At 47.4% G+C, this 50,489-nt stretch overlaps 4 protein-coding genes and 1 long non-coding RNA gene across 6 annotated transcripts; 2 read left to right on the top strand and 3 right to left on the bottom strand.

The window, feature by feature from the left end:
• Positions 1 to 17,398: 17,398 nt before the first annotated feature.
• urp2 (urotensin II-related peptide) lies at positions 17,399 to 19,002 on the top strand. Its single transcript, XM_084668601.1, has 5 exons — positions 17,399 to 17,489; positions 17,939 to 18,232; positions 18,330 to 18,364; positions 18,703 to 18,853; positions 18,971 to 19,002. The coding sequence occupies exons 1-5, from the start codon at positions 17,399 to 17,401 to the stop codon at positions 19,000 to 19,002; spliced, it is 603 nt and encodes a 200-aa protein (XP_084524727.1).
• A 1,168-nt stretch (positions 19,003 to 20,170) lies between these two features.
• LOC146261159 (chloride intracellular channel protein 4) lies at positions 20,171 to 27,634 on the bottom strand. 2 transcript variants are annotated; one of them, XM_084668154.1, is made up of 6 exons: positions 26,846 to 27,634; positions 22,463 to 22,572; positions 22,197 to 22,322; positions 21,950 to 22,056; positions 21,668 to 21,849; positions 20,171 to 21,417 (listed from the first exon to the last, which is right to left on the bottom strand). In XM_084668154.1, the coding sequence occupies exons 1-6, from the start codon at positions 27,632 to 27,634 to the stop codon at positions 21,256 to 21,258; spliced, it is 1,476 nt and encodes a 491-aa protein (XP_084524280.1). In that variant the 3' UTR covers positions 20,171 to 21,255. The 2 variants fall into 2 exon arrangements, with proteins under 2 accessions (XP_084524280.1, XP_084524281.1); XM_084668155.1 differs by lacking the exon at positions 26,846 to 27,634 and adding an exon at positions 22,669 to 23,134.
• A 3,463-nt stretch (positions 27,635 to 31,097) lies between these two features.
• On the bottom strand, positions 31,098 to 35,447 carry fhl2b (four and a half LIM domains 2b). The gene is made up of 6 exons (XM_084668088.1): positions 35,353 to 35,447; positions 33,404 to 33,583; positions 33,073 to 33,247; positions 32,552 to 32,721; positions 32,187 to 32,373; positions 31,098 to 31,638 (listed from the first exon to the last, which is right to left on the bottom strand). Exons 2-6 carry the CDS (start codon positions 33,557 to 33,559, stop codon positions 31,487 to 31,489), a joined length of 840 nt encoding a protein of 279 aa, XP_084524214.1. The 5' UTR covers positions 33,560 to 33,583; positions 35,353 to 35,447; the 3' UTR covers positions 31,098 to 31,486.
• A 5,824-nt stretch (positions 35,448 to 41,271) lies between these two features.
• Positions 41,272 to 44,772, bottom strand: LOC146261157 (uncharacterized). Its single transcript, XR_014724799.1, has 2 exons — positions 44,605 to 44,772; positions 41,272 to 41,563 (listed from the first exon to the last, which is right to left on the bottom strand). It is a non-coding gene; the product is annotated as an uncharacterized LOC146261157 (long non-coding RNA).
• On the top strand, positions 41,314 to 48,168 carry LOC146261156 (cephalotoxin-like protein). Its single transcript, XM_084668420.1, has 2 exons — positions 41,314 to 41,541; positions 45,716 to 48,168. The coding sequence occupies exon 2, from the start codon at positions 45,718 to 45,720 to the stop codon at positions 47,371 to 47,373; it is 1,656 nt and encodes a 551-aa protein (XP_084524546.1). The 5' UTR covers positions 41,314 to 41,541; positions 45,716 to 45,717; the 3' UTR covers positions 47,374 to 48,168.
• Positions 48,169 to 50,489: the final 2,321 nt, after the last annotated feature.

Below are 50,489 nucleotides of genomic sequence, written 5' to 3'. Positions count from 1 at the left end.
TCCTCCCTTCCCTCGCTCTGTGGCGGCAGAAGACAGATACTGTTGAGCCCCACTGTATTGGATTTATGAGTTAATGGGTATGTCAGAACATAACGGATGGAGAAATAAGGAAGAGGAAAAGAGACAGAGCCAAGATCTCCCTTTCTCGCTCGCTCGCTTGCTCCCCCTCTCTGTCTGTTACCAGGTCTCATCCCTCTCTCTCTCTCTCTCTCTCTCTCTCTCTCTCTCTCTCTCTCTCTCTCTCTCTCTCTCTCTCTCTCTCTTGTCTCTCTCTCTCTCTCTCTCTCTCTCTGTCTCTCTCTCTCTCTCTCTCTGTCTCTCTGTCTCTCTGTCTCTCTGTCTCTCTCTCTCTCTCTCTCTCTCTCTCTCTCTCTCTCTGTCTGTCTCTCTCTCTCTCTCTGTCTCTCTGTCTCTCTGTCCTCTAACTCTCTGCTCCACTTTCACAGTTGGTTTCTTCCCGACTTTAGCATGTGTGTGTGTGTGTGTGTGCTTGTTTCTTTGTGTTTACGTAATAGAGAGAGAGAGAAAGAAAGAAATAGAAAGAGCTGGATAATCTGAGGGACAGGAGTGCAGGCAGACTCCAGGCCTCTCTCTCTCTCTCTCTCTATTGATCTCCCCTCAGGCCTCTCTCCCATCCTGTCATCAGGAGAGAGGGGGGGCGGCTCCTCTTTCCACCCCCGATCGATGGTATCGCTCCTTGGGACGTTGTTCACCCGTTCCCCTGGTCCCGGCCGGCCTGACCAGCACAGCACTGGAAACCCTGAGAAACACCGACCCTGGTTTGGACTCTAAGCTTAGTACGGTCACGGGTCTAATCATCAAAGTGTGTTCACTGGTAAACCCTGAACCTATCCAGGAAGACAACCCTGTCCTCCTCCCTCCCTCTCTTCCCCCCTCTTCGACATTTACAGGTACCTACAGAATCCTTGAGTTTCATATCAAGATGTGAGCAACTACTTGACTGTGATGGTAATCAGACAATTAAACAATACATTACAAGTTAATTACGGATAACGCTTACATTGTAGATTCACAAAGTACAATTGCAGACTATAAATACATTATACATGCAGTATATTTTGCATGAATATATGTGGATGAACTGTGTGTGTGTGTGTGTGTGTGTGTCTGTGTGGGAGAGATGTTGTGCCTAATGATGTGGGGCCAAAGGTCTTGACCCTTGACCTTCTAGAGAGGGCTGGAAGATCAGTGATCTGTCATTTATATCCCTTACTGTCTCTCTGGTGTTTGTGTGTGTCTGAGCAGTGTCTGTCTGTCTGTCTGTCTGTCACATACACAGACACACATCTCTGTTTCTCTGTCCTCCTCCTTTTCTCTCCATCCTGACCTCCACTGACCTCCCCTTTCCTCCCCCCTTCCCTCGCCTTGTCTATATATTCATGTGCATCTCAAAATTCTCCTCTCATCCCAGACCCTTCATTCCTTCGCTCAATGTCTTTTTCTCTTCCTTTTTTTCATCCGAAGAGGGAAATTAAAAATGTAAATCTAATCTCTGGGGGGGAGTTGTAATGGGATCAGGATGGCAGGCGATCAATGGCACTGCCCCCCACACACACGACGAGCACTGATGCTTGCCATAGACCAGGAGGAGGAAGGAAGGGGGAGGAGGAGAAGGAGACGAGAGAAAGAGAGAGAGCCAGAGAGTGAGGATGGCTGACCCCTCTCACTTCATCGCTAGCCTGTGTCCCCCCCCCCCCCCCTCTCTCTCTCTCTCCATCTCTGCCTCTCATTCGTTTATCCCCCTCTACACCAACACTTCTTCACCCGTCTCCCTCCCTCCCTCGCTCGCTCCTCTCCCCTGCCTGTTCTTCTTCTAACTGTTAAACCAGTTGTGGACAGGAGAGCAGGGTTTAGCTCGGTGAGCTAACACGCTCCTGTCTGGCGTGGCCTGTATCTGCACCCGGTCTGCTATCTCCGCACACACTTGAATCCCAGAACACCTTGAACCCAACCCTTCACCTTTGAACCCAAGACTCTTGCATATCTCCAAAGCCAAGATGTGGATCTAATCTTTGTGTAATCATTAACTGACTTTCCCAAGGCCCTTCTCTCACACACACGCACACACACCCATACCCTCTCACACACACACTGTACTCAGGCCCTGTCATGATCCCTGCCTGCAAAGTCCATTACTGATATGAGTCAGAAAGATTACACACACACACACGCACACACACTTGTAGTACACACACACACACACACACACCTCGGACAAAGACCATTCTAGATATGTGCGGAGGAGAGCTTTTCTATTTATTTATCGAAGACGAGTTTGTTAACTACTGTGTGCGTTTACCGTATACTTAGAGCAACTGGAGAAGCCTGTGACCTTCTGAGAGGGAGGAATGGAGGTAGGGAAGATGCTGTCATCCCAGGGGAAGGAAGGGATGGGTGGGATGAGGGGAGGGGGCTGGTTCGAAGAGTCCCCTGACGTTGTGTTGACCGCTGTGTCTGACCGCAGTGGTCAGAGGGAGATTTATAGCGACCGCGTTTGTGTATGTGTGTGTGTGTGTGTGTGTGTGTGTGTGTGTGCGCGTACGGTGAGCACTCAAGCCCACACTGGCCACAGAAACACACTCACCGAAACAAACACACACACACTCACGCAAACACACACACACTCAGACTGGCCGCAGAAATGCAGCCTAACGGTACATCTTCATTAACAAAGAAACATCCCTATTGATCTGCCTCCCGCTACGCATCACGTTACACAGGAGAGATATGTATGGGCAGCGCTAAATGGGTTACACACACACACACACACGCTCACACACACACTCATGCCGGCAGCCTGAGAGATATGTATGGGCAACAGTAAACAGGTTAGCTCCAGTGGATTAGTATTGAACTGGGCCTTCATGGTATTATCTATGGTGCAGGCCAGTCAGTGGGTGTCATAACTGTTAGGACCTAATGGGATAATGCTCAGCTGGGACAGGGGTGGGGAGGTGGGGTGGGGAGGTGGGGTGGTGGGGGTTGTGTGTGTGGCGGGGGAGCCAGGTGATGGAGGTCAGGTTTTTGAAGGTGAGATTAGTGGTTGTTTGTACGCGCGTTGACGTGAAACTGAAGGTTTTTTAGGGGGGCAGGTGAGCCGTCTGGAGTGCCTGGGAGGATGCCGGGCTGGTGGTTAGCACCACTGTCTGGCCGGTGGAGAGGAGAGAGGCAGGGGGAGAGAGGGAGGAGGAGACAGGGAGGAGGAAGGAGGGAGGGAGGAGGGGAAGAGTTGTGGTGGTTGTCAGTCAACTTTCAAAATGAAGTCCAAAATGAAGAGTCTGCTTTCAGTTCACTCCGGGCCCCGCGGTCTTTCCCTGGCCCGTTCTTCAACTCGTCCCTCTCTCCCTCCTTCCGCTTTCCTCCTTCCTTCCTTCCTTCCTTCCTTCCTTCCTTCCTTCCTTCCTTCCTTCCTTCCTTCCTTCCTTCCTTCCTTCCTTCCTTCCTTCCTTCCTTCCTTCCTTCCTTCCTTCCTTCCTTCCTTCCTCCCCTTCCTCCACGTCTCTGTGGCTACTCTAGCTTTATTAGTGTCATACCAAAGGTCTTCCCTGGAACTAATGAAGCCATAACTCTTTGCTCAGAGTGGCTCTCCATGTCGGTGGGTGCGCGCGTGTGCGTTCTCATTCTTCAATGCCCTGCGCTTGGGCAATGTCATTATTCTTCAATGTGCGTGTGCGTGTCCCCGTGTCTGTGTGTGTGTGTGCGTGTGTGACAGGTTGTCATTTTTCAGAGGTTTTCAAAGGGAGAATTTATCTCACTTTCCTGATGGGCCTGACAAGGACAGACACTCAGGAGCGCTGCTCCATTAAGTCCCTCCCTCCCCTCAGCCCACACCACAGAGACACAGAGGGGCAGGCAGAGAAGGGAGACCAAAAACAATGCAAGAAAGGCCCTGACCTGGGACAGAGAGAGAGGGGGAGAGAGGGGGAGCGAAAATATGAGAGGCAGAGAGGGAGATTCCGAGAAAATGGCCGAACGAGAGAGAGAGAGAGAGAGAGAGAGAGAGAGAGAGAGAAAGAGAGAGAGAGAGAGAGAGAGAGAAAGAGAGAGAGAGAGAGAGAAAGAGAGAGAGAGAGAGAGAGAGAGAGAGAGAGAGAGAGAGAGAGAGAGAGAGAGAGAGAGAGAGAGAGAGAGAAAGGAGAAAGGAGAAAGGAGAGAGAAGGATGACTGACTGTTACTCTGATGGATGGATACACGAGCCGCCCTGTGCCCATCAATCACTGCTGGCAGAGCTTCAAACCCTCAACCCAGCCCAGACGTCCACAGCAATCAGCCATCCCATCCAACCACTGACGAGATGCGTGTGTGTGTGTGTGTGTGTCTGAACAGGAGTGCAAGTCTGATACCGTTTGGGTTGTATCTGTGTATGAGTGTGTGTGTTGGAATGGAGCTGGGAGTTTGAGTATGTGTGTGTTTGTGCACATCTATGTGTTTGCTCTGTGATGTGCACGTGTGCGAGTATATGTATCTGTCCATACTCATGTTTGTGTGTGTGTGTGTGTGTGTGTGTGAGAGAGAGCCCTTCCATATGTCCACTATAATAAACCCTCACATCTAGCTTCATTGGGCTGGAGCTAAAATCAAACAGGGCCCTGACATGCTGGCCAAATCCAATCACAGGTCAATACTCTACATGATTGATTGGCTTCCAATCCAATTGCATCCCTCCGAGGGCAGCTCCCGGGGCCCTATTAGACATTGGCATTGGCAGGGCCAGATAGGGGGAAGGGGGGTGAGATGGGTAAGTGTGTGGAGTGTGGAGTGTGTCTGTGGATGGTGTGCGCGTGTCAGTATGTCTGCCAAACACTTGCTTAATTGCCTTATTAGAGAAGTTGAGAGGAATGGCAGTACACTGTGTTACTCCTGGGCGCTGTCAAACAACGGACAAACTTTCCGTCGCTTCGCGTCGCCCGAGCGCGGGGTGGATCCTTCCGGAGGAAGGGTGGAAAACACGGCGTGTCCACGGTTCTCTCTTTCCTCCCTGTGTGGGGCTCTCTGAAACAAACAAACCACAGGGTCCGCCACACTGCCAAGACCAAAAGGGATATCATGAGAAAGAGAGAGAGAGAGAGGGCGGGGGGGGGGAGGGAGGAGAGGGAGAGCGAGGCAGAGAGAGAGAGAGAGAGAGAGAGAGAGAGAGAGAGAGAGGGGCGGGGGGGGAGGGAGGGAGAGCGAGGCAGAGAGAGAGCGGACTAACCCGCAGACCACATGATGGCCAGAGTTTTAGATTCCATTACGTTAGCTAAGACCTGAGCGGTCTCCCACAGTGAATGTGTCCATGCATCACCCCCACCTTGCCTCGCAGCTTGCCTTAACCACCACCGGCCCCGGCTACGATGACATTATGAGAGACCAGCACAACTGTTCTCATGGCGATAGGAGCCTTTCATCTACGAAGCACCTATTTCTGCATGATGGCAGGGTTGTGACCCATAGCGGAAGGGAGGAGGTGTGTGTGTGTGTGTGTGTGTGTATGTGTGAGGACGGGGTGTGTGTGTGTGTAAGTTGTGATAACTCCTAAGTCTTCTATCAGTGTTCTGTGCTGGGGTTGCGTTAGCGGTCGTAAAGCAGCCCTAAAGATAAGGTGTGGTCCAGAGGTTAGCTGAGGCAGGGTAAGACCTCGCTGCGACACCCAGGTGGAGAGCCATTCCTCTCCTGGCTGCGCAGCACGAAGGGTCTCAACCAACACACACACTCGGGAGACAAGTGGGTGAGACTGCCGCTACACACACACACACGCACACAAACACACACACACACACAAGACAGGCAAGGTTAGATGAACGAACGACTGTTATCTTGCTGGATAGATTTGTGTGTGGTCACTGAAATGTTTGTCAGGTTTGTGGCAAAACCAAAAGCCCAGGTTTGACTATGCTGTAGTGTATGTAAGGTCAAGTATCTGTTTTGTTCAGTAGAGGGGGATTTCAACTTGCAACCTCTTGATCTGCAGTTGAATGTTCTCACTAATTAGCTATACTCTCTCTCCTGTTTGATGCTAACATTCAGTCTGCCAGACAGTCAGCCAGCTAACCAGACAGATTGACAGCCAGACAGCCTGACAGACAGTGAGACAGAAAGATGACCACCAGACAGACAACCAGTCAACCAGACAGCCAGACACCAGCCAGACAGCCAGACAAACGGACAGACAGACAGATAGACAGACAGACAACCATTCAACCAGACAGCCAGACACCAGCCAGACAGACAGACAGCCAGACAAACGGACAGACAGACAGATAGACAGACAGACAACCATTCAACCAGACAGCCAGACACCAGCCAGACACCAGCCAGACAGCCAGACAGCCAGACAAACGGACAGACAGACAGATAGACAGACAGACAACCATTCAACCAGACAGCCAGACACCAGCCAGACAGAGGTCTGTACTGTAGTTCTGCCAGTGGGTGTTAATTTTAGCACATGATCTGAATCCAATAGTGTCTGGATAGATGCTGGGCTGTCCAACAGGCTGAAAGGCTTGTAGCTCGAGTGCGCAAGTAACACATCTCACACACTGTAATTACCCTGCAATTAACGAGCTGCAACTTGGCAACACGATACAGACTGACTGAGTACAGACAGGGGGGGGGGGGGGGGGTTCTGGAGAAGATACAGTAGTGAGGGAGAGAGAGAATGATACAGTAGTGAGGGAGAGAGAGAAAGATACAGTAGTGAGGGAGAGAGAGAATGATACAGTAGTGAGGGAGAGAGAGAAAGATACAGTAGTGAGGGAGAGAGAGAAAGATACAGTAGTGAGGGAGAGAGAGAAAGATACAGTAGTGAGGGAGAGAGAGAAAGATACAGTAGTGAGGGAGAGAGAGAAAGATACAGTAGTGAGGGAGAGAGAGAAAGATACAGTAGTGAGGGAGAGAGAGAAAGATACAGTAGTGAGGGAGAGAGAGAGAGAAAGATACAGTAGTGAGGGAGAGAGAGAAAGATACAGTAGTGAGGGAGAGAGAGAAAGATACAGTAGTGAGGGAGAGAGAGAAAGATACAGTAGTGAGGGAGAGAGAGAGAGAAAGATACAGTAGTGAGGGAGAGAGAGAAAGATACAGTAGTGAGGGAGAGAGAGAAAGATACAGTAGTGAGGGAGAGAGAGAAAGATACAGTAGTGAGGGAGAGAGAGAGAAAGAAAGATACAGTAGTGAGGGAGAGAGAGAAAGATACAGTAGTGAGGGAGAGAGAGAAAGATACAGTAGTGAGGGAGAGAAAGAAGGATAAAGAGTGAAAACAGAGAGAGGCTCACGAGTGTGCCTCAAGATTTGGGTTTGTGAAGCATTGCGTATGTGGCTTCTCCCCTCTCCTTTCTCCTCCCCTCTCCTCACCTCTCTCCTTTCCTCTCCCCTCTCCTCTCTGGTCCTTTTCTCTTTCCTTTTTTCCTGCTCTCAACCTCCTCTCCTTACCCGCGTCAAAACCACTCTTTTTCCACTCATCTCTCCTTACACCTCCCTCTCCCCCTGCTCCTCTCCCCTCTCTTCCCTCCTCCCCTGCTTAACTCCTGCAGGTGTTCTCTCTCTCTCTCTCTCTCTCTCTCTCTCTCTCTCTCTCTCTCTCTCTCTCTCTCTCTCTCTCTCTCTCTCTCTCTCTCTCTCCTCCCCCCCTCCCTCCCTCCCTCCCTCCCTCCCTCCCTCCCTCCCTCCCTCCCTCCCTCCCTCCCTCCCTCCCTCCCTCCCTCCCTCCCTCCCTCCCTCCCTCCCTCCCTCCTTCTCTCTCTCTCTGTCTCTCTCTCTCCCTCCCTCCCTCCCTCCCTCCCCTCCCTCCCTCCCTCCCTCCCTCCCTCCCTCCCTCCCTCCCTCCCTCCCTCCCTCCCTCCCTCCCTCCCTCCCTCCCTCCCTCCCTCCCTCCCTCCCTCCCTCCCTCCCTCTCTCTCTGTCTCTCTCTCTCTCTCTTAAGCGAAGGCAATTACCCCTCCGACCCATTCATTATTGATCAGCTCCACTGGTTAATTATTCATGTTAATTGCTGATTTAAGTTTCCCCTTCCTTCAACACAAACACACGCGGGGGAAGGGGCGAGGGAGGGAGAAGACAACAGAGCTAAGGTCACACTCTCTCACACACCGGAGAGAAAGGTGACAGAGGGATAACGTTTCGCCTCTTTTAGGGTTTTTTTCCTTTTTTCCCTCTCTCTCCTCGAGACGTTCTTTTTCCCTTCTTTCCAAAGAGAAGAGTGAAGCAGGGGACGGGCATGAGGGTCTCTGTTTGCGGAGACCCTTTCGACAGTTCTGCTGAGGCACTCACAGTGCAGTCGCGGAGATCAATACGTCTGATCGTGTTCAAATGAACAGACTCCCGTCCTCACGGTAGCGACAGACAATTCTCATATTGACCAATGACGTTGGAGGACGACAAATGGGCATTTTGTATCTCCGCCCCCCACGCTAACCGATGCTGAAATCTTTCACCGAACAAATGCAGAGAGGTGTAGATAACAGTATAGATATTATATTTATCAGTGTGCATCTAGAACTTGAACCTTGCACCTGAACCAGAAATGTTCATCTTTTACCTTTGACCGAATTGTTGGATCAAACAATGTCTGTCTGTCTGTCTGTCTGTCTGTCTGTCTCTGTCCAGTTGCAGGATGAAGAGAGGCCTCTGTTTTGTGATTGGTGAGAATGGTCATTGGAATGAGGAAGAGGAAGTGCTAGGAGAAGTAGGAGAAGAAGACTTTCCGTTGAACGAGAGTTTGACCTTCTGCTCTCAGTAACAAGGATTCATCCTGTTGTTACCAAAAACCAGCAGGGAATCATTGTTACTGGGGGTGAGGGTTGAGATCACAACTGTACACACACACACACAGGCGCATGCACACACACACACAGCTATTGTGTCAAGACTTTTATCACTGTGATAGACTTTGAGAATCAGGGTGTATTCGTTCATTAAACATCTTCTTAAAATGTCCCATTTGGAGTCTTACTGTGATAAATGCACCCGAATGAACTTTCGGAGACGACCAAACAAACATACAACCACTGTCCCAGCTGTTGCATGTTGCCATTTCTCTGTGCATGTCTGGAAACAGCTATTCTGTGAGTGGAGACTATTACACCTCTGCATAACTCCTCCATCCCCTGGCCCTGCTTGGTTTCACCCTGCTGGGTCCAGGAAAGGGCCAGGGCTTCGGGGGGTGGGGGTGGGGAGGACATGGAGGAGGGGGGGGAGGTTGGAGGTTTGGGGATGGTTGTAAGCAAGGTTATTATTTCCTTCCATACCTGCCATATTTTCCGACTGCCCTCGACCCTTCCCTCTGAACCCTTGGGAGTTTTTACTCTCAGTCTCTCTTTCACACACACACACGCACGCACACACACACACACGCGCACACACATACACACGCGTATACACACAAATAAACAATCGTCTCAGTTCCCATGGCAACAGTCTCGGACCGCCCCTCTGCACCTCAGCGCCCCCCTCGTCTCAAGCAGGACGTCATCCCGGGAGGCCTCCCGTTAAGTCCGCCCAGACGGCTGGGCCTGACACACCGGTAAGGGGCGCGAAGCAGCGGAACCAGTGGAAAAACAAACATGCCAAAACGACAAGGAGAGGCAGTCAGAGGAGGAAGTAAACACACACACACACACGCTCCCATAACACACATATACTGCACACACACGCGCACTCACACGCACACGTACACACTCACAGACACACACAGACACACAAGTGGAATCGGTCACCATCTCTAACTCACGCACAAGTTCATCTTTTTCTAACAAGCACAACTTGATTTTCTCTCTAACACACACATACGTGCACGACCGCTCTCTTTAACACAGACACACACGCATCCACACTCCCCATTTATACACAGGAGGTTAAGTAAACAAAACAAAACGCTGATATGACTGGTGAGTTGAGAAATGCTCCAGGGAGTTATAAATGTGGGCCCAGTTGGTCTCCCAAAGATTTCATCTCTTATTACACACACAAGAATACGATCCAATAGAACATGGTCATCCAAAGGTTTTTTTTTTTTTTTTGGATCCCCTTGGAGCTCATTCCCTTAAATGACCTCAATAGCAGTAAACCTGTAGACTAATCGAACTTCCCAAAACTACAACAAGCAGTCAATAGGAAGATTCCTGTCTCATCACCCCCTTCTGTGGGCGACCGACACAGAGAAACGTAGACATTTGGACTTTTCCAGCCTCCATTAAACTGGGAAGGGGGGGGTAAAAAGTGTAAAATGAAATTATTTATCCATTACTGTTCTTTAATGAAGCTTACTGTAAGTTCTAATTGTGTAAAGACTTTTTGGAGACAGAAAGACAAACTTTCTTCCCTGTGGCTTGTCTGAGTTGTCGGGCTCGGAGTCAGACAGCTGCGGCTCTGCAACCTCCTGATGTCATTGGTTAATTCTCGAGGCTGGCATCAGGATGGCCGCTCTGTCTCCCGCTCAGCAGACGTCCTGGGGTAAAGTGTATTGTTTTCTGGAAACAGACCCACGGCTCAGACAAAGGGTCATTGATGTTGACCCGTGCGCACAAAAACACCCGGGCATACACACATACACACACACGCGCGCGCGCACACACACACTCCCATATCACGTCTCTCCGGAGCCATGTCTCACACAAAAAAGGAAACGCACGCACACACACGCACGCACGCACGGATGCATGGACGCCCACATAACATTTCTGTCTCTCTCTCTCTCTCTCTCTCTCTCTCTCTCTCTCTCTCTCTCTCTTTCTCTCCCTCTCTCTTGAGCAACTTACATACAAAAGCAAACACACACACACACACATCACGTTCCTGTCCAGCACGTCCGTCCTCAGGACTTGCCCTGTCACCCCAGGCCAAGGTAATGGATCAGCGATCTCTCACGATGATGGCTACAGGTTCTGTCAGGTGGGCCGTCTCCAAGTGGAGTCTGGAGCCTGGAAGCTGATACATCCTGAGTATCAATGCTCCTCTCATATCGCCATGGAGACACTGTATTAATAGCCAGGACTGAGGACGGAAGACAGGATCCATACAGCCTTGTTCAACTGTACGAGGTCAACTGACCTGGCAGAGCCTGGACTAACTATTGAATTATTTTGGACTTTGAGCTCTGTTTTGAAGACGTACACCTACACTTGATTTGCATGAGAGCGTGGAGGGTGAGGTGGGGAATCGTGGAAGCTCTGTAATCGCATTCAAACAGGGTAGGGTGCTCACCGTGAACGACCAACACCCAAAGATAAGGGATGACTCGGTGCGATCTTGGGGGGACGGGGGGACGGACGTCGTGTCTATGGGAGACCCGAGGTCTTGTCCGTACGCTGGTTTTCCGGGGGCCCAGGCTGGGTGACCGTGCGTGGGGCCAGGGCTGGCCATCCGTCAGCCCGGAGTCTCACTCTGTGGTAACTACTGAAGACAACACTGCATCAGTCACACACGGGAAAGCAGAAAGAGAGGAGAGGAGAGAGAGGACGGGGGGAACTATAGAGACCTCGGGAAGAGACAGACAGAGAGAGACACACACCAAGATGGTAAATGGTAGGTCTCTCACAGTTCTTGAGGCCCGCCCCCCCCTCCCTCGTCCACCCGTTTTGCCGCCGCTTTCCTCTCTCTCCTTCCTCTCACTTCTCTCCTCTCCTCCTTCTCTCCACTTGCCGTTGTGTGTGTGTGTGTGTGCGGGGGGGGTATGTATAATTCATCCGTATTAATGGGGGTGCAGGGTTCTAGTGGAGAACAGGAGAACCATAGAACCGGACCCGGGGGGTGTCAGGTGTCGCACGCCCCCCCCCCCCCCCGCGCCCCCCCCCTCCCCCCGACCCCCCTTCCCTCCAAGGCCACCCTACACCCTGCTGTGTGCAGAAACACAGCCCTTAATTACAGCAGCACTGACACCAGAGACCTCAGCTCAGGTACCCGCTCTGACTTTGGCTTGGATGACGAGGTGGGGTGAAGGGGGTTGGGGTAGGGGCAGTGGGGGTAGGGGGGAGGTATGGTTGAGGTTGTAGAGGAAGGGTGGGTTGGATGGGGGGTATGGGGGGGGTGAGGTGAGGAGGAGGATTGGGGGGAGGAAAGGGGAGAGGGGGAAGGAGGGAGAGGTGAGGTGAGCAGGGGAGGGAGGGAAGGAGGAAAGAGGGAAGGAGGGAAGGAGGGAAAGAGGGAAGGAGGGAAGGAGGGAAGGAGGGAGGGAGGGAGGGAGGGAGGGAGGGAGGGAGGGAGGGAGGGAGGGAGGGAGGGAGGGAGGGGAGGGAGGGAGGGAGGGAGGGAGGGAGGGAGAAGGTAGGGAAGGAAGGAGGGAAGGAAGGAGGGAAGGAAGGAAGGAGAGAAGGAAGGAAGGAGGGAAGGAGGGAGGGAGCAATGCGACCAGCTATGAGCAGCAGCTTGAAAGTTCCAAGTCTTTTGCATTTGTATTGCTTCCCACGTGATTATTTCATGTGTACAGTGTCCTGGAAATCCCAGGGGAACTAGAGAGGGGAGGAAGAGAGGGAGAGAGCGAGAAAGGGAGAGAGGGAGAGAGGGAACAGTGAGGGAGAGAGGGAGAGATAGAGAGATAGAGAGAGGGAGAGAGGGACAGTGAGGGAGAGAGGGAGAGAGAGAGGGACAGTGAGGGACGGATAAACTAGATCATCTCTCCTCCCTCTTTCCGTCTCTTTTTGACTCGTGTTTGCCTTTCTCTCTCGCTCTCTCTCACGTTTTTTTTTTCTTTTTTTGGTTCGTTTTCTTTTTTCGGTGGGTGATTAAATATTTAGCGGTGGTGCGTCGGGGGCTGCCGGTGGCAGTGTGAGAATGATTGATGTGCCAGCGGGAGTGCAGCAGTTAGCACTAAAAAGCCGCCGATCATGTTACGCGCCTCATCGATGGGCCGGGCATTAGAGAGGCTGCTAATAGGCACCGATCACTGGCCTGTCCTGCTCACTCGGCTCCTGCTCCAGCACCACAACACCTCCCTCTCCCTCTGTCCTCCTGCACCCTCTCTCACACCTCTCTCTCTCTCTTTCTTTCTTTCTCTCTCTCTCTCTCTCTCTCTCTCTTTCTTTCTTTCTTTCTTTCTTTCTTTCTTTCTTTCTTTCTTTCTCTCTCTCTCTCTCTCTCTCTCTCTCTCTCTCTCTCTCTCTCTTTCTTTCTTTCTTTCTTTCTTTCTTTCTCTCTCTCTCTCTCTCTTTCTTTCTTTCTCTCTCTCTCTCTCTCTCTCTCTCTCTCTCTCTCTCTCTCTCTGAGGTTCTCTCTCTTTCTCTAGCTCTCACACCTCTCTTTCTTTGTCTTATCCCTCCCTCGTTGTCTCCCTCTTCCTCTTGTCTCTTTCTCTTATTTCACGTTTCTCTCCTCTTCCTCTCTCCGCCTCTTGCTCCTTTTCTCCCATTCCTCCTCTATTCCATCCATCTCTCCCATTCTTCCACCCCCCAGCTCTCCTTTTTCACTTCCCTCTCCCAGACAACTTTTGTTGCGTGGACCTTGGTTACAGCAGAGTGCACAGACCTGCTCTCTCTCCTCTGTCATGCCATAACTTGCCATATGTTTACACACTGGATATTCCTAGTACAGCAAATCCATTTTCCAGAATGTAATAGAATACAATACAATAGAATACAATTGAATAGATTGTTCAATTGAATAGATTGATGCTGCACCTGAAAACAAACCAGCCAGGAGGGATGACAGACAGACTGACAGACAGACAGGGAGGCAGAGAGGAAGGGAGGCAGAGAGGAAGGGAGGCAGAGAGGGAGGAAGAAAGGGACTCCGCGAGGCTGGCTGAAAGGGGAGGAGGCAGGGTGGCAGGGGCATCTTGGCATGCTGGCGTCATCCTGGCACAGAGAGTGGTGTCAGTGGTCAGGCCAGCACCCCTACATTATGTCTGAGAGGACCAGCGGCCCGTGGCTGTGGTTTGAGCCACACACACACACCACACACACACACACCACACGCAGGGATACACACATGCATGCACACACATCAAATTGATACACAAACTGGAACACGTGCGCCCACACACACATGTGCACACACACTTACTGTGGTCAGAGGTTTCCAAACCCCTCTGAACCACACTGGCCTCTGGTGAGCCACAGCGTCCGCGGGTGTAGAGTGACAACTGGGCCCTCAGAGACACACACACACACACACACACTGAAAGATACTCACACTGAAAGATACTCACACACACACACACACACAGAAATATACACGCGCACACACACAGAAATATACTCTTACACACACCCACTGACGACACACACACACACACACTGACGACACACACACACACACTGACAGATGCACACCCACACACACACTGACGACACACACACACACACACACCAACTCAGTTCTCATGTAAATGCTGTGTTCTTGCTTTCTCTCCCATTCACCTTCCATCCATTTAAAAGCTTTTATCTCTGCAATATGAACAGCCCATCCCATAACTCCCATTAGAGGCAAACGGTAAACAAACACACACACACATTCACACACACACGCACGCATGCATGCGGACACCCACGCTCACACACACAGATGGGCAAAATCAAGACAGAGCATAAACACAATCATGGAATTATATACGTTCAATCACAGCACACACACAGACACACAGACACACAGACACACACACACAGGTCGTGCCCTTATTGTGTTCCCTGTCTCTGATTTCATCCTGACACATGGTAATAGATTCCGCTGTAGGCCTGCGTTGCTGCTAAGTGGGGGAAAACGCTCACATTTCACTGAAAACAAATCACTCTTTTCTTTTCTCTCGCTCTCCCCCTCTCAGATGTGACCTTCCCCTCCTCCCACTCCCCTCCTCCTCCCGCCCTCCTACTCCTCCCCGTCCTCCTCTCTTCGGTCCATCCTGCCTCTCCGTTACTCTCCTTTTACCCTCTTTTATCACTCTTTCGCGCCTCTCTCACCTCGCCCCCTGGGGGCCTCTCTCCTTCCCTGCTGTCACTCAACCCATCCACTTGTTTTTCCCTTCTTTCACTCAAGTTCCTCTCCATCTCCCCCCCCCCCACCCCCTTCCCTCTGCTTCTTTCTGTTACTTTCACTTTATCTAACTTTATCCCTCTCTCTCTATCTCTCCCTCTCACGCTCCCCTCCTCAACCCGTTCTCTCTCTAAACTCGGCCCAAAATAGCTTGTGTCTGATCTGGAAGTGAGAATCGGGAGCCACACATGTGATCTTCCGAGTTTGTCTTTTATCAATGCCATGATTTGGAGTTTGACTCCACGAATGACGGTAACATGATTTCTCAGTCTCGAATCCCATCGAGAAACCCTCAAGAAACCCTCAAGAAACCCCCAAGAAACCCTCAAGAAACCCGGCCTGGTTAACAGAAGCGCGAGCACTCACGACGTCCCCTCATCCTGCTCCGCTCCATCTGCTCCTGAGAGGCTGAGACCAAGGACACCTGCTGATCCCCAGCTGCCTGGCCTCACAGGAGCCATCCTGGGGCAACACTGCCCCTCAGTGGTACGCCACCAAAACTGCAGGGACGCCGAACGCGCCCGATGGCTTCTAACCTCTGGAATAATCCAAACTTCTTCATACATTGAAGAGGAGGCGGGATCGAGTTCACCCTTTCTCTCACGAGTCCCTCGGACGTTTCCCGCGTGGCGGAGTAGCCGCCTAGGCTGGAGGAACGGCCGTGACGATGGAGACAACGGTGTTGGTCACCGTGCTGACTAGCCACCACTGGTACAGAGAGAGAGAGACACATTGACCAGAGACACAAAACACTGACCCAGACTCCCCCACGCCGGCCAGGGAAGGAGACACGCTCCTTTTGTGAGGCGATACAAATAGACCCAGACGGATGTCTGTGTGGACCCAGACTGACAGACAGCAGGGGAGGAGACAGAGGAAACAAGGGCCAAGGCAGGAGACAGAAATGCTGACACACGGACAAAGAGAGACAGACAGTCTGGGTCTTTACAGGCCTCGAGTGGATCAGCGTGATGAATAGACAAGGGGGGGGGGAGAACTGTCTGTCTGTCTCTCTCTCTCTGTTTCTCTCTCTCTCTGTCTCTCTCTGTTCTCTTTCTCTCTTTCTCTGTCTCTCGCGAGTTCTGTCTCCCTCTCCCTTTTCCTCTCTCTTTTCCTCTGTCTTTTCCCCTCTCCGTCCCCCGGCCTCAGAGACATGACTGAAGAACTGAATGTTCGAAGGCTGAATTCTCTCTTCCCAGCAACTGCCGGCGCGAACGCTCACCGCCGCGCACCCGCCAAAAACGGACGCACACGCCCAGCACTCTGGCCTCTCGTCCCTGTCACGACGGCTGTGCCGATGTTCTACAGTCCCTCAAATCCCCTCCTCCTTCAGACCCCCCCCCCCCAAACCTCGCATTACATTACAGCCAAAGGGTAAACACACCACGTTTGTCACATCATCCACTTCCTTCCCCTCCCGTCCAGAAAGCTATTTTGTGGAGCCAACATCACTCCCATTGAGTCTGTTTTGCTTTGATGTGCATCGAGCTCTGCTTCCAATTTTATGCGTATGGTGGAGTTTGTGTGAGTGGGTGTGTGTATTTAGCTGTTTATTTGTGCTCAAATCGAACCTGTTGGCCAGGTTCAAATGGCCCCGTTCATTATTCCTCATGGCCAAATGGTGTGTGTTCTTTTGTGTGAGTGCATTTCTGGGTTTATTGGATGTGTGTGTGTGTGTGTAGTCAGGACGGCGGCATTGTGTGTGTCGCACCCAGGCTTTGGGCCCTCCTGCGTCAGAGGGCCTTTCTCTTTGGGCCCCTGAGCAAACACATTAAGAACCGCCTTATCACTGCTTATACAGCAGGGCGACGTGCTAACACACACACACACACACACACACATCCACGCTGGCGATGCCTAACACTCCAAATGTCACCACGCCGCCGAGAGTTGGGGGGCGGAGTCGGTCGGACTCACAGCATCGCCATTGGTCGACAGCTAGGTGTTGGTTGCGCGGTCAGAAGTGCAGCCCGGGTTTATAAAGAGGTGACGGGACACCTCGGAGAGCCAGAAACGACCAAAGCGGCAACCGCACACGAGTCAAACGCACGCGCACACAAACTCCTGACAAGCCTTCTTCACAGAGGCGCATCCCTGCCCAACGACAAGTGTGTGAGACGAGACAGATAGGCAAGACAGACAGATCGACAACATAGACAGACAGACAGACAGACTTAACGAAAAGTTCCTTTTCAAGTTTTCGAAGAGAGAAACAGAGTCACCTGAAGAGCTAGCGCAGTCCGCGGCTGCTTGGACGACCGGGACGGGGGAAACATCTGGAACATCTCGGACCACAGGACGACAGAGCTCAGTCAGCTCTTTGAGACAACAAACGGGGAGAACGTCAACTTCAAACAGAGGAACCCGACGGGAACCGGACTGTGGTGGCTCTCCAAAATCGGTGGCCCGAAGCACATTTCGAAGCGGTTGAGTTGCGGTCATGCATGTGTTTCCAGCAGGCGTTGGTCTGATGGTGATGTTAGCTCTGGGAGCTGTTGTGGACACGGCCCCCACCATCCTCACCAAACCAGGTAAGGATGGACGGATGGACGGATGGACGGATGGATGAGCACGAGCGTGAACTAAACTGAGGCTTAGCCTTTGATTGCTGAACTCACCTAGTAGAGGAACTCTCCTTTTCTACTAGACTGCCAGTACAAACAGCCTCCACACACACACACACACACACACACTCGCGTTGCTAAGGGGTTGCCAGGGGTTGTAATGGGAGGGTTCGGAGCTATGTGTGACGTATGGGACTTCCTCTGAACAATGTGGCTTCGTTATCCTTGCCGTGACACACAGAGGATGATCCCACTTTACCGACACACAAACACACACACACACACACACACACAAAGTATATGAGAACACACAAAACGGAATTGATTTCAAGACTTTATGAAAGAATCCAAAGATCTTGCTGTCTAAACTGAGACGGTAGCCTTGATGTGACCTTTGTCAACGCTGTGTCTTCCAGCGCACGGTGAACTTCCTGATCCGTCCGCAAGTCAGTCGGACGTACAAGCAAGGTCCGGGTCAGCAGCAGACGCACTGATAAAACAACCGAACCTGTCGCCGACGACAACCCACCCGTCCCGTGGCGACGGGACGAGCCCAGCGGCCAGCAGTCTGGGGAAACGAACCAAGACGGCTCCAGTGCCTAGCAGTCCAAGTAGACGATCCCAGATGCTGAAGATGCTCTCCGCTCTGGAGGAACTCCACAGGGTGAGGAATGGTGCCCTGAGCGCGAGGATCTCTGTGATGCCCAGAGGTGAGGGAAGAGAGTAATCACACACACACGCACTGTGTACACACCAAACACATCTCTCGTTTCTGATCTCTAATAACATTTGTTTGTCACGTTTCAGCAAATGGCAAAATTTCTGGGAAGAAAAATAAACGGGTATGTTGGAAAAGAGCACCCTTTCACATGGCATGTTGGGACCCTAGGGGGCAACGTTGAGCAAAATTTGACCATGAACTCATAGAGAAGCTGAGGTAGAATTATTTAGTCTTTTAAAAGTATCTACTGCAGCCCTCAAAAACACTTGATGGATTATTGAGCAGTCTATAATGCGACCAAAACATGAAAACATTCTTTAATATTGTGTTTTCCAAACTCTCCAAAATAATATTAATGTATGAGACCTGTCCAGTGTTGTCAGATCCAATAAGTTAGGTTTCAATAAATGACAGAACACTTCCACTGACAGTAGGATGTCTGTTCTTCTTTGTCCTCAGGTGACTGCAGAGGACAGTGTAAAAACAACAACAGTGCCTCCGATGGAAGCCGGTGGTAATGCTTTCAAAGCCAGCACGGATCACATTGACCCTAGCAGCTGGGCTTTCAAGAAGTCCCTCCCTCCACAGCCGAAGAAGCCCAATAAGAGAGGTGAGGGTGGGAGGTCAGGGGTCATTCACGTGCATTCCAATACTCTTTTTATACTTGAAAAGTATCATTTAAAAAATGTATTTCTGTCTCTGTTTATCTTTCGTCTCCTCACCACAGTATGCTTCTGGAAGTATTGCTCCCAGAACTGACCCCTCTTCAGTGACCCTCCCATCTCTCCATCAACGCCCCCTCCCATCCCTTCCACCTCCTAACATACACCAACACTTCCCCAACCCCCTGCCCCTCTCCAAAACCCTCCAAGAGCTCTTCACCACGACCCTGGCGCTAGGCAACCTGAGCGTCGAGGCATCGGAAGGGCCGGCACCAGCGCCAACCATTTTCATTGGCTCATCAATAACAGTACTGACCAATCAGACGTGTGTATTCGTGCATGAAAGCCTGTTAACCTGGAGCGAGGCCCTTCGTGGGCCAGCTCAAATAAAGATGACCCCAGCATGACAAAACATCCGGGACAATAAAGACAAGTTTATTTTTCTACATCTCACTCTCCTAGTTGTTCATTGTGGACTTGAAACAAAATGGCTGCCAGCCAATGAGTTGAGTCATATGTCTTCATAAAGACCAGTGAACTCCCCTAGGATGTCGCAAGGTCAAGTTCTTGTTTGCTTCACTGCAGCTATTGCAGAGTACACAGCTAAGGCAGAGAATACCTTGGTCCCAAATAAGCAAGTCGTTTTACACGTGAACCTTGGGTGAGTGGAACTGTACAGTAGAGATGATGTTGACATGGTTGTAGGAATGCGCTTTAACTACCTCAAACATGTCGGATGTTCACACTGTCTCTCACCCTTCACACTCAGTATTAATCTACATACTGTGTGAAAGACTGGGATTCCTGGAGTGTTTGTTACCATAGCAGCCATGTGTATTCTGGGCTGTAAAATGATAGTTGTTGATACTAGGGCTTTTGGGTTTAGTGTTCCACAGAAAGGACACAAAAAGTGTCCATGTTCCCTTGGAGACAGGGCTCCCCACACCTAAAAAGAAGCTTTACTGAACCGCTAGAATCCAAGGACATCTAAGGTCTACTTCATTGTAGTCTTTTAGTGCATGACGTCCACGTTTTTCTGGGTGAAAGTACTTCACTTCCCTGCTGACACTATGTCTTCATATCTGAAGTCTGCGTTGTCCTACTTTCACATAGCTGTGCTGTTTCCTGACAACACCAAACATCCAGATCCTTCAGCCTGCATCTCCTGAACCTGGATGACCTTTGACCTCCGTATCACTTCTTGGGTTCCCTCCACCCGGGCTAAACCAAGAGAGACCCTGAGAAGACACACACGCAAGCACAGCAGTGATCTGGGATCAGTTTAATATGACTCCCTCTGCTGAGGGGTGTAAGGCATGTACACAGGGCTGTGTGGGTGTTGGTTTTGGTGTATATAGTTCCACATGTACGCCACAAAACAAAATGGCCACCAGAGGCCATCACATGGTCAGGGAATGCCCAATCAGGTTTGCTACTCAACATCAAGCCCCACCCATCTCTGTCCCGACAGTCCATCAGTACACGCAAATAAGACATTTAAGCAGGATCAATTCATTAGTAGAAGCAGTGATGTTATCATTGGTACAGTGATGGTGAGTACAGTTAGCTTTTTATAAAAGGTACAAGTAGACAACTGTCATGGCTCCTTAGATCCTGGTCCTTGCAACTTGTCAGCCTATCCACTTTGATTGACGAACAAAATGAAAAAGAGAAAGAAATAAAATACGATGATTTTAATTTAGAGAGACTTTCTCATGTTAATGATTCCGATGCATAAATAGGTACATCATAATATAATAATGTGGTCAAGGCCATAGTGTTGGATTCACAATGAAAATGATGACAGGTGTACTGTTTACAATTACTCTTACAATGCAGCATGGAGCCTAAATGGTCATGATTGCTTCATGTAGTTCAGACATGCTCTCAGGGATTTGGGGTCTGTCGGACAGTAGTGCAATCTACTCTGACTACAGTACGTTGCCTTGATATTGTACACCTTGTAGATTGGGACTAGTACTAGACAAACATTTGTCCAGTATTGGACTGATAATGGACTAAAAGCGTTGTTCTTCGCGTGGACCTGATCAATCTATGGGTCTCATATTCACATCGGACAGCACGACACAACCACTGTGAAACCCAAACCTGCGAGTACACACACACACACACACATACACACACACACACACATGCACACACACAAACATACATCCAAACACACGTATTTGTTTTGAATGCTACGGTCCAATTCCAAACCAAATGTAAAATTGAACACTACTGTCCCATCCACCAATCCATGCACTCATCGAGAGTCATCAACATCCCAGTAAAGGGTGAGAGGAATTGGTTTGGAATTGGTCCTTTTAATTCCTAACCCTCCCCCTTTCTACTTGATCCGTTTGGCCACATCCAGGTAGGCAAATTCGATCTCCCTCTCGGCAGGGCAGGTGTTGATAAACTCCTCCCTCTGGTAGGCGTGGTTCAGGTATCGCCACACCCCTGTCATGTCAGCTGGGATCTGAAAGCCACGGTACTTCCTGGCAACCACCTAGCAAGAACGGGAGAATAAAGCACGGGTCAAATCAGAACAATCACACATCCAATATCAAGAATCTTAACTCTTATGATCCAATGAATCATGAATCATAAATAAATCGTATGACCATCTGGCATTGTTTGTGTCGTGCCAAGCACATCTTGCTTCTTACATGATCTTCACTGGCACACCTCTGCTCGGGGAGAGATGTACCCAGGTCAGACTGCCATGTTGGAACAGCTGTTCCTCAGTGAGCTCGTACCTTGAGGATGTGTAGTTTGGGCAGCAGGTTGCAGTCTGCCAGAGTCAGGTCGGACCCATCCAGGAAACAGCGGGACGACTCCAGGGCTCTGTCCGCGCTGTTCCCGTCAATCTCGTCCGATAGCGGGGTCCGCAAGAAGTCATCGAGCCTTTGCAGAGACTTCAGCAGAGCCTTTTCAAGAACTACACACACAGATACACACACATACAGGTTAAGCTCTGACTGAAGCCACACCAACACAGATACCTTACGAAGTGGCACCACCTTGACCTGACTGCATACCGTCGTTAGTGTCTTTGCGGGGGTTCTTGATGTAGGCTGAGAACTTGGCAAACACATCGATGCCTGCAGTGTTAGCCTCCGGGTGTCTGGCTGCCAGGCGAGGGTACCTGAGTCGAGGAAAACACATGCTGCATCAGGCATCTGGATTGGTCCAAGAGGTCGTTACTGGCCAATGAGGGACCAGTACGGACCAATCACTCTTGGTGAAACAGTGTACAGGAAGTAGTTAGTAGGTAAAGGCATTTACCGTGGTGGTGTGAGTTTCTCCTCCAGGAACTCCTCGATTTTGTTGACGTCCACCTTCACTTCCCCGTTGAACGTCACAAACGGAGGGTTCGTTCCAGGGGCAAGGTCCTGAAGGTCTGCTGGTTTCCTGGAGAGCACATCCACCAAACAGTGCGTTTTGACATTCTTTTATGAAAAAGGACCACTTTTAAAACATACAAACTTCTCCATGCTTTCTGTGTCAGCGCTGGAAAAGAAATATTTGCAATGTGTGTGCGTGTGTTGTACCTCTTGAGGTCCACAGTAGTGACATTGAAGATGACCCCTTTCAGCCACAGGATCATGAAGAGTCTCTGGGAGAAGGGACAGTTGCCGATGCTCTCCCCATCACTGCCAGCCTGACGATTCACACACGCGCACACACACACACACAAATGTTTTAACAGACACACACACACATACAGCCAAGGGTTCTACATTGCTGACTATCTTACCTTTACAAACAGCTCTATAGTGGGAAATCCCAGCTTTTTGGCTGCTATGTCAAACCAGGCCATCTCGACCAATCCGGATCAAGGTATACTTGAAAGGGGAAGAGCCCTGCCAGACAAGCTCCGCCTCCTCTATGATGACCTCACTCACTGACAACTTTTAAAAGCTGATGACCTACTGATGACTAAAATGACACACAAAATGACTCTTCCTTGAATACGCAAAGCATGACGAATCCACTGCCATTGCAAGTCGATAAGCGAAAGGACAAAATAGCCACTTCTCATCTCACGTCTGTCCTCAACTGGCAACATAGACCCAGTCTGCAGTAAAGTCCTTCTTCTGCCCAGTCAGGTCTGTTATTAATCGGATTCTGTTGCAGCCCAGGCAGGAGATGTGTGGATCCCTTGCCCAGAGAGACTGCTCTGTCTCTGGGTGCAGTTGGACCCAGTTCTGGGTGTGTGGGTGGGCGTTGGGCCGGAGGGGTGCGATGAAGGGACAGGGGTGGGACAGTGAGATGTTAAACAACACACTCTCTCTTTTGTTAGCACACGCGGCTAACTGTGAAGAGACCCATTGTCTGGGTGTTAACCTCTCTCACCCTGGTGGACTCTCATGAGGCAGTCTTCCTGGACTCAGATGATTTGGTCGAGGGTGACAGAGAGCGTGTGCTCGGTCAAAGGACTGGCGCTTCGGTCAAAATGTTTTCATGTTCTTTCAACGCAAGCACTTTGGTGCAAGCTTTCAGCATCTTGGATCACTTTCCTGGCAGAGTGTGATGTCAAATCTCCAGATAATCTGTTAAACCTTAATCAACCACAGCCTTCGGAACAGCACAACAAATTCTGTGAGACTGGCACACTAATGTTGTTTACTATTTCTGCAATACACCAATGCTAGACTGCCTTGGTCTACTGTACACATTTCAATTGAATCACCAAAATCAGTCACCATATAACAAACAAACTACAGGCCTAACTGTCCTGGAGTCAGTTTCTGTGGCAATGTGGTTGTGTGGGCAAGCAGAACAGTGCAAAGTCTGTTCTGAGGTCCGTGAGTGGGCGTCTATGGAATTCTCAGCTGTGAAAGCATCTTTGCCTCCCACTATGCTGAGATTGTGGAAGATCTTGTCTCACGCGCACAAGAGATGTGTATACACATGCATTTACACACAAACACACACACACACACAAACAAACAAACACACACACACTCCTACTGTGCTCACAGGTAGGCACACACACACGCACACAGACATACATGCAGAGACATATATGTATATCTACCGCTCTGTGAACAACTCAATGAGCCACAACATTGTGAGTGTGTGCAGGCGTGTGTGTGTGTGTGTCTCTGTGGCTCTATGAAGTGTTTCATAAAGGCTCCAGTAACCCCCCCCTGTCCCCGTGTCACCGAGTCAGCTTCCAACCAGCAGGTCTATCGTCTAATCAGCTTAGAGAAAGGAGGAGGGGGGGGGGGGGGGGGGGCAAGAGAGAGATAAAAAGATAAAGAGAGAGGCAGAGAATGGAGAAGAAGGCCAATCTGAACCCTCCACACCCCAAACCATCCACCTATCCAGTCCCCCCTGTTTCTGGCCAGCCCTCTGTCCTCCACTTCCCCAGCCCCGGCCTCACGCCCAAAACCTCCAGCTCACTGTGCACCACCTTCCACCTCCTGCTTCTTGCTCCCTACCACCTACCTTTCAATCATCTAACCACCTCCACCCAAACCCCCCCCCCCCAACCTCCACCCTCATTTCTTTCCTACGGCCCCCCTTCTCCTGACTCCGACCTCCTGCCTCCTGAGCCACATGAGCATGCCTCACTGCCTCAGGCCACTGCTCCCCCCTGGGGCAGAGACAAAGGCAGCCATTGTGTTAGTGACCCACCCTAGAAAGAACCAGCCAGGTTATTAGGACATTTTTCCCCAGGCTTAGAGCCTCGGGCGCTGGATCCCAGACCACCGTGGCCTCACAACGGAATGTGGTGCTGTGTTCCCCAGGACATCAGAACTACGCCAACATATTTCTGACGGCAGGTGTTAAGACTATGGCTAACGTTACTTACATGCTTGGTATTTGGTTCATGGTTCGAGGTACAGTAAATGAAGGTTTTGAACAGTGTTGGGTGTCTGAGTTTTCGTTTAGCCCAGTACGTTTGCATGCGTGTCCAAAAGGAGTAGCTTAAAACTATACAGTATACACACATCAGGCACGCATGGGGCAGTGTGGGCCACCATGTCAGTGTGTGTGTGTGTGTGTGTGTGCGTGTGAGAGAGAGTAATTAGCCAGAAAGGGGAAGGATTAGGATATCACTCTCTTAATGAGATGAGATAAGGAGATCAAGGTGCGATCACAAGCAAACACGCACGCAACACAAAGAGTGCCTCTCATTCTAAACCCACGCAAACTCTACACTCAGAACCATGACGGGAATGGAAACATGTCACAATCGTTGTATCAACATGCTGGTCCAAGAGTTCGATTAGTCTAGACTCTAGAATTCAGAATGTTTACACAGCGCATTACATCCAGACGACCTCTTACAAGCTGCTGACAAGCAAAGATTTTGTCAGCGACAGGAACATACAGTAGCTATCTGCATGTTGTCCTCTAAACTTAGCAAGGGATTTGGCTAGCTTGTGTCTTTTATCTGACCAACTGACCAACACAGAGCAGACACTTACATAATGATCTCCTAAGAAGCTAAGCTAAGGCCGGACATGGCTAGCATCAACTTCCTTCACAGCAGCAGGCACTTCAAGCACCACACTATATTGATACTAGCAGCTAGCTAAGAGAATAGGACAGACATAATGTCCACACCATCCCTGACAGAAGGTTTTGATTCTGGGGGATTCAGGACACTGTTGACATTTTAGTGCCAATAATCTGATTGGATTAGGTGTGAGAGGGAGGGAGAGAGAGAGAGAGAGAGAGAGAAGAGAGAGAGAGAGAGAGAGAGAGAGAGAGAGAGAGAGAGAGAAAGAAAGAGACACAGAGAGACACAGAGAGACACAGAGAGAGAGACACAAAGAGAGAGACACAAAGAGAGAGACAGATAGAAAAATAGAAAGAGACTGACAGCCACACAGACAGAGAAAGAGATATTTTGATGTATGTTTTGAAGCTGAAATGTGGTTGTTGTCACTTTAGACAACAACCAACAAACTATTAAATCCTCTATACTTGACCGTCGCTCACTTATCTCTGCCTACTACATGTTGTCAAGAAGCCATGACTACAACAACAACTGACATGTGCTGTACATCGCTCCCTTACCTGGATGATGTAACGGTGGCAACATGTCCATAACAACATGAGAGATGTGAACCGTAAACAAGAATTATTAGGCCTCACACAAACCTATCCAAAGCCAAAACACACTGCAGCCCAGTGTCTCAGAAATGCAAACCAGCCACCTGTCTAGTGTTAACCAATTACATGGTGTCATGGTGAAGTGGTGTTTTTGATTGGTTTTAGTTCTAAAGACATTGCTCAGTGGTAGTAGCCTGGTCCTAACCAGACTCTTGTACATTTCATTTGAACAGAGAGTCTGGGCTCGCTCCATTGACAAGCGTTGACATCCTTGTAGGCGGGTACTCTGTTGAAGTTTAAAACTTTTGAGAGCCACTCTGACCTGCCTTAACCTCAACATCATGGTCACCAGCAAAATTTGCTGTTACGCCATTACGGAACTAAAACACAAACCAGTAATATATATCCTTAAACAGGCTCTGACACAAACTAGCGCACGACATCAACGTCATCGTTCTCAGCCACTACCTCTGTTCGCTGATTGGCCGGTAGAAAATTAACTTGAGACATCTGACTCACGTACCTCATGGCCAAACCTAGTACAGAAGCAAAATGAAAATTGAGCCGAAGTACATTGGAGGGCAGAGCCAGGCTACAGTGGTAGAGCATCTGACAACAAATTAAGAGGTTGCAGGTTCAAATCCCCTTCTGTATGTTGCTTTGGATAAAAGCTAAATGACCAAATGATTATCATTTACAAAGCTGGTGACTATCTACAGCTCCAGCCAAACAAGTTCTACAGCACCATGCTAGAGCCCAGGATCAAACAAGCAGATTTTGAATGCAGAACACCAGAGAACATCTCACGGAACCCTACAGAGGTCAGAGAGAGTTGGAGGAAACCTTTTTCCGCCTGGCCTTACCTTGACGTAGAGAGAGAGCTCGTACTCTTGCGGGTCCGGCCCGCCGCTGTTGTCCCGCTGAGGACGGGGGCTCTCCACCCGCACCGACTTCTTGGGCTTCTCCTTCCCCTCCTCCGTGGCCTTCCTCGCCTCCTCCCTCGTCTCCTCCCTCCTCGGCGTCTCCTCGATCAGGACCACCCTTTTCTTCTTCACGGCTTCCGCCTTCCGTTTGGGTGACCGGGCCTCCTCCTTGATCACCTCCCTCAGCTCCTTGATCCAGTCGTCCTTCGCCTGCGGGGCGCGGCTCTCCTCGGGGGAGGAGTTCTTGGTGATCCACTCGGTGTCTCTCCGGAGGGAGGAGGCGGGCTTCCTTCCCCCAGACGTGGGCTCCTCCTTCTGGCGTTGGACTTCCTTCTGTTCCTGAGGTTCCCGGAGGCCGTTCTCCACCGAGGCGTTGGGTCTCACGAGGTCTTTCTCGTCCCCTTCTGCTCCCACCCTTGCGGGGCGCTGGGAGGACTCCACGGCCCTCACCTCCATTGACCTTGTGGTTTCCCCACCGACTTGCGACTTCTTCCCTTCGCCCCCCTCCCCGAGTTCTGTGTTTACCTCTTCGTCTTTAGTGACAGGCTCTGGGTGTTCCACTAACTCCTCGTCATCCAGAACGGTCACGGGCTCTTCCGCCATCTCAACCCCTCCCTCCTCCCTGGAGTCTGGCTGATCCAGGAGGACTGACACTGGTCGCTGCACCCCCAGAGCCCCACACGGTGCTTCCTTTGTCGCACCCTCAGTGAGCTTTCCTGGCTCTTCCATCTGCTGAGCCCCTCCCTCCTCTCCAGGCGGGGAGTCCTCCAAAGTGGCTTCCCCTGGCTGTCCTCTCCCCGAGTCTCCCCCCTCGTCCACCTCGAGAGCCTCTTCGATGTGATTGAAATCCCCGTGCTCCTCCTGCCCTCTCCTCGTCTCCTCGGCAACAGGCGGCTGCTCCTCTCCTTCGCCGTCCCTCGGGTCCGGTGAAGTCCCTCCCCGCTCCTCCGTGCCTCCTTTCTCTTCTCCTCCCACCGCTTCGTGATCCTCTCCCCCCTCCGTCAGCACTCGACCGCTCCCTGGGTCCGTCCCTGTGACCGCATTATCCCCCGGCTGCTCCTCCCTCCCCCCGGCCCCTCCCCCGGCTGGCCTGTCTCTGTCATCCGCAGCCACCTGGCAGCGCTCGTCCTTCTGTTGGCTAACACCCTCCTTCAGATCTCGTCCCTCAGCCTCCTCCCTCTCGCTGGGCCGAGGCTGTTTCCCGCTCTGGGCCCCTCCCTCCGCCCCCTCGACAGGTGGAAGGATACCATCGAGCTGCTGCCGCTCTGGTACTTCCTGTTTTTCGTTTCCGACTGCCTCCATGTCGGTCAGGGGTGGCGGGGTCGGCGGTTCAGCATCCTGAAGCCCCTCCTCTTCCGCCCCGGCCACTTCCTCTGTGGTCTTCTCCACCCGCGCCTCGCTGTGAGGGAGGTTCACTCCCTGCTGGTCGAGGTCGAAGTCGGTTTTCAGCTGGCTGCCGTCCGCCTCTCTCTCTGGGAAGGCGTCACTGATGGAGTGTTCGTTCTCCTCCACTTCCTGGCTCCTCTCTCCTCCTGTCCCCCGGGCGTCCCGCGCCTCCTCTGTGTCTCTGACCTCATCGCCAGGAGGCGACATCTGACAGGGGTCAGTCGCGTGACTCTCAAACCCAACTCCTGTGTATTCCCCAGTCTCGCTGACACCGGCGGATTGGCTGAAGGGCACATCTGCTTCCTCAAGCGCTCCGCTCCTCTCTATGATGTCCTCGCCAGTTACACCTGATTCCACACACATTCCAAGCCTAGCTCCATCATCAACAGGCACCTCAGGCTGCAGTTCCTCAGCCTCTGTCGAAGGCTCCTCCTTTTTCCTCTCTACCTCGTCGACAATAAACCCCAGTTCCTCTGACACCTTACCTTGGCCCTGGTCTGTCTCTTGGGATTTGTCGATAGGACTGTTTGTTTCTCTTCCACCTGACACCTTTTCTTCTGACTGCCCTCCCTCCTTTTCCTGTTTCCTTCCCCCTTCGGCTTCTTCCTCCTCTCCTCTCCTCTCCCCTGCGGACGGACCTGCGCACGTTTCTGCTGTGTCCATGTCAGACGTGTCAGATGAAATCAGGGGAGGAGCGATCACGCAAGCGGCACTTGCCAGTGCCGTCTCCCCGTCCGCCTGCTGGCCGATGTCGCCATGCCTCTGTTCGTCTCCTCTCGCGAGCACGGGCACCGTCTGCGCCTCTTCTCCCTCCTCTCCCTCGACCTCTTCCTCGCCCGGCGCCTGCTTCCCCTCGACCCCCGTCGCCCCCTCCTCTTCGTTGGGCTCTTCGTCCTCCGTCTCCTCCCCTCCCCTCTCCTCTCCCTTTGTCTCCCCGGTGCCGTCACCCCGGAGGCCCCCTCCGCCCGCCCCCGCCGCGACCTCCTCCTCGCGCGTCATCTCGCTGTCCTCTCCGACCTCCTCGGCCAGCTCCACCTCTTCGTCCTCCTCGTCCTCTTCCTCCTCGTCCCAGCTTTTCCGCGCGTCCGGATCTGAGGAGGCACCCACGGAGCCGTGGACAACCATTCCGTTGGCGAGGTCTTGGCTGAGTCTGGCGTCAGACTGGGCCATGGTTGCAGGAGAACGGCACCACACACCAGGAGGACCAGGTCCGAGGTTCAGACGGGAAGGCGAGACTTTTTTGTGTGGCTAGAGGCCCCTGGGTCTGGCTTTTTGTGTTGCGACCTGCGCTTCGTGCCTCGGAGTTGTCCGAAGTGAAATCCCCTTCTTTCCCTCTCGTGCTCCACCTCGCTCTCTCTCTCTCTCTCTCTCTCTCTCTCTCTCTCTCTCTCTCTCTCTCTCTCTCTCTCCTTCCCTCCCTCTCTGCAAAGGATTATGTGGAGTTTCGGATGCTGATCCCCACATGACTGCGCCCGCCACAAATCCGCTCCACCCAGAGCCCATACCGAGCACCAACCGGGCTAAAGTCCCCCCCCCTCCCCCTCCCTCTCCCCCCACCGGCCTCTCCACTCTCCCTCCACTTTGTGACCTCTCAATCCTCCTGCCTCAACTGTATCTACTTTGACTCTTTGCAGATCTTCGTCCACTCAACCCCTCTTGGTCTCCGTTCCTCATTGAGCCTCCTCATCGTAATTTGACCTCCACAAGGCCGTGGAAGTCCTGGAGATTGCCCCCCAGATGGCACTCTGATAGATGATCCTCTAACCCTAACCCTCTATTAGGCTTAATCGGGCCTTTCTTCTCTCTGCCAGTCAGTGGGCCACTGGCTAGACTGTGGCGCTGGCAGAGAACTGACTGTAGTTTGGGTCACATTGGCTTAGCATGCTGGCCCAAAGCACTTTGTGCTAAATACCAGAGTTGGAGTTTGGCGATTTGATGAATGTTGCATACTTGCACTCAGTAAGTTTTTGGGGGAAAGAAGTGCACGGAACCTTTTCCTGGAAAGTTCCTTAATGCTGTGTTTCCCCATGCTGCCATAAGAGGGCAGTATGGGACTGGGATTGTGGCCACGTCGCTCATGTCAGTCTCGTCTCAAGCTCCCATCCCCAGCTTCTCAGCTTGAAACACAGGCCTCAATCAATCTTGGTGGTATTGCATTTCTGATTTGACACTCATTTATTCTGGTGATTTTATTCTCTTAAGTCAAGTCAAAATATCCCCAAACTATCTCGCACCCCCCAAAAAAATGATGTTCTCAAACCAGGCTCAAAATTCGATTTTTCCTAGAGGAGTTTTTGCTGAATTTTGCTGAGTTTGAAACAACTCCCAAATGTGAAAGCTACCACTCCATTTGTTTTGCTTTTGTCACAAATGCTTACGTCAAAAGATGCCATCGACCTATTAAGAAGCCAGGAGCACAGAGGGACACTGCAGTGCAAGACCGCATGATCCAGAAAGTTCAGCATCGTGCGGTCCGTATCTTATCTTTAGATTTCAATGCGCCACTTTCCATATAAACGAACAGGCCGCCATCTTTAAACATCGTTGGTGCTTGGTCTGCTTTATAATAGGTCTATGTCCTGTCTGTGCCATGTCTAGAATCTCTCTGTCTGCCATAACTGGTACAGTCATGTGCTTTCCCTTTGGACTCTAATGTCACTCTAATGTCACTAATGTCCTAATGGCTACTACAGGACCCCAGTTGTCACAATGTACCGGTTCATTCCTTTGGGCTGAGTTTGCTGTGCGTTTCATCCGTTCTGGCATCACAGAAAAACCTTTACAAAAGGACACACTGTAAACTGTGAACGGCATAACAGTGTCTTTATTTCTGGAATCACATAAGCTTGTTTCATTATATTTCTCATCTTTAACGTAAATGATATCTGGTTAGTGTTAAATTAGAATAAATGTGTTCAACAAAAGAGTTACGTTATATTGCTGAAAGGGTTAGTAAGAATAATTGTATTGATTCATATAATAGCTCCTGATTCAGCTTTATGATCATTTCAATCAAACAAATCCAGCGGTATACAAATCCTCCCTAAATGGGAACATTGGGTTAATCTGAGTTAGAGAAATAGGAGGTTCACAGGATCAAGTGTTAGTGAGATTATTGTTTCCCGGCTCTCGGGCTGTGACACCTGCGGTGCTTCCCTCGTCGGTGGAAGCGAAGGTGATCCTGGTCGACATCGCTCAGACATCTTTGACGCACTCGGGACACAGGATGTCGTCGCGGGCCGTCAGGAAGCCCCGCCCCACCAGGGACACCGAGCACTTCTTGCAGTTGAAGCAGTCGTTGTGCCACTGGCGCTCCTCAAACGAGATGTACTTGCTCCCTCCCAGGCCTGGAACACAACAGGGACCGTGGAGTTGTTGGGGATGCCAGGTTAACGATGACAGACATTGAATTGGATTGCATTCATGATGAAAGAAAGTTCCCTATAAGGCAGATGAAGAGTTGAATACCTCCCTTAATCTTCCTTATACATTCAAGAACACTGAGAGAACAAGTAAAAATGACGACAGGAAACGACATATCAATTGGAAATGATCTTGATGAGACAGAAAGTCGCTACCAAAAGCATCAGTACAGGAAGATAGTGGCAGGTTGTGGGGCCAGCAAGTCAAGGGTGACTTTCCTAGACAACCGAAATGGAATTTGAGTCAACCTCGACATGACACTCCTACCAAATAACTCCTGACTACTAATGTAATAACGCACTAATAGAATTAGATCGAAGATACAGGAGGGATCGAAAACTCGAGTCGAGTGGCAAAGATCGAAATTGCGGTGGACATCCCTGGACAAATGAGTTGCATAGTGACCGTCATGCACAGCGTGACCGGACTGACGGACGTGGAGATATGTGGGTGAGGAAAGTCGAGGTCGTACCGCTGATCGGGGTGGTGCAGGAGGCACACTTCTTGGCAAACAGGTTGCAGAAACAGTTGAGGCAGTAGGCAAAGTCGTCACGGGAGGTGAACCGTTGACCAGACAGCTGCTGCTTGCACCCAGTGCAGAGGAAACAATCCTTGTGCCAGGGTTGGTCACGGTAGGTCACCCCACCGGTGGTGATTGGCTAAAGAACAAGGAACAGGAAGTCACAGGATGTTTTTTTGGTCTTCATTGCCCAGTTAGAGATATCCTTCATTTAACAAGTAGCATGTGCCAGTAAATTGGGTTAATCATGTTTTGAAAGTGCAAAGAAAGCATTATTAATCCTCCGGCGTGCACCTTCCTTTTTGTTTTATGATTACCTTCTTGCAGTGGATGCACTGCATAGCAAACTGCTTCTCGTAGCATGGCAAGCAGTAGTTGCTGCTGTCCTTGTGGATGAAGCTCCTGGTTCCAATGGGCTGCTGGCAGCGCTGGCACGTGAAGCAGGCCTCATGCCAGCTGTTGCCCCTATGCTCCATCTTCCTGGAGCCTGAGGACCAGAGAGGGACATTCAGGGAGAGAGAGAAGACAGAAAGAAAACAGAGGGAGAGGTGGAGAGACGAAGGGAGGCATGAAAAAACATGTGTTTTTGATGTTGTGTCTTACAGAATGGTAGGGGACCTGTGTCTGGTCACACAGCTTGGTTAGTTTGAACCAACCAACCGATTCAATCAGTCGATACCAAAGATTGCCAAACCAACTATCCCCCCCCTCAAAATGTCAAATCATTCCCCCCAGTCATTTTCGAGAGCTGTTTTATACAGTTCAATCAAGCACATATGTAGAGTCATCAACTCAGTTTTGGTTGCTCTGACCTAGGTAACAGTTTGTCGGTTCTCACCTGGCATGATGGTCTTCTTACACTCATGGCACTTGGAGGAGTACTCGTTGGAGTAGCAGTCGGTGCACAGCAGCTGCTCGTCCTTGGTGGAGAAGGGCTTGTCCACCAGGGAGCGGCTGCATTTGAAGCAGTGGAAACACTCATCATGCCAGTGGCGTTCCTTGTAAGACAGATCCTGAAACAGGGGAACAAGAATGATAGGGTTTTTGGTCGGAAGTCGGTGTCGCTGTCAAACGTGCCGCCGCCAATGTCGTTACTGTGGCTTGGACTAGACCGAGAGGCTCCAGGAAGTGCACAGGGGTAGCCAATCGACGAGGAGTGTTGGACCCACCTTGCTACTGCAGCCAATGAACTTCTTGCATTCCTCGCAGGTGTTGGAGAAGAGGCTCTCGTAGCATTTCACACAGTAGGGGCTGTCTTCTCTGAGAACGTACTTCCGCCCATACAGGGACTCCTTGCACTCATGGCAGTCATAGCGGTCCGACATTTCGTCTCAAGTCCTTCCCACTGCCTACAGGAATGCAGAAGATTCTAGATTAGCATAATTGCATTCTTTTTTATGTGTTTTGACGTGTAGGACAGTTGGAGCCACTAATCTCTCATAAGATCACCATTCATTGTGTTTCCATGAAAGGGCTTGTATTGCCATCCGGATCACAAGGCTACTGTAATCATTTAATGACCATATGTTACTTTACTCTGGACTTGTGTTGCAGTTCATGGCGGAACAAAAGCATCGTTGTGGCTCAATGAACAGTAATTGGTTTCACAGAGATAGTTTTGATTTGATTTGGTAGCCAAAGACTAAGAATTGCTCTTCTGACATGTGTTTTTAGTGTTTAGGACGAGTCTAACTATGTGACGGGCAAAACAGAAAACTCGTGCCATAAATGTAATAATTAGATAGAACTGCACCCAGACTTTGACCCATGTGATTGCGAATAACAGTGGTCCCCGATTTATGAAATTGAAATGTCTACTTACAACATTCTATTCTATTGCATTGCAGTAGTAGGCGACTGAGTCAGATGATTACATGGTACAGTAATACATTAACATAATTATATTTCAAATACATATTTTATACATATTCCTGCCCCATGGATCATAGGTCAAAGCATTTCATCTACAAAAAGGTTAAAGGTTTAGGATAAACGAAACATCTTCAAATAATCTTTTGGATGATTTTCTTTCTGTCTATCTCTGAAGCTTTACCTCAACAGTGAAACATTTTTATTTTGGGGTAATTTCTTTTAAAATCTTTTTTTCAGCTTTACCTACCCATTTTATCAATGTAGAACATAGTCTTAGTTACTAGCTAGTAGTTATTAACTACTGGAAGGATAGCTTGCCTTCATTATGTGGAAAAGACGGTTTATTTGTAACCAAGGACAACTCTTGACCTTCCAGAACTTTTGAGGAGAAGAACTTGTTCTACCTCTGCTAATTGGAGTCACGCTCATGATCATGTCTTTCCTGTCGGCATGAAGGGTCTCAAGGTAAACCTAGTGGTTTCCTCTCAAATGAAACCAAATATAACAATTGTGACAACAGCACAATTGTGTTTTTGTGTCACACGCAGAAAGCAACATTAGACATCTTCAGTGTGTCAGTATATACATGCATACATTGAACTGGTGTGTGCTGCCATAGGAGAACCAGGAAGCCAGTTAGGCTTGTCTGTACACTGTGGTACAGTAGAGTGTATCCTGAACAGTCCACAAAGTAAGACAGGAAAGGTACAGTGCTGCACCTGTTTAAACTTTTATGGGTGGCTGACCACTCAAGCTGAGATGACACCGTACTTAAATAAATATTCAGTGTTAGTAGCCTGCTCTTAATCTGCAAGAAATGTGCTTTCCATGTCAGCCAGTCTCAAATAATATCTATTTGGTTTTTAAATTGCACAGTATACTTCACTTCTATACAAGACAATCAAACTAATGTACGAAATGAAAGAACTGCAACATCAACATAAATATGTCTGTTACATACATGCAATGACATTGCGATTCTCACACGATGTCACTCCATGCAACTGTGTGTGTGCCTGAGTCTACAAATGAGCAAGTAAGGTAGTGATGGCACAGTGTGACACACGGGGTGACTGCCAGGGAAAGGAGAAGCATTGAAGGCAACGAGCGTTCAAAAGGGAAATAGAAGTGGACGCAGGTTAAGACAATGACTGGAAGTGGAAAACAAAGGTGTAATGCTGGTGACCGAGTCAAGCGAGTCAAGTCGGGCAAGTGCCAGAGATAGGATGAAGAGAAGGGTACTGACCTGTCAGTGGAGTGCTCAGCGGTGTCGTCTGTTCAGAGTGAAGATGGAGAGGGCCGGCCCCAGACTTTATGGGATTACGGTCGCAGCCTTCACTGGGCAGGGCAGTGGGGTGACTAAAAGGGGCTGGCTGTCCAATCCATAGCAGTATAAGTTCAACACCCTCTCGAGAGAAAGTAAGGTTTCCTGGAAAGTAGCTTTCTAGGTTTTTTACTATGAGACAACGGTCAATAACATACTATATTCTTGCTATCATGTACTGTAAGTGTATGATACATGGTCATATCCATACGCAATGAGGAAAGACTCGATCTTCAAACATACATTTAGAATATGTTGTGATACAGGACACGAGGCCATCAATTAAACAATGAATCATCGACTTCAGTCGGAATAGATGTCATCTCTCTCTTTACAGGGGACCTGTGCGTCTGTGTGTGTGTGCGCGTGTGTTTGTGTGTACAAAGTCAATTGTGCTGGGTGCAAGATAGGGCCCTAAAGGCTTTTCAGACAAACAACACTTGAATTTTTCAATAATTATGATGATCTTTCCCACTACTACACTGATTATCTACACACTAGTTTGTGTGTGGCCCACTTTCTTGAATAGTAATTTCTTATGGTTTAATTTGGGACATTTGCAGCGTTCAGGGAGATTCTATAGCAACACTTTCTAACACTGAAATTGCATTACAAGATTAAAGGTAGTCAACTTGATGAAATCATTTTAAATCTCATGACTCCCTCAATAGTGTATTCCATGCAGTCATGGTATTTTCCTAGTTCATTATGGAGAGAGAAGGTCATTTCACCCTCATGACCATGGAAGAAACATTAGGACGATATGTTTCTTAACAGCATTGCAGCTTTGTGTAAGAAAACGACCTAACCCTCGTTTCAGATAGTTTACACTCAGGAACTTTATTACAAATACAGAGGACACATCTTGTACCCTAATCTTTCTTTTATTTTCACCTCATACACTGCATTTCAACTTATAAAATCTGACATCTATGGGTGATGAAAATGTACTATCAACTGTGTATCCAAAAGAACGATCAAGTGAACAGTGTAACAAAGTGAGACGTGAGAATCCTTCAAATGACTTCCCTGACAACGGACTTGAGTAGTTATGTGACACACACACTCATACACACACAGACACACACTCATACACACACAGACACACACACATACAAATACAGAGTACAGAAAGAGAGGGGCAGGATCCTTCCTTTCACAAAGCGCTCCCTCGGGTCTCCGCGCACACAGGAGGATGTTGATGGTGTTACTGTACCTTATTTACAACATCTGAACTCTTCCCATGAGCTATTCCCAAAATATGCGGTGTCTTCAAGAACAACAACTAAACACAGTTTCAAAGAGAACTTTGTGAAGACATACAGTAGTGCTCACATTGCTAACATTTCAACTTCACTTCAACCGCATAACATCAATTCTGTCACCTAATTTGACCCGGCCAACATGAATCCATTGCTTTAACACTGGGTAACATGGCATACTTCACCCATGTGACGTGGAGAATCTCAGCTGTCATTTAACTCAATATTGTTAACAGATTAATTCAAATATGAAAGGTTTGGAGGTCCCTTCGAGAAACAAACATTTTCAGTACGTATTTCCTTTCCACAATAACAGCAATCTAAATTGATTCAATTCCCAGCAACTATTCAGGTCAGGTAAATGTGCCTATATGGTTATGGTTATAGTGATTATTTTCCTTAAATACGCATGTACAACCTATGATGTGTATCTTTGGTTAACATTAAATTCGCTGTTGTTTCTTTTAGTGGGGAATTGTGAAGGATTGTGATTAAATTGTAGCTAAACAGTCTTTTATAATTCCAAAGTTCAAAATGATGATTGATAGCTCCAGCACACCAATTTCAACTCTAAGGCACCTGAGTACAGGTTCAGATCTTTGAAGATTGAGATGAAACATCTACACATAACCCTCTCTTAAGTTCATTAAGGCACAACTGAATAAAAGTGACTGCAAATTTCATTTGGTCTCATCATCTGTAAATGACTTTCTTCAAAGCAAAGTTACTGACCAAAGAAGTCTAAAGTGTTAGGGCATTGGAAGGTTTTATTAACAAACAAATCTCTGCTGATTCTGCTTATTCAATTATCTTGTTTTTTATCACTGATTGCATGAAGTCACCTTTGTTGCTCTGTGGTTTGTCCTGGTATGTGGTCCTGTCCAGATTTATCCAGAAAGTTAATATAATTTGATGATTTTGTGAAAACCTAGTGTATAGTATATAAAATAAGCATTGCTTGTTTACTTCCTTTCCAAGCAATTACACCTCAATGTCTTCAAGAGAGAGAATCTACCAAAACATGATCAGCTCAATTTGGAAAACAGTGGATTTAATCAACAGAACACGTGTCCTTCATTAGGCAGTGATACAACAACATTTAGGAGACACTACCAAATTTAGCCAAGTGTAGGGTACACAAATTCATACATACATCATGCAAACATGCAGTTTTTCATTCTAAGACAACTTTATTTTTAAGTGACACTGCTTGATGTTTATATTTATCCTGTCCACCAAATTATCCTCTATCAAATACTCCGAAGTTACTAAACTAAGGTACATCTAATCCTGCCAAATGTGTAATTCAGAGAACTGCTGGTTTTTAGGAGCTGTCGGAGTGAATCTCGGAAGTAAACAGTGTGCTATGTGTCTTCCTGGTCATCATGGACAACCTACATAGTAGTGATGCAGCCTCTTGGCTCCAAATGTCCCATGCTTATTAAATAAACCAATTCAAACATTTTCTGACGAGGCATTTGACCATTTAAGTACTTACATCTCAGTTCATGTCTCTCTCTGTCTCTCTCTTTCTCTATGTGTGTGTTCATACCTTCTACTCCTGTGTCCTTGTGGGGTTTGCCCAGACAATTCTAGATTTGGGAGAGGTCACTGAAGAACCACTAATGCAGGGCTCTCAAGTCTCAGCCATTTCAATTATTTCTCACACTGTCACTCAACACCTTGTATTTCTCACGCATTTCAACCATTTCTCTGAGAAATCGCTGAGAAATAAGGGATAACTTGTCCTGCTATATAGGCTACAATGAATGGTAGAAGCGCAGGCAGACTGGGATGATAGTTTTCTGGAGATAAACAGAGTATAAACCCAATCCGAAACCATCACCAGCACCAGATGTTTTCAGATGTGATCGACAAGCGCAGTTTTCACTGAATCACTGAACAAGACAAGCTAGGTCTGCCAAAAACGACATTCTTTGGCACCCCTGGCGGTCGTGTCAATTACTTTAGCTACGTCAAATGCCTGAGACGGCGTTTTGAATTTACGTCACGTTGCTTTCGATCGGGCATAGCTCCAATGTGTGGCTTTAAGATGATAATTACCGGTATTTATTTGAACCATTTCTGTCTTTCATAGCGAAGTTGAAATCAAAGACTTTAAATATGATGAGGACACAGAGACGTACTATTTCCAGAACAATAGTGGCTGTAAGATACAACGAAAGGCTAGACTAGACTACCTAGCGGGCACTAGTGTAAGGGCTAGAAGTCTTGGCAGCCTGTAGTCAGTGTTGCCACAGTTACTTTGAAAAAGTAACTTAGTTACGTTACAGACTAATACTTGATTTTAAAAGTAACTGAGTTACTTTACAAGTTACTTGATTTTAAAGTAACTAAGTTAGATTACAAGTTACTTTATTTGTTACATTCAGCAGCTGCCGACAACACCCCTGCCGCCTCAACATAAAAATAGGTGCGTTCGACTTCATGCAGCGCTGGCATCGCCTGCAGCCCAGCTGACTTGAAGCAGCCAATGGCATTCTCAACTTCAAGGCAGCTGGCTGTCGGCGCCGCAGGTGCTGCATGAAGTCGAACACACCTATTGACAACCGGCTCTGTAAATTTGACTGTGTAGTGCTGCGACTCCATGCTTCTTCAAATTTGACGTTGTGGTATGGTTTGTTGGACCCAATGCTAGTTTCCTCAAGGATCACAATGACTCTGGCTTAGAGACTTGTTGCTCTTGTTGGTTAGTGGTAACTGATTTAAACTGTTATAATCGCTGCAAATTATTTTATTTTAGTTAATCTTATTTCTTACAGTTGCTTGTTTTTCTACAGGTACACCTGCACTTAGCGATTCATGTTGTTTAATTGTAACTTGTTTAACTACATGCTCTTATGGTTCTTCCCTGGCACTTATTTTTGGTTGTTCACAATATGTGCTTCATGTTTTGGCTACCCGCAATGTTTTGTGGCTATCATGTTGTTATGAACAGTGACCTATGCACTTTGCAAAGCTCTCTCTTGGAAGACGCTTTGGATAAAAGCCACTGCTAAATGAATAAATGTAAATGAATCAGTAAAATGAACCGGATTTCCCATCACTAGTCGTTGCGTGATAGGTCAATGTAGCCTATATACACGTGACGTGACCCTTGTGCTGAAAACGTGACTTAATTGTTGCATAATCTTAACTCCCAGAGACGCAAGAAGAAATCAAATATATATTTTACTATTAATGACCAAATAGTAACGCACAGTGACTTGGACAAGTAACTTTAATCTGATTTCTGGTTAGGAAATAGTAACGCGTTAGTTTATCGTTACTGAAAAAAGTGGTCAGGTTAGAGTAACGTAACAGGTGTTGTATCACCCGACACCGGCATCACTGAGTCCCAGAGAGGAGGCAGGAGAGGCTGTTGGCCTTTCATCGTTTTGCTCTTTGAGCTCAAACAAAAGTCAAGATAAACAAATATAGAGTTCAAAGTCTCACTGTATTTCTCATAAGTAATTGATTTCGGTGAATTTACTGGCTGCAATATCAATGACTAACAACAAACAACTATTCTTAATTTAGCATAAACCCTCTGACATTCATGTTTATGCTGGCACTGTAATGCTTAACAGAGAAATACAGTGAGACCATGTTTAATGGTCAAAACAATTCGTACCAATAGCAAAACACCATGGATAACCTGCAAAGCTCCTGCCTAGAATCCTTTCTTCATCTCTCAAAAGTCAATATCTGTGTCAATGAACATGTCAGTGCCATCAGAATGACAAGTCCTTGTGTGATTGTGTATCGATATCAAATTGCTTAGTCATGTTGTCAATATATCAGTGTACTCTGAAGGGATGTTCTGTGTAAACTATGGCTAAAATTTGATGACAATTATTGTAAATTATAGGTTACAAATTAGTGTATGTAGGAGTTTGATTGCCAGAGACTTGACAAGATTCACAATTACGCTTTTACTGTTTGTACTGTAATTTGTTGACAGACCATGTCATTGCGATACAGAAAGGAAAATAAATGTGAACATAGGACAATCTACTTAGGGAAAACTGTGCAGTGCTAGGAATTACAAAGCAATCTTGCAGCTGGCGCTGCATGAAGTTGAACGCACCTATTTTTATGTTGAGGCGGCAGGGGTGCTGAATGTAACTAATAACGTAACTTGTAATCTAACTTAGTTACTTTTAAAATCAAGTAACTAGTAAAGTAACTAAGTAACTTTTAAAATGAAGTAATCTGTAACGTAAGTTACTTTTTCAAAGTAACTGTGGCAACACTGCTGGGACTCACACAGTTCAGCATTAATATCTACAGCTGGTATCAGCTGCCATCTGGGAGTTTAAATACAGTCAAAGATATTTGACTTTTCCATGAAATACAAGCATGTTAATAAACGTTACATGTCTGGCTCTTGATGTGATTCTCATTTTGTGGCCCTTAGTGAAGTTGAGATTGACACCCTTTGTGTAAACCAAATTAACACACAGAACGTTATCAGCGGTGTGCCAAAGAGATAAAAATAACTGTTCAGGGGACTTAAAACAAGAACTGTGGCTAACATCTGGTTAAAGAGAGACAGATACAGACAGACAGAGACAGATGAAGTGCAGAGTTGTTTATCAGCGGTGTGTCAGAGAGTTGTCTTTACATAGCAAAGCTCCCCCTGTCAGAAGGTGTGGCCAATCAGCTTCCTTTAAAAATGACTGCTTCTGCCCTGTCGGGTTAAAGAGATCAGGAGCTTCCTCCGAGACTCAACAACCTGCAGACTGTCGTCAGATACCGCCATCACATCCAGCAACCCGCCAGCCAGCTGCCCAGTCACAGCAGTCAGACATTTCTGGGCCAGCGTCCAGCTCTCCGATTCTCCCAGGTTTGCACTCTCTGCTTGCTTTCTGTAAAAATAAATTGTCATTTCACATGAATATTCTGTTATATTATACTGTTTTTTTTTTTACTCAATAAAAAAAAATAGATACCTAAAAAATAGACATGAATCAATCAATCAATAAAATTGAATTTACATGTCTATGGTAAAAGACACATCTGTAACTGAATTACCCTGAAAAAAAGAATATTAATTGTTTTCACATTTTTCTAAAACACATCTGCATCTGCACAAATCGTTATCTTTTATTTAATATATTGAACTGTTACATTCAAGTTCAATACTGTAAATATGATGAAATTAAATCAAATCAATTATTACATGTGTAAATATATTTTATTAAACATGGAAGAACAAATACAGGTAACACTTTAGATGAGCTCACCAAATTCATAATTTATTAACCGGTTTGTTCACCATTAGTTATTTATTGTTTATACAAAATGTATCATTAGTAAAGCATTTGTTCACACAGTTAGGGTTCGGGTTTAGGGTTTTGTACTGGTGTGCAGCTGTTTATTGGTTAGCAAACTATACTAGCAACATTCGGTTAATTTTTGAGCAATAATATTGCATTGTCCCGTGCTATCAGTGCTAACTAGCTAGTCTAACTACTGAAACGGACGGAAGCTCAAGTCTACCCATTAGGTTCTAACTTGATATCCACTCATTTAATTTTAGCTTCGTAGCCACGCAATTACTGTACAGTACATGACCTAGTCCTGGCTTCTTAAAAGGACGTTTTCCACGGATGCACAATTAATGGATCTATAAAAATCAACATAAGCTAACCTTGACAACAGCCTAATGTTAGTCTATCGAGTCCCAAGTCACTCGAGCGATCGTACAGTAACTTGTTTACAGCGTATGTAGGCTAGCTAGCTACCATATACCGAGTGCCTACGAAACATTTATGATTGATTTAGAATGTTTACAGTAGGCCTACTGTTTAAATTAAATATTATTTTATTGAAAGTGTCCCATTTTCGTTGTTATTTTAAAGGCAGCTTTTATAAAATGAGCATTGAATGAATGAGATGGTGCGAGATCTAGCTAGGCTAACAAATGTGAAGTTCACAGTGCTGTTTGTCCGTTGCATAGCAACAGCCACTGTTTACAGGGACAATTTTCTTTCGGCTACTGAAATGCGATTCACAATGTTTGTTGTCTATAACTATTTTGTGCTGAAAGGCAGCTTACTATTTATTTACTATTTATAATTTCGCTGGCAACCGTATTATAAAAGCAATAAGGTACTCGAGGCAGTACTTTATCGCCAATAAAGTACGTGTTCCAGGGTATGCCTAACAACACCCTTGAACACGTACTTTATTGGCGATAAAGTACTGCCTCTCGTACCTTATTGCTTAAATATAACCATGACTAAAATGAGGATTCACTGAAATAAGTATTATTGCACAGATCCAGCACAAAGAAAAATCAAATCGGATCAGAAGGTGACCCAAACTGTAGCACACTTTGCTTGGCAGAACAGTCATTTTAAATTGCTTACCATGACTAATAATATATAATTATTTTAGTAAACGTGCATATTTAATCCAAATCCAATTATTACTATTCTGGCTGACAGTGTATGGAAAGCTGCCCCAGATTTCCAGTTAACATAGTCTGCCTCCACAGATCCAGAGGGGGCTTGGACAGATACAGACAGTTACTGTTTGAAGGGCAAGAGCGGTAGAATTTAAAGGCCTGCTACTGCACGACATGGGCTCTCACCAGTGTAACAATGGGAATGGGACACCCCAAGTGTCGTCACAGCCTCACTTTGGGAAAGCATGCCCTAGTGGGCACATTGTAGGGGAGACTGTTGGGCATAGCATTTAATGGTCTTCTGTGAAAAGAGCACCATTTGGGACACTGTCATGTAAGGGCAGCATTAAGGGCACTTCATAACATAACCCTTTTCCATTGGAAGTAAGGGCACGGGAACAGTTAAACATACACCATTGTAAGGGCACCTTAAATGGGATTGCATCACTTTTTCTCTACTATAAAGGAACTCATTAAGACATGTTTTGACATTTATATTAATACACTATAATGTATTGCGTTAAGGGGCACCCTGGGCACTCAAGCATATTTCACGATGTGAATGGCAGACAGTAGGGCACTTAATCTAATTTTTGTCACTCTAGAGAGCATTTTAGAAATGCTTTTTCAACCCTGGGGGCACCAGTCACACCCTGAGTCTTCCAGTGTGCCCGGATACACCCACTGGGGCAGTATATTGCACCTATAACATTGGGGAAGCCAGAAGAAGAGGATTAAGTAATATAGAGGCTTGTCAACATATAGGCCTACTTTAAAACAATGAAAATGCTTTATACAATTGAATAAAAAGTCTCATTGATTCTTTATGTTTCAAGATGATCTGGAAAACTGATCCAAAGACTCATACCCGGCAGATGAACGAATCATTGATCCAAAGACTCGGTTGGGAGGTGAACCATTTGTTCATCTGCCGGCTACGAGTCTTTGGATCATTTTTCACGTGACTTGCATAGGCTAAGTACTGGTAGCTAGAGGAAACATAAATTATGTGTTCATTTTGACTGGGTCTTCGGGTATGGGTGTTTGCATAATTTTTCACGAGACCTGCGTAGGCTCAGAAGAGGAAACAGAAAGTAGGCTACTTGCCCCCCCCCCCCCCCCTCCCATAGATTGGGTAACCATATACTACTGCAGGTTTCTGCTGCAGTTGGGTTTGACCCTGTGTTAATCAACATCTCCCTAGACCACTAATGCAAAGGGCTTGAAAAACACCATTATCTTTGTGCACATATCCAAAAAGCTCTCCTGCCTCAATGACCACAGCCCAAATATTGTTACACTCATTCACAGATCAGTTAAAAACACCGTTAACGTTGCATTGCACCACCCATTATCTCATTCTTAAGTTCTTGAACATCATTGATAGACCCATTCAAACTTTTCAAAAACATAGTAGGGAGTTTAGACCTAATTTATTTATAGTCTATATATCTATATTTCTAGTCAATGCAGCGCTTCTTGCTGATAGCAACTCACCAGGACACTTCACCAACTCTAAACTCATTCTCCTCAGACCATCCATTTAATTAGCTTTGACGGCCATCAGGTCTGGGAAATTCCTAATTCGCACTCTCACGTCTAACAGGTTCGAAATTATATGGCTGTGGACTATCATACATATTGTAGTTCTTGCCACCTCTTCCTCATCCCAGTCAGTCGCCATAGTTCTAGTAGTAGGCTGAGGCTACTCTCCTCCACGACTGCCGAATGTGATGTCATCACCAAATTGCGCCAATTAGCAAATGCTGACACCAAAATGACAAAAACTGGTCTTTACCATTTGGAGATTTCTTAAATTATATACATATCTTGAGCGCTTTATGTACCCATTAATCAACAGTGGTGGTTTACCTGCAAAATGGCCTTTAAAGCAACATAACGCATCTTTGGTATTTCTTGTGATTTGGCGCCCCCTCAGGTTTATCAACTTCTATATTGCTGTCATAAATATGGACTGGGATGGTTGGGTTGAGAGTCTTGAATGTGTAGAGTTTCGAACATGAGTCCTCATCACTGTAACCCTGTAATGACTTATACTTATAAAGATGTGAAGGGGATTTTGTCAATTTTTGGGGGGGCGCTATCCACACGGTTAGCTGTGTTGCTTATTCACAAATGCACGATCCTTACAATTTGTAACTCGTTGTAAAGGTGACAACTCAGGCTTTCCAATAATATAAAACACAATACCAATTGGTATTATTGAAGTGGAGGAATAATCGACCAAAATAAAGTTTCCGAACATTTTTTTGTTTGTTGTTTTGACTATGTTACCTGACGTCTTTTCCTTTATTTTCTTCTCTGGGGTACATTACCTACAATACGTAAGATGTATGGGCCTGTACAATATCCCCTCAACTATTGGAAGGTCTCTAGTAATGTTTTCTCTATTGTATCTTTATGTCCTAAAGTACATTGTTGTGTTGTTATATACTGTCATCAATTGTATTGTCTATTGTACAAACTGAATTAAATGAAAAGTCATAAATGGGTTTGTATGTACCTGTTGCCAGCAAAGACAAACATTATCGTCTTGAAGGATATTTATCTTATCTCAGGATTTCATGTTGTGTTGTCTGTGTTGCAGTCATGGCGTTCCCTCGGCTGTCTGCCTCCATGCTGTTGGCTTCATTGATCCTTCTCTACTGGACAACATCCTCAGCTCAGTCACATGATCCCGCCTCTTCCGTCGTCTCACCATCCGACAGGGTGAAGAGAGACCTGCCTTTCGAAACCAGAGAAAAAGTGGATAAATCTTTAGAGGTGGCAAACAGCTTCCTCACTGTCGTCAAAGAAAGTTTTGAATTGATTGAAAAGATTGATACCAAAAAGTTGTCAGATGTGATGAAAAGTCTCGCCAACGTCGCTAGCTTGGCGCCCGGCATAGGGGGTTTGGTTGCCTCTTTTGTCAACATGGTCTTGGTCTTCATCCCTCAGGATGACCCAGTGCTGAACGAGGTGCAGAAAGGGTTTGCTGAAGTAAACAGGAAATTGGACTCTATCTCCATCCAGATCTCGCACCTGGCAACAAACGTGGAATGGTATAACTATGCCAGCGTCTACTCTCAAGACGAGCTCCGCATCCTCAACTCTTGGAAGAAGTTCAATGAGTTTCTTTCGAACACTAACTCGGTAGAACGTGATGAGGACAAACTCAGACTGGCTAAGGCATTCGTCAACTACTATGAGAACACAGGAACTGAGGCTAGTGTGGCCAACCTCTACCATTACCTGACGGTCAAAGACACATTTCTCAGTGGAAACCTCAACGAACTGATGATAAAGAAGTTTGAATGTGACGTACAAGAGATCGGCAAATATAACGTCTATTTCAGTCGTTTGCTTTGGCAAGGGATGGTGCTGAACCAGTTCTACTGGAAACTGATCGGTTTGGATTCGTCAGGCAAAGAAGCCGAACACAGCCAGATGTTCAAGAATGTCTACAGAGCTCAGACATCAGCTCTGGATTACTGTCTGGACAACCACATGCAGTATGTGAAGGGAGATGTGCTAGAGATCAGCAAAGGACTCAGTGCTGACAACAAACAAGCCATTGCTGATAGGGTGAAAAACACTCTGAATAACAAGTACAACTGGTACAACTGGGTGGTGCTGGTGTACACCACAAACCAGGCTGAGAATTACATACTATATAATCTGACTAAGATTACAGAAGACACGATCACCGTCGCTGTGGGATACACTCTGAAAACAGATACAATTGATGAAACACCTGTTAAAGAAACAGCCAATGATTGCTTTAAAGACAAATCGTGTGAAATTAAGGACAAAATACATAAGTGTAGGTATACTTGGTCTAATCCACATGATAATGCGGGTATACAGTATCATTACACCTTTACTGAATATGCTAAAGCGACACACGCTGCGTATGGAGAAGACTTTGGTGTGGCTCCAGCACCCTTTCACCAACATGACTGTGATTGGGGTTACTCTACAAGAAAGATTTACATCTATTATTCCCAGAGGTTGCCTGTCTGCCAAAGAGAAACATGTAGCAACAATGGAAAGTGCAAGAGGCTGATGGACTCCAATGAATGGATGTGTGACTGTTGGGAGGGTTACTATGGTGTGAGATGTGAAAATAAAACCCCCAGTGGCACCGCTCCAGTGGTCGATATACAAGTTGTACCTGACATCAGCACCGTTGACACCAGAATAAAAGGGATGGAGGTCAAACTCAAGGAGATTCTCAACTCGCTCAACCACAAATGTCATGGCTAGTACGAGATATCTGCAGACCGCTGATGGACAACAGGAAAAACAACTTCCAGCCAATAGACAAACTAAACACACATCAACTGAGTGAGCGTCTGAGAACGGCACTATGAAGGAAGAAAAACTGAACCAAGAACAAATATAATCCACAGATGAGGCTGGACGTAATGATCATTAAGATTTGGTATTGTTACCAAATAACCTTTGAATTATCGACCAAAACAGAAGTTCAGAGTAATATAACTCCTTCAGTCAAACAAGTCATGCATTCAATTATTTTTGTACCCAAATCTATAGAAAAGTTATTATTTGTACGGTTTTACTTGCAACCATTCACCGCGAGCAGCAACACCGCATAGCCTCTCAGCGCTGTGTATTTAATGGAATTGGCGAGTTTAGATTTCAAATGAAGTACTCTACATAAGGACTTCAAACAGTTAAGGGGGGAGAGAACGAGAAAGACCACCCTGGATGAGCATTGACCGTAACCTTTCCCTCTGCTTTGCCCCCCTGAACTGCACTCCGTAAAGGACCCCAGACCCCGGACGGGAAGACCCCTAATTTGAAGTTTGTCCCACTACCTTACCCTGAAACCCTTAGTAAAACCCCATTTAAGTTAACCCCTGTGTCTGAGTCCTATATTTTGGTATATCGGGCATTCAAGTCCCCTGGGCTGCTACAAAGCATACAATTCACAAGTTAACAACTGAAATGTGAAAGTAGTTGTTGTAGTGCCACATGTGATCAGTTGATGTAGTGTTTATTGTCTGATGTTCAATAAATTTGTCTGTCAGAAAATAATTCTGAATTCATATATGATTCCTAAAAATTTTACAATGTTCCTGAGTTTTACATGTACAGATTACATCACACACACACACACACACACACACACACACACACACAGACACACACACACACACAGATGCACACAATCTCTCTAATAAACATACACACATTCTTTCTCTCACACACACACAGTTTCACACACACACACACACACACACACACACACACACACACACACACTCTTTCACACAAACACACACACTCTTATACACACTGTGGCAACCCAGGAGTGCAGCACCATAGACCACGTCTCTAGCAAGCCTGGGGGTCAGGTGATCGGAGGCAGGTCCAGGGGGTCAGGTGATCGGAGGCAGGTCCTGGGGGTCAGGTGATCGGAGGAAGGTATGTCTGGGTGCCACTCCCACGGGAGACAATGAGCTGCCCTGCCCAAACTGCACACCTGGAGGACCCTGAGGCGAGCGAGGAAGATTGGGGCCGACTCCTCCCTCCTTCCACTTAGTACTGCTAGTTTATGTACCCTTAGTATAGATAGTCCACATATTTCAATTTTAGGTTCCTATTTGTTTATTGTGTGCACCTTCCTGCCAAAGTACATTTCTTGTCTGTGCAAACTTTCATGGCGAATAAATCCCCTTCTGATTCTGAATCTCTGATGAATCTGTTTATTCAATTATCATGGTTTTATCACTGATTGCATGAAGTCACCTTTGTTGCTCTGTGGTTTGTCCTGGTGTGTGATCCTGTCCAGATTCATCCAGACAGTTAATATAATTTAATGATTTTGTGGAAACCTAGTGTATAGTATATAAAATAAGCATTGCTTCTTTACTTCCTTTCCAAGCAATTACACTGCAATGTCTTCAAGAGAGAGAATCAACCAAAACATGATCAGCTCAATTTGGAAAACAGTGGATTTAATCAACAGAACACGTGTCCTTCATTAGGCAGTGATACAACAACATTTAGGCGACATAGTGGGGCAGATGACAGCAATTTTGCAGTAGAATCGTGCATATGGTGATACAAGCACCAAAACTCGCATGATGACTCCCAAAGGTATACTTAACAAATCTGTCCGACTAGCCACCTGAAAATCCAAGATGGCGGCCATTTTTCAAGATGGCCGCCAAATGGAGTTCCCGATAATGATTGTTCTCATAAATAGGGATCTACATGGCCGATTTGCATGATCTTGGTGTCAAATTATATGTTTTGGGTATGCTGAATTCCTTTTTTCTACTTTCAAAAGGTTTTTAGCGAAGCTTAAATGAATATCAATAAATAAAATAAATTCCAATAATAAAACACATTTAATAAGAGTTTCAATCAGGCACTTATAGCATTGAGCACTTGCATATACAAAATAAATGGACAAAGTGATTATGTTACACAAACTGACATAGAAAATGAGAACACCCCATAATTACTGAAATAATAAAACATCAAAACATTTACAATGTCCCATAGTGGGTTAAGGTGAGGGTTCCTGTAATGAGAATCGGTGACCGCACCTCATCTGTACTGATCACCAACACAGGTACCCCCCAGGGCTGTGTGCTCAGCCCTCTCCTGTTCTCCTTGTTCACTCACGACTGTACGGCAACGCACAGCTCCAACCTCCTTGTTAAGTTTGCTGACGACACAACCATCGTGGGCCTCATCTATGACAGTGACGAATCAGCCTACAGAGAGGAGGTTGACACCCTGACATCATGGTGTCAGGACAATAACCTCTCTCTCAACATCAGCAAGACCAAGGAGATGATTGTGGACTATAGGAGGCGGCAGGAGGAGGAGCATGCACCCCTACTCATCAATGGATCTAAAGTGGAGAAGGTCAGCTGCTTCAAGTTCCTCGGGGTGAACTTCAGCAACGACCTCACCTGGTCTGTTCACACGGACAAGGTGGTCAAATCTGCCCGCAAGCGCCTCTTCTTCCTGGGGAGACTGAAGAAGTTTGGTATGGACTCAGTCATCCTCACTAACTTTTACAGATGCACTATAGAGAGCATTCTGACTAGTTGTATTACAGTGTGGTATGGGAGCTGCACAGACAGGGACCGCAAGGCCCTACAAAGCGTGGTCCGTTCTGCTGAGTTCATCATCGGCAGGAAGCTCCCAGCCCTACAGGACACCTACCACACGTTACCTAAGGAAAGCCGGCAGGACACTGCCAACTTTAGCAATGTGTAGTGTAGACAAATTCATACATACATCATACAAACATGCTGTTTTTCATTGTAAGACAACTTTTTAAGACACACTGCTTGATGTTTATATATATCCCGTCCACCAAATTATCCTCTATCAAA

The sequence above is a fragment of the Hypomesus nipponensis genome, chromosome 12 (genome assembly GCF_054491055.1).
Source record: "Hypomesus nipponensis isolate SF chromosome 12, ASM5449105v1, whole genome shotgun sequence".
In the NCBI taxonomy this organism is placed as follows: domain Eukaryota; kingdom Metazoa; phylum Chordata; class Actinopteri; order Osmeriformes; family Osmeridae; genus Hypomesus; species Hypomesus nipponensis.
This window is presented reverse-complemented; position numbering and strand designations above follow the sequence as displayed.

Excerpts from the sequence above, each read along its gene's own strand:
- urp2 (XM_084668601.1), top strand. The coding sequence starts at position 17,399 with ATGCATGTGTTTCCAGCAGGCGTTGGTCTGATGGTGATGTTAGCTCTG. Across the intron at positions 18,233-18,329 it reads GATCTCTGTGATGCCCAGAG|CAAATGGCAAAATTTCTGGG; the intron begins GTGAGGGAAGAG and ends GTCACGTTTCAG. Across the intron at positions 18,854-18,970 it reads GAAGAAGCCCAATAAGAGAG|TATGCTTCTGGAAGTATTGC; the intron begins GTGAGGGTGGGA and ends TCCTCACCACAG.
- LOC146261159 (XM_084668154.1), bottom strand. The coding sequence starts at position 27,634 with ATGGAAGAGCCAGGAAAGCTCACTGAGGGTGCGACAAAGGAAGCACCG. Across the intron at positions 21,850-21,949 it reads CCGCAAAGACACTAACGACG|TTCTTGAAAAGGCTCTGCTG; the intron begins GTATGCAGTCAG and ends CTGTGTGTGTAG. Across the intron at positions 21,418-21,667 it reads CCAAACTACACATCCTCAAG|GTGGTTGCCAGGAAGTACCG; the intron begins GTACGAGCTCAC and ends CGTTCTTGCTAG.
- fhl2b (XM_084668088.1), bottom strand. The coding sequence starts at position 33,559 with ATGTCGGACCGCTATGACTGCCATGAGTGCAAGGAGTCCCTGTATGGG. Across the intron at positions 33,248-33,403 it reads TCATTGGCTGCAGTAGCAAG|GATCTGTCTTACAAGGAACG; the intron begins GTGGGTCCAACA and ends CCCCTGTTTCAG. Across the intron at positions 32,374-32,551 it reads AGTGCATCCACTGCAAGAAG|CCAATCACCACCGGTGGGGT; the intron begins GTAATCATAAAA and ends CTTGTTCTTTAG.
- LOC146261156 (XM_084668420.1), top strand. The coding sequence starts at position 45,718 with ATGGCGTTCCCTCGGCTGTCTGCCTCCATGCTGTTGGCTTCATTGATC.